The 72,089-nt window shown below is 42.6% G+C and overlaps 1 protein-coding gene across 1 annotated transcript; it reads right to left on the reverse strand.

Annotated features, from left to right (window-relative positions):
* Nucleotides 1–30,851: 30,851 nt before the first annotated feature.
* LOC106589114 (melanocortin receptor 5) lies at nucleotides 30,852–32,939 on the reverse strand. The gene has a single exon (XM_014178811.3). It carries the CDS (start codon nucleotides 32,872–32,874, stop codon nucleotides 31,849–31,851), a length of 1,026 nt encoding a protein of 341 aa, XP_014034286.1. The 5' UTR covers nucleotides 32,875–32,939; the 3' UTR covers nucleotides 30,852–31,848.
* Nucleotides 32,940–72,089: the final 39,150 nt, after the last annotated feature.

Consider the following 72,089-nt stretch of genomic DNA (forward strand, 5'->3'; position numbering starts at 1 on the left):
ATCAGATAAGTCAGGGCATGGCTTACAGACCCGTTCCACCAGGGCAGCACAATCATGCAGTTCACCATCCTCTGTCGTTGGCAAAAGGGTAGCCGGATTAAGAACTGTACAGCGCTTAAGGGAGACATTCTTAGTAGCACATTCTGATAATGCATCAGTCTGGCAGGATTAAGGTGTAGTCTTAGCCTGAGAGGTAAGGGCATGAACTGCGTGAGGAACATGAATGGCCAATGGGCATACAGCCTCAGAAGCCACAGCTCTCAAATATACCAACCCCTTTACAACACTGTCAAGTCTATTAAAAATTATTTGTAGTTAAATTAGGCAAGTCAGTGAATAACAAATTCTTATATACAATGACGGACAACGCTGGGCCAACTGTGCGCCACTCAATCACAGCCAGTTGTGATACAGCCTGGATTTGAACCAGGGTCTGTAGTGACACCTCTAGTGTTTCAAGTGTTAAAGACACTTGTTTCAAACAAGCTGTTGAGGGTGCAGGATGGCCTGATTGGATTCAGAGTGCTTCCAGAGCTCTTTGTTGCGCTCTTTTAAATCTAATGACATGAGCACACTGTTCTTGTTCTAGTCTGGCTGCACATTTGTTCTTTGGCTCCTTCTCTGTGCTCGAGCTCAAATTTGTGTTGTTCCAACTTCGCGTTTAGTTCTAACTTCCTTAGTTGCACATCTACAGGATGTACCCTGCCACCCGTAGGACCCATTTCAGCAACCCTCTCCGGAAGGATTTCCTCCAAAGCAGCACCGATCCACTCTGACTACTGCTTTTGGATCGCCAGATGTCACGTTGTCATAATGCTTTGCAATGACCAGCAGATTCACTTTTGCACATCTATCTAGTATCTCCCATGTAGGGTTTTCCACAAATGCTTCCTACTTAAAGTCCATGGTTTTATTTTATTAGCCTGATTCCAATCTTATAACTATTCAAGTTTGATGTCAGTGACAAACTCTACCTAAGTGCATTGAACAGTCATATCTGGACACATCAAAGCTTCAGAGTAGGTGACTAGAGGGACTACCATACTCATGGGAAACAAAATCCCGGGCAAGCCCCCCATTTTGTTACATTCCCCCAAGACTAACTCAAAATGTTGCTCACAACAAAGGGAACTAACAAGGAAAATCACTGACAACCAAACATAACAGAAAGGGTTTCTGAACAGCACCTATGTGGGTGCCCACTGACAGTTGACAAAGCCACTAGTAAGGCAAACTAAAAGAAAAACCCAGAACTACTTAGGATAGGGAGTAAAAATAATATGGAGCAAAACAGGGGAAACCCAAAACTCAGACTTCTTTCAACCTTACAGAGGTTGAGCTTGAATTCACACCTCAGCTGACGTGAAGTGTAGCTCTCCCCAACATCTCTCAAGCTCCACTGGAGCACTGGGCCAGCCACTCCTAAATAGCACCTGGGCCAGCCACTCCCTAAATAGCACCTGGGCCAACAGGTGAAACACTTTCCCACTAACGAGACGGCAACCAGCACAGGTGTAACACATACTGACTGACGAGGTGACACCAATCTGTGCGCCTTACGTGCTAAAATGCTATACGTGCTAAAAGTCCAACCTCAAAACATAAACGGAAAAACAAAAGCCTGTAACAGTTGTACCCTCTTGTCTCTCGGCCCCAGTGGTGGAACTTTTTTAGAACTGACATCCTAATGAATACTTTGATGATTGATTGTGGGCTTGGAGCACCTTGTGCAATCTTCTCCCTGACCTCTCCCTCTCAGTCCTATTTAGTGTAGTGTTGAGGATCCCCGCCTGTCACGTGGGGGCCAGTTGTGTTCAGTCATACCACGATTTTGGTGACCTTATTTGACCGTTTCTACCATTTTTTTGAGACATGCTTTGATCCCACCCAGGGACACATGAGTATTTACAATACTTGTTACACTGTACTCAAAACTTGAGTCCTATTATTAAAGTATACTCTGTTTATTAAAATAAACATGACAGTTTTAGTCCCTCAGACATTGGTAAACTGTACTTAAAACAACAACAATTCCATTACAACAATTCCATTACAACAGTTAATGGCTTTTTTTGTCTTAAATTCTTTATTATAATAACTTTTATTACCTCAGAGCAAATTGTTTTACAGGAGAGGAGGGGAGCCACTGTGATTAACTAGTTTTACAGGAGAGGAGGGGACCCACTGTGATTAACTAGTTTTACAGGAGAGGAGGGGACCCACTGTGATTAACTAGTTTTACAGGAGAGGAGGGGACCCACTGTGATTAACTAGTTTTACAGGAGAGGAGGGGACCCACTGTGATTCACTAGTTTTACAGGAGAGGAGGGGACCCACTGTGATTAACTCGTTTTACAGGAGAGGAGGGGACCCACTGTGATTAACTAGTTTTACAGGAGAGGAGGGGACCCACTGTGATTAACTAGTTTTACAGGAGAGGAGGGGACCCACTGTGATTAACTAGTTTTACAGGAGAGGAGGGGACCCACTGTGATTCACTAGTTTTACAGGAGAGGAGGGGACCCACTGTGATTCACTAGTTTTACAGGAGAGGAGGGGACCCACTGTCATTAACTAGTTTTACAGGAGAGGAGGGGACCCACTGTGATTAACTAGTTTTACAGGAGAGCAGGGGACCCACTGTGATTAACTAGTTTTACAGGAGAGGAGGGGACCCACTGTGATTAACTAGTTTTACAGGAGAGGAGGGTGTATTAATGGGGTTCTGAGTGATGGTATACAACACTCTTTTACGACACCTGTGGTATATGTGTGGCAATGGCGGAATAACATTAAAACGTAACTATGATCGATGGTGTTGGTTGTTCTTGCTCGCTGTAACTAACAAGGTAATACATGGTACCAGGAGTGGAAATCGTGTTTTTTCTGTGAATGTTTATGGAAGTGCAATGGACGTAATGAAGCCACCAGAGGCTTTGATCCTGGATGGGAATGTGGACGCGAATTGGAAAACATTTTGGCAGCGTTTTTTGCTATATATGTCTTCCATTGGATTTACAAAGGAGCCAGATGAACGTTACGTTGCTCTCTTTCTTATTATAGCTTATTATATTATAGATCACAGGCAATTGATATATTCAAAACCTTCACGTTTGCAAATGAGGAGGATAAAGATGAGTTTACGGAGGGACTGATCAGTTTGATGCATATTGTTCACCATATGAACGTTACGTTGTTCGCTGTCGTATACAACAGCAAGGTCAGAAGTTGGTGTAAATAACTCCAGAGTTAGAGAAAGATTGCTGCGAGAAAGTGAGTTACATTTGGACAGTAAAAAATATGTCAGGCGAATGAGCTGGCACAATTGCATGTTAAAACCTTTAGCTCCACACCAGCCAGCGCTGCTATGGAGGTGGAAAGCGCAGCAGTGGATTTTGTAGATAAGGACACAAGGGGGCGCTATGAGCAAAGGTGCCACAAGCAATATGACTTCGATTAAACGATTCACAAGCAATATGATTGTAACAGGTGTGGCACCAGGCACCAGACCAGGAAGTGTCCTGCCTTTGGGAAATGTTGCTACAAGTGCAAGGGAAAAAAATCATTTTTCGAAAAATGTGTTTTGCAAAGGACAAGTAAGTATGGGAAACAACATTTTCACACCATTGAAATGGAGGAGAATGAACAAGGTGATTTGTTTGTGGGCACTGTGGATTGCATGGAGGACGGGCAAGAACCATCACAGGTCCAAACTGTAGCTAGTGACCACTGGATTATACCACTAGTGGTCAATGGTACAATTTTGACCTTAAAGCTGGATACAGGAGCTAAAGCCAACCTAATAAATGAGGGATTTTCATGAGTTAACCAATCTGGGCTAGGCGGGACGAATTCGTCCCACCTACGCAACAGCCAGTTGAATCCCGTGGCGCGATTTTCAAATACCTTAGAAATGCTATTACTTCAATTTCTCAAACATATGACTATTTTACAGCATTTTAAAGACAAGACTCTCGTTAATCTAACCACACTGTCCGATTTCAAAAAGGCTTTACAACGAAAGCAAAACATTAGATTATGTCAGCAGAGTACCCAGCCAGAAATAATCAGACACCCATTTTTCAAGCTAGCATATAATGTCACATAAACCCAGAAGACAGCTAAATGCAGCACTAACCTTTGATGATCTTCATCAGATGACAATCCTAGGACATTATGTTATACAATACATGCATGTTTTGTTCAATCAAGTTCATATTTATATCAAAAACCAGCTTTTTACATTAGCATGTGACGTTCAGAACTAGCATACCCCCCGCAAACTTCCGGGGAATTTACTAACAATTTACTAAATTACTCACGATAAACGTTCACAAAAAACATAAATTATTTTAAGAATTATACATACAGAACTCCTCTATGCACTCGATATGTCCGATTTTTAAAATAGCTTTTCGGTGAAAGCACATTTTGCAATATTCTCAGTAGATAGCCCAGCCATCACGGCTAGCCATTTAGACACCGACCAAGTTTAGCCCTGACCAAAGTCAGATTTACTATTACAAAAGTTTGATTACATTTGTTGTCTTCGTCAGAATGCACTCCCAGGACTGCTACTTCAATAAATGTTGGTTTGGTCCAAAATAATCCATCGTTATATCCAAATAGCGGTGGTAAATCAGGGTCGCGAGCATGGCGCAATTCGTGACAAAAAAAATCTAAATATTCCATTACCGTACTTCGAAGCATGTCAACCGCTGTTTAAAATCCATTTTTATTGCCATTTTTCTCGTAAAAAAGCGATAATATTCCGACCGGGAATCTCCATTTAGGTAAACAGACAAAGGAAAAGAAAGCATTCGGTCGACGCGGGCACGAGCCTGAGTCTCACAGTACTGTAACCAGCCACTACCCAAACACGCTACTTTGTTTCAGCCACAGCTTGCAAAGCCACGATTCAGCTTTTTGCCACCTTCTGAGAGCCCATGTGAGCCGTAGGAAGTGTCACGTAACAGCAGAGATCCTTTGTAATGGATAGAGATGGCAAAGAAGGCCAAGAAATGGTCAGACAGGGTACTTCCTGTACAGAATCTTCTCAGGTTTTGACCTGCCATTTGAGTTCTGTTATACTCACAGACATCATTCAAACAGTTTTAGAAACTTTGGAGTGTTTTCTATCCAAAGCCAATAATTATATGCATATTCTAGTTACTGGGCAGGAGTAGTAACCAGATTAAATCGTGTACGTTTTTTTATCCAGCCGTGTCAATACTGCCCCCTAGCCCTAACAGGTTTTAAAGCACAAACCAGTCATCATGCAAAAGGCTGTGCCTCTCAAAGCGTACAATGACCAAGCAATTGAGACTAAAGGTTTGTGTCAGCTAACTGTAAAGGGGAAAACAAGAAGCCACACACTTATGTTTCATAAGATGGCACCGTAGAAGAAGGCTGACGTTTTACGTGTCCACAACCAATTGTGTTTATTTGTTTGTTTCTTTGCGTTATTTGTAACTTAGAATTTTGTACATAATGTTGCCGCTAACATCTCTTATGACCAAAAATAACTTTTGTTCATCAGGACAGCGATTACTCACCACGGACTGGCAGAATACTTTTTTCCTTTAACGAATCTGACGAGCCTGACACGAATGATATACTGCTTTCCCGGGAACATGCCCAGATCCCTGTGATCTGCGTGAAGAGAAGGTGGAGAAAAAGGGGTCAAAGGGGGGGCTGCCTTCTGCGAATTCATAGGCGATCTAATAAGCCCCCACTTCCTTCCATTCTGCTAGCAAACGTGCAATCATTGGAAAATAAAATCGATGACCTACGCGGAAGATTAAACTACCAACGAGACATTCAAACCTGTAATATCTTATGCTTCACGGAGACGTGGCTGAACGACGACACTATAATACAGCTGGCTGGTTATACGCTGTAGCGGCAGGATAGAAGAGCGGCATCTGGTAAGACAAGGGGCAGCGGAAAATGTATTTTTGTAAATAACAGATGGTGCACGATATCTAAGGAAGTCTCAAGCTATCGCTCGCCTGAGGTAGAGTATCTCATGATAAGCTGTAGACCACACTATCTAACAATAGAGTTTTCATCTGTATTTTTCGTAGCTGTTTACTTACCACCACAGACTGAGGCTGGCACTAAGACAGCATTGAATGAGCTGTATTCCGCCATAAGCAAACAAGATAACGCTCACCCAGAGGCGACACTCCTAGTAGCCGGGGACTTTAATGCAGGGAAACTTAAATCTGTTTTACTAAATTTCCATCAGCATGCATGAGCAACCAGAGGGAAAACATACTCTGGACCACCTTAACTCCACACACAGAGACGCATACAAGGCTCTCCCTTGCCCTCCATTTGGCCAATCTGACCATAATTCTATCCTCCTGATTCCTGCTTACAAGCTAAAATTAAAGCATGAAGCACCAGTGACTCGATCAACAAAAAAGTGGTCAGAGGAAGCAGATGCTAAGCTACAGGACTATTTTGCAAACACAGACTGGAATATGTTCCGGCATTCCTCCAGTTGCATTGAGGAGTACATCACATCACATGGGGCAGCAGATAGCCTAGTGGTTAGAGCGTTGGACTAATCCCTAAGCTGTTGTTCTGCCCCTGAACAAGGCAGATAACCCACTGTTCCTAGGCCGTCATTGTAAATAAGAATTTGTTCTTAACTTCATTAGGGTAGGGGGCACTATTTTCACCTCCGGATGAAAAGCGTGCCCAAAGTAAACTGCCTGCTACTCAGGCCCAGATGCTAGGATATGCATATAATTGGTCAATTTGGAATGTCTGTGAGTATAACAGAACTGATATGGCAAGCGAAAACCTGAGAAAAATCGCCATGATGGCGAGCTATGTACTCAGAATATTGAAAATTGTGCTTTCGCCGAAAAGCTATTTTAAAATCTGACACAGCGATTGCATAAAGGAGTTCTGTATCTATAATTCTTAAAATAATTGTTATGTATTTTGTCAACGTTTGTGATGAGTATTTTTGTAAATTCACCCGAAGTTTTTGGTGGGAATACATTTTCTCACGCGCCAATGTAAAAAGCTGTTTTTTGATATAAATATGAACTTGATTGAACAAAACATACATGTATTGTATAACATAATGTCCTAGGAGTGTCATCTGATGAAGATCATCAAAGGTTAGTGCTTCATTTAGCTGTGTTTTGGGTTTTATTGATATATATGCTTGCTTGGAAAATGGCTGTGTGGTTATTTTGGTCTATGTACTCTCCTAACATAATCTAATGTTTTGCTTTCGCTGCAAAGCCTTTTTGAAATCGGACAATGTGGTTGGATTCAGGAGAGGTTTATCTTTCAAATGGTGTAAAATAGTCGTATGTTTGAAAAATTGAAATTATTGGATTTTTTAGGTTTTTGTATTTCACGCCATGCGATCCCATTGGCTGTTGGCTAGGGGTTCCACTAGCGGAACGCCTAGATGTAAGAGGTTTTAAACACTTATATGTTTTATGAATTTCTATCATGATTATTTCTATTTTTGAATTTGGTGCTCTGCAATTTCACTGGATGTTGGCCAGGTGGGACGGTAGCATCCCACACCCCCTTTAACTGACGTTTCTAGTTAAATAAAATAAAATAAATTATAATGAAGAAAAGTCTGTCATTGGCTTCATCAATGACGTCGTCCCCACAGTGACCGTACATACGTACCCCAACCAGAAGCCATGGATTACATGCAACATCCGCACTGAGCTAAAGACTAGAGCTGCCGCTTTCAAGGAGCGGGACTCTAACCCGGAAGCTTATAAGAAATCCCACTATGCCCTCCGACGCACCATCAAACAGGCAAAGCGTCAATACAGGAATAAGATCAAATTGAACTACACCAGGTCTGACGCTCGTCAGATGTGGCAGGGTTTGCAAACTATTACAGACTACAAAGGGAAGCGCTGCCCAGTGACACGAGCCTACCAGACGAATGACATGCCTCCTCGTCTTCAAAGGATGATGATGTGGTTGCAATGCTATGATTTTGTTCTAACCTCGGTCAACGTTGGTGGTAGCAGATGCACTCTCAAGAGCTCCACCAATGGTGGCCCGAATCAGCCTCAGTCAGGAGTCTCTTTAGGAGGAGGTTGCCTTGCATGTGGATATGGTCATGGAGTCACTTCCTGTTTCTGAGCAGCAACTAAGGAGAATAGCTGAAGAGACCACAACAGATCCCAATCTTTGCAAGGTGATCCATCATCTGGAACATGGCTCTTGTATGCAGTACTTCCCACTAAGCGCATAGCTGTCAGTGGTTAACCTCTATGGGCTAGGCGGGACGAATTCGTCCCACCTACGTAACAGACACTTGAAGCCTGTGGCGCGATTTTCAAAACCTTAAAAATCCTATTACTTCAATTTCTCAAACATATGACTATTTTACAGCTATTTAAAGACAAGACTCTCGTTAATCTAACCACACTGTCCGATTTCAAAAAGGCTTTACAACGAAAGCAAAACATTAGATTATGTCAGCAGAGTACCAAGCCAGAAATAATCAGACACCCATTTTTCAAGCTAGCATATAATGTCACAAAAACCCAGAAGACAGCTAAATGCAACACTAACCTGTGATGATCTTCATCAGATGACAACCCTAGGACATTATGTTATACAATACATGCATGTTTTGTTCAATCAAGTTCATATTCATATCAAAAACCAGCTTTTTACATTAGCATGTGACGTTCAGAACTAGCATACCCCCCGCAAACTTCCGGGGAATTTACTAACAATTTACTAAATTACTCACGATAAACGTTCACAAAAAACATAACAATTATTTTAAGAATTATACATATGCACTCGATATGTCCGATTTTTAAAATAGCTTTTCGGTGAAAGCACATTTTGCAATATTCTCAGTAGATAGCCCAGCCATCACGGCTAGCCATTTAGACACCGACCAAGTTTAGCCCTGACCAAAGTCAGATTTACTATTACAAAAGTTTGATTACATTTGTTGTCTTCGTCAGAATGCACTCCCAGGACTGCTACTTCAATAACAAATGTTGGTTTGGTCCAAAATAATCCATTGTTATATCCGAATAGCGGCGTTTTGTTCGTGCGTTCCAGACACTATCCGAAATGGTAAAGAAGGGTCGCGCGCATGGCGCAATTCGTGACAAAAAAAATCTAAATATTCCATTACCGTACTTCGAAGCATGTCAACCGCTGTTTAAAATCAATTTTTATGCCATTTTTCTCGTAGAAAAGCGATAATATTCCGACCGGGAATCTCCTTTTCGGCAAACAGAGGAAAAAAATCACAAAGACGGGGGTGGTCAGGTCACGCGCCTAAGCCCAGAGTCCCTTGATCGGCCACTTGAGAAAGGCGATAATGTGTTTCAGCCTGGGGCTGGGATGACGACATTCAGGTTTTTCCCGGGCTCTGAGCGCCTATGGACGACGTAGGAAGTGTCACGTTAGAGCAGAGATCCTTAGTAAAAGATAGAGATGGCAAAGAAGTTCCAGAAATGGTCAGACAGGCCACTTCCTGTAAAGGAATCTCTCAGGTTTTGACCTGCCATTTGAGTTCTGTTATACTCACAGACACCATTCAAACCGTTTTAGAAACTTTAGGGTGTTTTCTATCCATATGTAATAAGTATATGCATATTCTAGTTACTGGGTAGGAGTGGTAACCAGATTAAATCGGGTACGTTTTTTTATCCAGCCGTGTCAATACTGCCCCCTAGCCCTAACAGGTTAATGGCATGCTGTTGAAGAATAACAGAATGGTGATACCTACTTCAATGTGTCAGGAGATGCTAAAGAGAGTACATGAAGGACATCTGGGAGCTGAGAAATGTAAGCGAAGGGCCAAAGAGTCCCTTTATTGGCCAAATATACATTCTGACATTTAGCAAATGGTGGGACATTGTGGCACATATATCAAATTTCATTATAGACTGCCCAAGGAGCCCATGGGTAAGGGAGAGGTATCCACCACAGCCTGGGAGAAGGTTGGAGTTGACTTGTTTCACGGCAATGGTAAGGACTGTTTGTTGACTATTGACTACTTGTCAAATTACACTGAAATTGCAGTGTTGTCCAGCACAACAGCAAAGACTGTCATTTTGCACTTGAAATCTTTTTTGCTAGGCATGGGATTCCTGTAGTGGTGGTTTCTGATAATGCACCTCAGTTTGCTTGCAGGGAGTTTAAGATGTTTGCAGAGCATTATGAGTTCAGACATATAACCTCTAGTCTGCTATATCCTAAAAGTAATGGAAAGGCTGAAAAGGGTGTGAAAATTGTGAATAGAAAAAAGGCGGCACACAGTGGGACTGATCCATACTTGGCTTTATTGTCTTACAGAGCAGCTCCCTTGGAATTTGGCTGGTCACCTGCAGAAGTCTTAATGGGGCGCAAGTTGCGTTCCAGGTTGCCTAGTTTCTGTCTGAATGACTGCCCATTAGTTGTGAAGGATAGGGCCCTACAGCTGAAGGCAAGAAAAAATTATACTATGACAAAACTGCTAGAGTGTTGTCACCGTTGGCAGCTCAGGATGTGGTTTGAATTTGGGGTCCCGATTCATGGGATAGAAAGGCTATGGATTGGAGGAGGTTGCGCCTCGGTCATATACAGTCAAGACAGAAGATGGGGCTGTGTATTGGCACAATAGGGGCGGCAGGTAGCCTAGTGGTTGGAGCATTGGACTAGTAACCGCATGGTTGGATGATCAGATCCCTGAGCTGACAAGGTAAACATCTGTCGTTCTACCCTTGAGCAAGGTAGTTAACCCATTTTTCGTTCCTAGGCCATCATTGAAAATAAGAATTTTTTCTTAAGTAAAATAAATTAAAAAAACGGACAAAACCTTTTGAGAACACAGGAGACATTTGAGGACACTCTGGACACCGGCATACTGCCACTTTGACACACAAGGGGAAAAAACGAGAACAAGTGGGGATGTGTCAGAAGGTACTAGGAGTATGACAGAAGCTTCGGACACAGTGCCTCAGACCCTGCGCAGGTCTGAGAGGGCCAGCAGGCCTCCAGAAAGATTGAATATTCAGTGGTGATGTTTAATGGACCAAAGACTGACTCATTGAGTTGTTGGGGGTTGTTTCGACATGTTCACTATTGACTATTTTGAATGGACCAAAGACTGACTCATTGAGTTGTTGGGGGTTGTTTCGACATGTTCACTATTGACTATTTTGAATGGACCACAGACTGACTCATTGAGTTGTTGGGGTTTGTTTCAATATGTTCATGATTGACCATTTGAAAACAGAGATTAATTTATATTTGTGAATTTACATTGCTTGTTGATGAAATGTGCACATTTGTATAAAAAATCATATATATATATATATATATATATAAAGGAAGATGTATTGATGGGGTCCTGAGTGATGGTTTACAACACCTTTGGTATATGTGTGGCAATTAGAGATCGATTAATCGGAACGGCCGATTAATTGGGGCCGATTTGAAGTTTTCATAACAATCGGTAATCGGTATTTTTGGCCACCGATTTGCCTATTTATTTATATAAAAAAAAATTCTCCTTTATTTAACAAGGCAAGTCCATTAAGAACACATTCTTATTTTCAATGACGGCCTAGGAACGGTGGGTTAACTGCCTTGTTCAGGTGCAGAATGACAGATTTTTACCTTGTCAGCTTGGGGATGCAACCTTATGGTTAACTAGTCCAACGCTCTAACCACCTGCTTTACGTTGCACTCTACGAGGGGCCTGCCTGTTACGGGAATGCAGTAAGAAGCCAAGGTAAGTTGCTAGCTAGCAATAAACTTATCTCATAAAAAACAATCAATCAATCATAATCACTAGTTAACTACACATGGTTGATGATATTACTAGTTTATCTAGCCAGTCCTGCGTTGCATATAATCGATGTGGTGCGCATTTGCGAAAAAGGACTGTCTTTGCTCCGACGTGTACCTAACCATAAACAGCAATGCCTTTCTTAAAATCAATACACAAGTATATATTTTTAAACCTGCATATTTAGTTAATATTGCCTGCTAACATGAATTTATTTTAACTAGGGAAAATGTGTCACTTCTCTTGCAAACAGAGTCAGGGTATATGCAGCAGTTTGGGCCGCCTGGCTTGTTGCGAACTGTGAAGACTATTTCTTCCTAACAAAGACAGCCATCTTTGCCAAACGGGGGATGATTTAACAAAAGCGCATTTGCGAAATGAAGCACAATCATTGCACGACTGTACCTAACCATAAACATCAATGCCTTTCTTAAAATCAATACACAGAAGTATATATTTTTAAACCTGCATATTTAGCTAAAAGAAATCCAGGTTAGCAGGCAATATACCAGGTGATATTAACCAGGTGAAATTGTGTCATTTTGCATTCCTTTGCACGCAGAATCAGGGCATATGCAACAGTTTGGGCCGCCTGGCTTGTTGCGAACTAATTTGTCCGAATTTTACGTAATTATGACATAACATTGGAGGTTGTGGACTGTAACAGGAACATTTAGACTTATGGATGCCACCCGTTAGGTCATTAATATGGTCTCTGTATTTTACCTAAGGCTCGTGTTTCTGTGTGTTATTATGTTATAATTAAGTCTATGATTTGATAGAGCAGTCTGACTGAGCGATGGTAGGCACCAGCAGGCTCGTAAGCATTCATTCAAAATAGCACTATCGTGCATTTTGCCAGCAGCCCTTCGCAATGCATTAAAACGAGTCCTATATCGACATAACCTGAAAGGCCGCTCAGCAAGGAAGAAGCCACTGCTTCAAAACCGCCATAAAAAAAAGCCAGACTATGGTTTGCAACTGCAAATGGGGACAAAGATCGTACTTTTTGGAGAAATGTCCTCTGGTCTGATGAAACAAAAATAGAACTGTTTGGCCATAATGACCATCGTTATGTTTGGAGGAAAAAGGGGGAGGCTTGCAAGCTGAAAATCACCATCCCAACCGTGAAGCACGGGGGTGGCAGCATCATATTGTGGGGGTGCTTTGCTGCAGGAGGGACTGGTGCACTTCACAAAATAGATGCCATCATGAGGAAGGAAAAGTATGTGGATATTATGTGGATATGTAGAAGTTGTGGCAAAATTGCTTAAGAACAACAAAGTCACGGTTTTGGAGTGGCCATCACAAAGCCCTGATCTCAATCCTATAGAAAATGTGTGGTCAGAACTGAAAAAGCATGTGCGAGCAAGGAGGCCTACAAACCTGACTCAGTTACACCAGCTCTGTCAGGAGGAATGGGCCAAAATTCACCCAACTTATTGTGGAAAGCTTGTGAAAGGCTCCCCGAAACGTTTGACCCAAGTTAAACAATTTAAAGGCAATGCTAACAAATACTAATTGAGTGTATGTAAACTTCTGACCCACTAGGAATGTGATGAAAGAAATAAAAGCTGAAATAAATCATTCTCTCTACTATTATTCTAACTGATTTAAGACAGGGAATATTTATTCGGATTAAATGTCAGGAATTGTGAAAAACTGAGTTGAAATGTATTTGGCTAAGGTGTATGTAAACTTCCGACTTCAACTGTATCTATCATAAAGACAACATCAAAGCAACTCAGAGAAGATTACTCTGAGGTTTATTTTAATGAAGTCAAAGCCATATTTGTGATAGTGTTGGAGCACAATCCTTTGTACAACAAACATATTCACACACTAACTATAGAAATTGGTTTATAATACAAGACATATTCACCGCGATTAGAATAAACTGTTGATCTTTGTGCAACATTTACACAAAATAGCAATGCAATTAAAAACAAAATTGAATCTAGCCTGCCCTAGGTCTTCAAGTAATTCTACAGGTGATTGCCTGAATGTATGACAAAGCAAAAATCAATTTCCCAGATCACTGTTTTGGATTTCTTCAACTTCAGGTGAGACGCATATCATTTTCCTTCGCAGTGTGGAAGAACAGTGGAAACCAGAAGCTTTTCTGCAATAAAATAAAGAATAAGCCATCACTTCTCATTATGTTACAATTTGAATGAATGACTAGAATGCAACTTCAGAGCTAAAGAAAGCTGATTTGAAGCTAATATAAGACATTTTATCTGACCTTTATTTAAGAACAAATTCTTATTTTCAATGACAGCCTAGGAACAGTGGGTTAACTGCCTTATTCAGGGGCAGAACGACAGATTTGTACCTTGTCAGCTCGGGGATTTGAACTTGCAACCTTTCGGTTACTAGTCCAACACTCTAACCACCTGGCTACCCTGCCGCCCCATTACATTGAGCTAATATGATATGATGTTATATAAAGTTGATATGACATTATATGACATTGATATGATATGACATTATATGAAGATAATATGTTATGAACTTATATATGAAGGTAGTGCGATATGACGTTTTATGGAGTTATACGTAGTTAATATGATATGACGTTATATGGAGGTAATGTTATAGGAAGTTTCATGAAGTAGATAGGAAATTAAGTTTTCTGAAGTTAAAATGTTAGATTATGATAAAGTTATATGAAGTTGATATGATACAGTGAAGGAAAAAAGTATTTGATCCCCTGCTGATTTTGTACGTTTGCCCACTGACAAAGAAATGGTCAGTCTATAATTTTAATGGTTTATTTGAATTGTGAGAGACAGAATAACAACAAAAACATCCAGAAAAACGCATGTCAAAAATATTATAAAATGATTTGCATTTTATTGAGGGAAATAAGCTTTGTTGGCAATCACAGAGGTCAGACGTTTCTTGTAGTTGGCCACCAGGTTTGCACACATCTTAGGAGGGTTTTGTCCCACTCCTCTTTGCAGATCTTCTCCAAGTCATTAAGGTTTCGAGGCTGATGTTTGGCAACTTGAACCTTCAGCTCCCTCCACAGATTTTCTATGGGATTAAGGTCTGGAGACTGGCTCGGCCACTCCAGGACCTTAATGTGCTTCTTCTTGAGCCACTCCTTTGTTGCCTTGGCTGTGTGTTTTGGGTCATTGTCATGCTGGAATACCCATCCACAACCCATTTTCAATGCCCTGGCTGAGGGAAGGAGGTTCTCGCCCAAGATTTGACGGTACATGGCCCCGTCCATCGTCCCTTTGATGCGGTGAAGTTGTCCTGTCCCCTTAGCAGAAAAACACCCCCAAAGCATAATGTTTCCACCTCCATGTTTGACGGTGGAGATGGTGTTCTTGGGGTCATAGGCAGCATTCCTCCTCCTCCAAACACGGCGAGTTGAGTTGATGCCAAAGAGCTCCATTTTCGTCTCATCTGACCACAACACTTTCACCCAGTTGTCCTCTGAATCATTCAGATGTTCATTGGCAAACTTCAGACGGGCATGTATATGTGCTTTCTTGAGCAGGGGGGATCTTGCGGGCGCTGCAGGATTTCAGTCCTTCATGGAGTAGTGTGTTACCAATTATTTTCTTGGTGACTATGGTCCCAGCTGCCTTGAAATCATTGACAAGATCCTCCCATGTAGTTCTGGGCTGATTCCTCGCCGTTCTCATCATCATTGCAACTCCACGAGGTGAGATCTTGCATGGAGCCCCAGGCCGAGGGAGATTGACAGTTCTTTTGTGTTTCTTTCATTTGCGAATAATCACACCAACTGTTGTCACCTTCTCACCAAGCTGCTTGGCGATGGTCTTATAGCCCATTCCAGCCTTGTGTAGGTCTACAATCTTGTCCCTGACATCCTTGGAGAGCTCTTTGGTCTTGGCCATGGTAGAGAGTTTGGAATCTGATTGATTGATTGCTTCTGTGGACAGGTGTCTTTTTTACAGGTAACAAACTGAGATTAGGAGCATTCCCTTTAAGAGTGTGCTCCTAATCTCAGCTCGTTACCTGTATAAAAGACACCTTGGAGCCAGAAATCTTTCTGATTGAGAGGGGGTCAAATACTTATTTCCCTCATTAAAATGCAAATCAATTTATGACATTTTTGACATGCGTTTGTCTGGATTTTTTGTTGTTATTCTGTCTGTCACTGTTTCAAATAAACCTACCATTAAAATTATAGACTGATCATTTCTTTGTCAGTGGGCAAACGTACAAAATCAGCAGGGGATCAAATACTTTTTCCCCTCACTGTATGACGTTATATGAAGCTAGTGTGATATGATACAGGGCCTTCGGAAAGTATTCAGACCCCTTGACTTTTTCCACATTTTGTTACGTTACAGCCTTATTCTAAAATGGATTAAATAAAACATTTTCCTAAGCAATCTACACATAATACCCCATGATGACAAAGCAAAAACTGGTTTATAGAAATGTTGGCAAATTAATTTCAAATAAAAAACAGAAATACCTTATTTACATAAGTATTCAGACCCTATGCTAAGACTCAGAATTGAGCTCAGGTGCATTCTGATTCCATTGATCATCCTTGAGATGTTTCTACAAATTGATTGGAGTCCACCTGTGGTAAATTCTATTGATTGGACATGGTTTGGAAAGGCACACACCTGTCTAAATAAGGTCCCACAGTTGACAGTGCATGTCAGAGCAAAAACCAAGCCATGAGGTTGAAGGAACTGTCCGTAAAAGGTTCGAGACAGGATTGTGTCGAAGCACAGATCTGGGGAAGGGTACAAAAAAATGCAGCATTGAAGGTTCCCAAGAACACAGTGGCCTACATAATTCTTAAATGGAAGAAGTTTGAAATCGCCAAGGCTCTTCCTAGAGCTGAGCAATCGGGGGAGGAGGGCCTTGGTCAGGGAGGTGACCAAGAACCCGATGGTCACTCTGACAGAGCTCTAGGGTTCATTTGTGGAGATGGGAGAACCTACCAGAAGGACAACCTTCTCTGCAGCACTTCGCCAATCAGGCCTTTATGGTAGAGTGGCATAACGGAAGCCACTCCTCAATAAAAGGTACATGACAGCCCTCTTGGAGTTTACCAAAAGGCACCTAAAGACTCTCAGACCATGAGAAACAAGATTTTCTGGTCTGATGAAACCAAGTTGGACTCTTTGGCCTGAATGCCAACCATCACATCTTCCTTTCCTGTGGCGGTCCTCATGAGAGCCAGTTTCATCATAGCGCTTGATGGTTTTTGCAACTGCACGTGAAGAAACTTTCAAAGTTCTTGAAATTTTCCAAATTGACTGACCTTCATGTCTTAAAGTAATGATGGACTGTCGTTTCTCTTTGCTTATTTGAGCTATTCTTGCCATTAATATGGACTTGGTCTTTCACCAAATAGGGCTATCTTCTAAATACCACCCCTATCTTGTCACAAAACAATTAGGCTGAAACGCATTGGGAAGGAAAGAAATTACACAAATTAACTTTTTACGAGCCACACCTGTTAATTGAAATGCATTCCAGGTCACTACCTCATGAAGCTGGTTGAGAGAATGCCAAGAGTGAGCAAAGCTGTCATCAAGGCAAAGGGTGGCTACTTTGAAATATATTTTGATTTGTTGAACACTTTTCTTGGTTACTACATGATTCCATATGTGTTATTTCATAGTTTTGATGTCTTCATTATTATTCTACAATGTAGAAATAAAGAAAAACCCTTGAATGAGTAGGTGTGTCCAAACTTTTCACTGGTACTGTATATGAAGTTGATGTTATACGAAGCTAATATAATATGACATTATATGAAGCTCATATAATACATTATATGAAGTAACTATGCTATGCCTCTATATGACTTGGGTGACTGGAGTCTTATTTTTTGGGCCCTCCTTTGACACCGCCTAGTATAGAGGTCCTGGATGGTAGGAAGCTTGGCCCCAGTGATGTATTGGGCCGTACACACTACCCTCTGCAGCACCTTACGGTCGGATGCCTAACAGTTGCCATACCAGGCGGTGATGCAACCGGTCAGGATGCTCTCAATTGTCCATCTGTATAACTTTTTGAGGATCTGGGGACCCATGTCAAATCTTTTCACTCTCCTGAGGGGGAATAGGTTTTGTCGTGCCCTCTTCACGACTGTCTTGGTGTTTTTGGACCATAATAGATCATTGGTGATGTGGACACCAAGGAACTTGAAACTCTCAACCCGCTCCACTACAGCCCCGTTGATGTTAATGGGGGCCAGTTCGGCCCTCCTATCCCTGTAGTCCACGATCATCTACTTTGTTGTCCTGGCACCACACTGCCAGGTCTCTGACCTCATCCCTATAGGCTGTCTCATCATTGTCTGTAATCAGGCCTACCACTGTTGTTTCATCAGCAAACTTAAAACCTGTTAGGGATAGGGGGCAGTATTTTCACGGCCGGATAAAAACGTACCCGATTTAATCTGGTTACTACTCCTGCCCATAAACTATAATATGCATATAATTAGTATATTTGCATAGAAAACACTCTAAAGTTTCTAAAACTGTTTGAATGGTGTCTGTGAGTATAACAGAACTCATATGGCAGGCCAAAACCTGAGAAGATTCTATACAGGAAGTGCCCTGTCTGACCATTTGACACGTCTCAAACAGCACCTCTACACAATTGAAAAAAACATTTTACAAACACACCTGGTCAAACATTTTCAAACCCACCCAACCACCTCCCTCCGTATTACCGGTCTGGAGATGAAATCCACCTGGACCACAGGCCAGAGGAAGGCGGCCGAATCCAGGTGTATTTCAAAACTTAATACTTTGGCTCCACTGGGTATGAACATGAAAGAATGATAGAAAACACTAATAGTGGGAGGGGGTGGGGAGCTAATTAAGAGGGCTGGAGGGGCCACTGGAACGAGGAGGAGGGTAAAATAATAAAAAAAGAAGCATTTGATTGCTGAACCTGGTGGTGTCTTTTTTTGCATTTGGTGCTGAATTTTATTATACATTTTAACACGACAGGTGATTCCTTCATCTTATTTACTTGGTTATTTATTCAACTTTTAAAAGAAATCAATTTTTTCTTTTTTAGTTATCTAATTGATCTGGTGGGCGTGTTTTAATGTTATTTTATATGAAATTTGGTTTTAAGGTTAAACATTTTACTCCCAGGTTGTTTTTGGATGATTGTCCTCCTCCTATTTTTGAATTGTTGTGGATGGCCCCTCGGAGCTCTCAGTCTCCCATGTCCTCCCACTTCCTCCAGACCGGTAGGGGGTGCAATAGGCCCGTGCAACCCAAGGTTTGATACCAACACAAACATAAACCCTCTTAAACCTAACCCCAACCCCAACCCTAACCCCAACCCCAACCCTAACCCCAACCCTAACCCTATCACTAACCCTATCCCTAACCCCAACCCCAACCCTAACCCCAACCCTAACCCCAACCCTATCACTAACCCCAACCCTAACCCCAACCCTAACCCTAACCCCAACCCCAACCCTAACCCCAACCCTAACCCCAACCCCAACCGATGAATGTGTTCTCAGTTCACCGTTGTTCTTCTATTTCCTCATCGTGGATTTAACAGAACCGGAAATCTAGTACCACTGAATTCATTCCACTTCTTCTTTCCTTTTCTTGCCGCAGCTTCATGTGCCTGTCTTGTCTTCCCTAGGAGGGGCGTAGACCCAGGGGGGGTTTAGCGTTAGGGTTTACCTGACCTATGTTGCAGTGAGACAGTCCCACCCGCAGGGGGCACCTTGTTGCAGTAAGATCAGATTGCCTGCTCCAGACTCTATCCTCCCTCTTCATGGGCTCAGAACATCAAGCATGCAGTGTTACTAGGGTAACCAAGGTTTGGCCTAAGAGGTTGTGGCCCGGCCAGACTTACCTCTTCTTTCTGATTTCTATAATGCTAGCTAATGTCCCTTAATTTTGCTGCATTTGCAGCTTGTTCTGCTACTGCTGCTTTGCTAGTTAAAGGTGCCAAGGTAGGATCCACCAATGAGGTGGGAGGAAACAGTTTGAACTAACCAATCACCATGTTGGATAAGTCTATATCATCTAAAAGTATCTGAGCAGCTCCCATAAATTATTTGTGGTTCATGCGTCCATAGCCCCCCCCCCCCCCCCCCCCCCCCCCCACACACGATTATCTGGAGAAGAGAACACAGGTATTACATACTACTTCGTAAATAGTACTAACCCTAACCCCTAGGTTGAAGAACAATGGTGAAAACAAGAGGATTCTAAAATCCCATAACTCTTTGCATAAATGAGGATGATTTCTATGCAATGGGAACAGCTACATGTATGCTAGTTAGCAACGGCCCTGGTCCCATGACGCAGGTTGACTTTCTAAAGCTTCCACATGGAAATATTAGCTTGGCCTAACCTGGGAATCTTCAACCTACCCTTACCCTAAAACTAACACTAACCATAGTCTCCCCACAGGATAATCTGGAGAAGAGAAAATGCTGATTATGTGTTACTCAAGCTACGCATAATAGACGCAAATAGACCTATAAAAGACAATTGAATATGTCAAATAGAGTCTATTGCACCAGTTTTGAAAGAGTTACCAATAAAACCTTCCCCTCTAGACTCTACTCCAACTGAAGTTGCTGCTGGTAGAGGGGATCCAATGTTTTTCTTTTTGACAATGCATTTCCCGTTGTCCATCAGATATACTTTCACATAGGGAGCTTGAGAAACAGGCAGAGAGGGTAATAAGACAATGTGCTTTCTGGACCTAAATGCCCTTCCATGGGGACATTGTGCTATAATGATAATATAATAACATATATAATACCAGTAATATATCATGCACACCTGGCAGCTGCTTGTTGCCTTGTTTACCCACAAGTCCTCTGGCCCTGATGACCTCCACGTCCAGACGTTCTTTCCTGTACACCATCCCTATCTGGATGTCACCTGCAGAGAACATATATATTAATATTCTAACAACAACCCAACCCTAACCATCTCTATCTGGATGTCCTATCTGGATGTCAACATCTCCACCCAGCTGATCCTCAACACTGGGGCCCCACAAGGGTGCGTTCTCAGCCCTCTCCTGTACTCCCTGTTCACCCATGACTGCCTGGCCATGCATGCCTCCAACTCAATCAGCAAGTTTGCAGACGACACTACAGTGGTAGGCTTGATTACCAACAACGACGAGACGGATGCACAATTGAGAGCATCCTGTCGGGCTGTATCACCGCCTGGTACGGCAACTGCTCCGCCCACAACCGTAAGGCTCTCCAGAGGGTAGTGAGATCTGCACAACGCATCACCGGGGGCAAACTACCTGCCCTCCAGGACACCTCCACCACCCGATGTCACAGGAAGGCCAAAAAGATCATCAAGGACAACAACCACCCGAGCCACTGCCTGTTCACCCCGCTATCATCCAGAAGGTGAGGTCAGTACAGGTTCATCAAAGCTGAGACCAAGAGACTGAAAAACAGCTTCAAACTCAAGGCCATCAGACTGTTAAACAGCCATCACTAACATTGAGTGGCTGCTGCCAACATACTGACTCATCTCTAGCCACTTTAATAATTAGAAATTGGATGTAATAAATGTATCACTAGCCACTTTAAACAATGCCACTTTATATAATCTTTACATACTCTACATTACTCATCTCATATGAATATTTACTGTACTCTCTACCATCTACTGAATCTTGCCTATGCCGTTCGGCCATCGCTCATCCATATATTTTTATGTACATATTCTTAATTATTCCTTTACACTTGTGTGTATAAGGTAGTTGTTGTGACATTTTTAGATTACTTGTTAGATATTACTGCATGATCGGAACTAGAATCAAAAAGCATTTCGCTACACTCGCATTAACATCTGCTAACCATGTGTATGTGACCAATAAAATGTGTATGTGACAAATTACATTTGATTTGGTATTGATTGGCCTAGAGAACTTTGGAAAAGTTTGAAATGAGGAGTATTGTAAGAAATGTTTGAATATGTAAATGTAAGGTGAATCATTTTGTGGAGTCATGTAGCCTCGTCAGCTAGTCCCATAGGTTCTTGGCATGTACACTGCCCGGCTGGGCTGATCAGTGGAGGCTGGTGGGAGGAGCATTAGGAGGACAGGCTCATTGTAAGTGCTGGAATGGAATAAATATGTTTGATACCGGTCCATTAATACCATTCCAACCGTTACAATGAACCCGTCATCCCATAGCTCCTCCCACCAGCCTCCTCTGACATTGACCCATGTATTATTTCACCAGCCAGGAACACATTCGTTAAAATATTTCTATGAACATGAAGATAATTAACTAAGCTTTCCAGGTGCCAGTATCCTTCATAATTGAATAGAATTACTTCCATTTCAATCATCACTTAGTGTCAGTCTCTAAAACGCACCTGTGTCTGAGTTAAATGTACATGTTTCCTTGTAGGATTTGATGAACCAAGAGGAGCCGTGAACAGACTTCCTCTGGAAGGATTCAAATATTTAGCCATTCTCAGGTTCCACTTACTGATTGGGAAACATTTCTTCATTGGTTGGTTTAATGAATTTTACACACTAAGAACATTTTGGATAATTACATTTTTAGAAAGAGTTTCAGTCAGGGGCTTCCAGAAATCCAAAACCACTATTTTTGTTTTTGTTTTTATTTAATTGATTATTAAATAGTTGGGTTCGTGGTAGACCTGCAAAGGTCAGAAAATATATAATTTTGACCACTTTGTTTGTTAATAGCTGTCACCCACAGAAAGTCCTTTCAGCCACAGGAGGCTGCTGAGGGGAGAACGGCTCATAATAATGGCTGAAATGGAGCAAATGGAATGGCATCAAACACCTAGAAACCATGCGTTTGATACTATTCCACTGATTCCGCTCCAGTCACTAATACCAGCCCATTCTCCCCAATTAAAGTGCCAACAACCTCCTGTGCTTTCAGACCCCAATAAAATGAAGCATTACGACCATACACAAGGTACTGGTGAGTATGGGGATCTCTGCTAAGTAATTATAGTTAGTTAGTCTTCTGTGACAAAGGTTAGTGTAGAAGTGTACAGAATAATATATTTCTTCTTTTACTTTTAGATTTGTGTGTGTAACGGCTGTCGTATAGAGGGGGACCAAGGACCAAGGCGTTGAGTGCTCATAATTTATTTTATTAAACTCAGAACACTAAAGAAAATAACAAAGACAAAAACGATCAGCTAACAGTTCTGTCAAGATTTAAAGTCTTCACAGAACACAACTAAACAGAAATCAACTGCCCACAAACACGCTAGAAAAAACCCCAACTTAAATATAATCTCCGATTAGAGACAACGCGAACCAGCTTCCTCTAATTGGAGATCATCCAAAAACCTCCAACATAGAAATAGAATAATAGAACAAAACATAGAAATAGAAAACCTAGACAAACCACCCAAAACACCCCCTGTCACGCCCTGACCTACTCTACTATAGAAAAGGACATCTTACTAGGGTCAGGAACGTGACAGTGTGTTTTGTTGTGAATTGTTAGATACTACTGCACTGTTGGAGTTAGGAACACAAGCATTTCACTACACCCGCAATAACATCTGCTAAAAATGTGTATGTGACCAATACAATTTGATTTGAAGTGGAGCAAAGTATTGCGAGCAGGTCTCGCCAGGCTGATGAGAATGTGGTTTAACCTGTTGGGGCTACAGGTTAGCAATGAACCCCGAGCCGGGATTGCTAACAAGGCTGGAAATTCAAAACATCAAAAATCTAATAATTTCAATTTCTCAAACAATCAACTATTTTACACAATTTAAATGATAAACATCTCCTTAATCTAACCACATTGTTCGATTTTCAAAGAGGCTTTACGGCAAAAGCATAAAGTTAGATTATGTTAGGACAGTACATAGCCACAAAAGTACAAACATCCATTTTCAATTCAAGGTCAGGCGTCACCAAAAGCAGAAACCAGCTTGAATTATGCACTAACTTTTGTCAATCTCCATCAGATGACACTCCTAGGACATTATGTTATACAATACATGCATTTTTTGTTCCATCAAGTTCATATTTATATCCAAAAACAGCATTTTACAGTAGCGTGAAATTCAGATTTTTTTCTTCTCTGAAATGCTTCCGGTGAACATAACAAAATTACTATTCGAAAACATTGGTAAATTATAATATTGTCATTCAAAGAATAATATATTATCATCTCGTAATTGCTACCGAATGGCCAGATCTCAAAATAACTTTACTGGGAAATCACATTTTGCAATAAACGGGGTGCTATGCTAAGAACAACAGGCTATGCTATACAGTTAGCATCATCTAAAATCGATAATAACATTGTAAATACCCCCTTACCTTTGATTATCTCCATCAGAAGGCAGGATCCCAGGTCCGGAAGGCATTCCAGGTCCGGAACAAATGTGGTTTCTTTTGACAAAGTTCATAATTTATGTCCAAATAACACCAAGTACTTAGCGTTCATTATGCTCCCACAAAACGTGGTGGGGGGCTGGTAAAATCACGCCGAAAAGCTAAAAAAACCTAGTAAATAATCTATTTATGTTCGTTCAAACATGTCAAATGTTGTTTAGCATTAATCTTTTGGTCCATTTTTAACGTTAAACATCAGTAATATTTTCACACAACCTATCCTATGTCTAGATAAAAAATGATGACAAACTCACGTTTCTCAGATTTATGCGCAGGCGCAAAAAAATGAAGTGATGACATGTCAACTTCCTTGGATTCTAATTTGCTCTCTGTTTATCATAGACGCTTCAAACAACTTTATAAAGATCGTTGACATCTAGTGGAAGCCGTAGGAGTTGCGAAATGAATCCTTTCTCACTATGGTATCTATAAAACAATGACACTAAATAGTACAGTCACAAAATTCACATTTTTTTGGGATCTATTTTTCACAGGTTTTTGCCTGCAATATGAGTTTTGTTATACTTACAGACACCATTCAAACTGTTTTAGAAAATTCAGAGTGTTTTCTATCCGAATGTGTTAATAATATGCATATCCTAGCTTCTGAGTTGGTGTAGGAGGCAGTTAAAAATGGGCACATATTTTTTTCAAAATGTCTCAATACTGCCCCCGAGCCCCAACAGGTTTTAAGGGCGAGTTAAGGTTGTGTTACCAAAAGCTGGGTCTCAATGAGTTGAGTCTGGGGTCTATTGTAGGGTTTAATTTATGAAGAAAAATATCTGGGTTTCTATTGTCATATGCTATTGATCTGATTTGTTAATTTCTTTGTTGCAATATTGCAGATTTGCACAGGGACTACACTTGAGGCAAGTTGATATGATAGAGGACGGCATTGCACGGAGTTCAAGGACACTGACAAGAATGACAAAAAGCCTGAGAAAGGTGAGAGGTGCATTGTGACTGTTACAGTTGTCGATCAACACAAAATTATGAGCAATTTTGACTCTGAAAAAGACACCAGTTTTGTTAACCTATATTCACTCAGAGGAAATTTTTGCCAACTTACAAACAGTATGTAAAAGGGTGTTTTTAATGATCAGGTTTTTGGAATATTTCATTCATTATTTACTACCCAAGATTTTCAACATTTAGCTTGCTTTGCCACCGATCCAGACCAGTGTTTCCCACAGGTATTTAGGCTACTTGTCTTGGTGGCCGGCCGGGAAGGGCAGCATGGTGCGTCTCGGGAGACTTGTACCACTGCTGCTGCCCTAATTTATTATTCTTGTGAGCCAACACTGTTCAGGCAAATGAAGTAAAAGCTGTTACAAATGTGTTTTGAATACTGCTTTTAGAGCTGCAACTAACAACAATTTTTATAATAAATCTGTCAGTTATTACTCAATTTGTTTGAATTTTAAAAAGCCTGTGTTGCTGACTGAATATAGGATGTGTTTTATCAAATATTAAAATGTTGACAGTGCATTACAGGGCAAATAGCAACAGCAGAGAAACTCAAACTCAGTTATTTTGTGACTTCCATTAAAGTGTATTTCCACATGAGACAGATTAAGACGATTTGGGAATCTAAGTGAGATTTGATTTCGGTACTCCTCCTAGAGAAGTTGATGGTCATGCTTCCCTGGGACACCCAAGTCTTCTCATATCACTAACATTTGTCTTACCTCTAATTATTGAAGGTTTCCAACAAAGCCCTGAGGAGGTTCGAAAGGTTCTCTGGGTGGTGATAGATGAATCCAAGTTCTCGCACAAGAGAAAGGAATAACATTATTAGTTTTGATGTAGTAACATTCATTGTCTGGGCTTCAAGAGATAACTTGGTAATATATTTCACTTATGGTAATCAGTTGCCTTTTTAAAGAACAGTGTTTCTTCCTTTAAAAGTTGTGTCATACTGCAGCACACCTTGCGGGCTGCCGCAGAATTCTATGGCAACTTATTTAATTGTCAGCCATTGTTACCATTAATGCTAGTTAGTGCTAGTTTGTCCACCAGAGGGCATCTTTGAGAAGCATTTGATAGCCTTTAATATTGTCTGTACTAGATAATTTAAAATCTTTTTTTGTAAGAACATAGTATATGAGATTGATTTTATTTGCTTAATTCATTTGATAAAAAAAAATAAAAGGTATGAAATGTATGCATTCACTACTGTAAGTCGCTCTGGATAAGAGCGTCTGCTAAAATGACTAAAATGTAAATATAAAAAAAATTAATTTTATCTATTCCCCCAAAAATTAAACCCTCAGGATTTCTGTTAGGATGTAACAGAAAATATGGCGCTGTACAACGTGACGGTCGGGTATGAGGTGGTAGTTAGCTGGTGTGTTGTTGTGCTGGGGTATGAGGCTACAGTACTAAGAGCATAACATTACCACACCCTAATTGTAGTCTAACCAATACCCAAAACGGAGATTCAGTGAAAATAAAAATCTCATTGAATCATCAAGACCAGTCCCCATGCTTGTCTCAGAGCAGTGCTGTCTTGACCTCTGAATGCTGTCTCTTCCATTCATTTTGAAAGAGTCTTCCAGTAAGCAACAATTTGTTTACCTTCATTAGCCTACATTGTTCCAATTTTTCTGTCATTCAGTGATATGTATTCCCATAATAATTCATTATGGATCCATAAGGAAATAAACATCTGCATTTCGAAAGAGTATTTTTATCATTATTTTTATCATTAACTAAAGCATAAAGATGCTGATGAAGAAATACAGTACTGTTCAGTATATGCTTTATCCAACATTTTGCGGTTGAATGAGATCGCCCACACGCACTTTAAACAATTGGATAATAAAGCATTTAAAGCATTTTGAAGATAGAAGCCGCCTACATTTGTTTATTAGGCTACTGTGCAGTCTGACAAGTAAACATAGCCTACAGTACATACTGTAGTAATCATGGTATAGTGCCTAATTCCTTACATAAGGGAGAGCAGGCCATGTCCAGACTTTCTCAGTGACCTCAAGTACTCATTAACTCTGTTTTTAATGCTTTTTCGGGTTGCATCAGTCATGGACAGAAACTTCTGAGACAGTATTAATGATGAACACCCGTAGGTTCACTGGTACGCCACATTTGCCTCGGATCCATCCCAGTTGGTATTCTGAGTCCACTCATGGTATCTCTCTTTGTTTACACATCCTTGGAAGAGCAGAACAGCATAACGGTCCAGACGGCCCTTGCTGTGCCTGGTGAGCAGTTGGTCAAATTCTGTTGTCAGAAGAGGAATGGAAATGTCAGGGTGAACTGAAGACCTAACAAAACCGCCAGGTATGTTGACTCTGCCTGTTGGAGGTGGAGTTCCAGATCTCACAGGTGTGCCTGGCATGGATTGTGACTCCATCTCATTCCTCGCCCTCTTCAATGAGTCATTCTCCGCCTGACTCTCCACCAATGCCGCCTGACAGGGCATGTTCACTAACAAGCGGTAAATTGCTGCATGCCTTTTAGGCCGCCCATTGTGACTTGCTTGTGGGCATGCTGGCAGCATATGGCAGCATATAGCAGCAAGTTTGATTTTGTGTGAAGAATTCAGCATAGCAAGTTTGTATGAAGGTCTGGTTATTAAATGGGTAAATAGTTCAATAGTAATATGCTCTAAAACGCTCTGGTGACAAACACACTTTGCTTCCCTGTTTCTAATAGTCCACATGGCTGGAGAACCTATTCAAGTAAGTAAAAAAAAAATGAATTATTTGCTAACTAGCTACAGTGCAGGCTAACTCATATGAGCTGCTAAATAAGCTAACTAGTTGACTAGCTAGCTATCTAGCCAACTTTACATACTGTAAATAACACCAGCTACCTAACGTCATATTAGCTAGCTATCTGAATGTATTTATCACTGTAAAAAACAAACTCCAAATGCATTTGTAGGTAGCTACGGTAGCTAACAACCATGGACGAGGCTGAAAGGATAGCAGCCCCAATTGTCTAAGTGAGAGAGTAGGCTATTCTCGATTGGGCAGGCACTTGTGTATTTCCAGTCCCTAGAAGTGAAGACGGAGACTATAGTAACAAAATATTCAGTCCCATGTAATTTGAGTATAATGAAGTCTGTTTCTTGTGAGGTTTTCTGTCCTCAGATAAAGATAGCTATGAAAGCCTGTCTACAGATGAAGAGGTCCCAATGAAGAGCAGTGGTTCTCAGTCCTGGTCCTTGGGACTCAAAAGGGTGCACATTTTTGTTTTTGCCTTAGTACTGCACAGCTGATACAAATGATCAACTCATCATCAAGCCTCAAGTGGTATTTATATATTAATTTGTGATGCTATCCTTGATATGATCCTGTTATTGTCACATGCTACACATGCACATGTGTGCAGATGCAACTATCTATCCAATATTATCATGATTTGTTATAAGGGATGTTATGCTTTGGTAATCCACAATGACCTGGTGATGCAAAAGTCTAATAATGACATTATCTTCCATATTCCTACAGATACCTTGTAACTGGAGATTCTTTCAAAACGATTGTCTAAAGTTACCGTGTAGGGCACTGCAAGGTCCGGTGACCAGGGCCATCTGGGACTGCCTCCTGGAGGAATTCAGAAGTATGAATGCTACCTGTGTCCTGCATAACTTCATGAGGATGGACACAAGGACCAGGAGGGGATCTGCAGCTCGCCGCCGTGTGCCAGAGGAGAAGTCTGGTGCTCTGCAGGATGTTTCAAGGATGGGGTCCGACAACGCAGCAAGAGAGGCAATCCGTGTGCGGGAGCTCTTCACCTCCTACTTCTTCAAAGATGGTGCTGTTCCCTGGCAACACCATAGACTACACTATGCACGAACCAAAGTCTCGTTTAAGAGCCATTCACATTGCAATAAGAGTATTCTTCCATTAACTTAGCGATGTCGACTGCAGTTATTCAATTCTCAGTTTCTCTCCCTTTGTTTTCTACTTCTCAGGTGAGGGACTGTTTAGGTAAGTGTGTGATGTCTGTATAAAAAACAAAACAGGCTATTTGAAGTCACCCATATTGAAAAAATGTAGAACAATTAGACACCCTATAACCCACACCTACGCACTCATGTATCAATCTGATTGATGAATTGTGTTGTGCAGTAAGAAGGCTCAGGTGTATAACTGTGGCTCCTTCCACCTTCAAAGAATAGGCAAGAGGGCCAACCACAGAGAATAGTAAGACACTTCATTATTTCTATAACTATGCTATATTGTTTGTCCTTGTGTGTGTCCGTTCATGTTTTTCAGCATAAAGTACTCTGCAGCCACTTAGTGTGGACACCAGGTTAGGCCAGACACACAGATTCCTCTTGAACACTCACTTTAACTACATTATTTTCTCAATAACAGTCACTCTCCTTCACTTTATCCCTCTCTCCCCTTCTCCCTAAATCCTCTAGGTTATATCAGCTGTGTCGGTGAACCCCTCCCTCATCTGAACTGGCTGACATAGAGGGCACAGCATGATCAGAGGTGAGAGGTCACTTGGTCAGGTCAACAGGAAGTATTATTAAAGAGATGCTTTACATTAAAATACAGATAGAGATGTAGTAGTCCCAGAGTTAATGATCCAAGGTCAGTTTTGCATTTCACCTCCTGATGATTATGATGACAGACAGTGTTAGAATAAAAAAATAAACATGCTCTCTCTCTCTCTCTCCATCTGTCTCTCATCTGCACCACCTCACCCGCTCTTAACATAACCTTCAGGCTGACTGGGAGCCTAAGGCTGGTTAGAAAACACCACTGGAGACACTATTATGTAACTGTGATGAACTGAGAGAATATTAGGACAGCACTGTGATTCATTAATCATATGCTGCCCTCCCTGCTCCTCTGTTCTTACCTCTTTCCCTTTGTCTTTTACACCTCTCCCCACCTCTTTCTTCCTCTGTTTTTATAATGCACAACAGATGTGCATTGAAGTAAAGATTGAACTTGTATTTATAATATAATATTACAATTATAATAATTATAATGCATGTATTATGTATTTATAACACTTGAATAATGAACTTCTTTCAATTAAGCGTTTCACATTCTCTACTGATTGAAATTAAGTTTCTCATTTGATGAAATACTACACCTATCCTGTGTTTATCAAATCAATACAGATTAAGGCAATTAGACAAAGAGATTAACCGGTTTTAGAGTATTTACATGATGCATAGGAAGTGTAGTGTACTGATGCATAGGAAGTGTAGTGTACTGATGCATAGGAAGTGTTGTGTACTGATGCATAGGAAGTGTAGTGTACTGATGCATAGGAAGTGTAGTGTACTGATGCATAGGAAGTGTTGTGTACTGATGCATAGGAAGTGTTGTGTACTGTTTTTTAAATTATATTTCTGTATACAGTTGATGTCAGAAGTTTACATACACTTATGTTGGAGTCATTAATTAATGTACACTTCTCTGTTATAAACACACTTACTGTTTAGTTACATATTAATGAATGAACCCTACTCTGTTATAAACACACTATTTAGTTACATATTAATGAATGAACACTACTCTGTTATAAACACATGTATTACTTTTTATTTACATGTTTAATGAATGGACACTTAAGGTATTACCCTATTTTTATTTTATTTCAAAAAACAGAAGAGCATTTTCATTCATTTTTTTTACTGAAGGATATATGACAAAGAATATTAAATAAATCGTGTTCAATCAATTTTATTAGTGGAGTGCCTTTGTTACAACTATGAAACAGAAAGCATGTGTTGGAACATGGTAACAGCTTATTTTTATAACTACTCCAAAATACAAAGATGCATGGTCAAGCGGTCAAGTGATGAAAACATCAGCAGCCTAAACATCATTATAAGTGCCACGTGGCCTTGATAAATAATGAAACTCAGCACAAAAGCAATAAAGGCATTCTAATGAATATAAGTGTAGATATGACAGCAGATAAAAATTGTAAAGTATTGTCAGCTCGTGCTTGTGTGCATCTTCACTCAATGGCATCAGTTGGATTTCATTTAGCTGTTATCCCTTGTCCTAACAGTTGACACAATTTTCCTAACTTTCACTTGCTTGACACACTTTGACATACCTTTGTTTGGTTGTAGTGTAATAGGAACACAATAAAAAGATGACTGTCATCTTGTCATTCTTCAGCACCTTTGTGGAGTATAACGGCAGTGCAGGTGCTTATTTTTGCACAGAGGGAGGGAGCACACGTCTAACTTTGTTCATTGTGCCGGCCACACGTAACTTGTTCTCCAATGACAGTGAAGAAGTTGTCCATCATGACATGTCTCCCCTTGCCTCATCAGCACATTCTTTGACACTCGCTCACCTGCTGCCTGATGTGTATCTTTTCCCAGATATTGAAAACCGTTCAGCATGCACAATTACGCACACTCTCACTGTGTAGCCTACTCCAAGTAGGCCAGAGTAGGCTTATGAGACTGCTTTGATTAGGTGGACGAATATACACTGTAGGGTCAAAATGACTGCTTTAGCAGTTCTAGTGTTAAGGCACTAAGGGTTCTACAAGTTGAGCTTAATCAGACTGCATTGGGACAAGGCAGTCTAAGACACATTTTAATAAGACAGTCTTCTCCTCCAATGCACTCTGTTCATGCCCAAATTCTGCTGACTAAACCACATGTAGGACCCATGGCCAAAGAGTCTATAAGGGTAAGAGTTCTATGCCACTCCAGGTTTATAGCACACAGGGAGACACTCAAACACGTTCCTCAGGCTGTAGCAACAGATAATCTCCTTAAAGGTTTTCCTCATCTCCTGACTCCTGAAGGCGTAGATCAGAGGGTCAATCACAGAGTTACACATGATGAGGATGAGGTACATGTTGAAGTGAGACATGAAGCACACACAATATAGGTTCCCGGGGCAGGAGATCATCAGGATAAGGTGGAGGAAGAAGGGTGCCCAGCAGACGATGAAGATGCCCAGGAGGATTGTGAGAGTGATGGCTCCCTTCATGCTGGCCCTCTGGTGGATGGAGTTGTACCCTGGCAGAGCCGCGATGCGCTTGACGTGCGAGCGAGCCAGCATGAACATGTGGCTGTACAGCGAGGCCATGAGCACCAGCATGGTGAAGAACATGGATACCAAGCAAATGATAACAGGGGTGGTGTCGGAATACATGATAAAGACGATGCCGCAGCCCGTGCAGAAGGTCCAGATGGCTCCGATGATGAGAACGGCCCTTCTATGGGTCATGATGCTGTGGTAACGCAGAGCGTAGAAGATGGTCACATACCGGTCTACAGCGATGGCCAGGAGAGAACACATAGACGCCACCACTGATATACAGATCATGGAGTCAAAGACGTTGTCCATCTGACGAATAAAATGGTCGTCCACAATGAGCTGCCGGTTGGTCAGCAGGTAGATGATGATGGTCTCCCAGGCGTTGGAGACGCTGACCAGCATGTCGGCCACAGCCAGGGAACACACAAAGAAGTACATGGGGGAGTGGAGGTTCTTGTTCTTGATGATGGCGTAGATGACCAGGATGTTCTCCAACAAACTGATAATACCCAGGATGAGGAAGACCTCTGTGGCAATGTTGAGCTGCTCACAGGCCTTGGGTTTGGTGAGGAAATTAGGGGCCACAGTGGTGTTGGGGTTGTAGTACAGCTGGCTGGAGTTGGTGAACAGAGCCCACATCGGCAGAGACATGGTCGTCATTTCCTCCATAGGGTTCATCTTTATAACTTTGAGTTTACCTTCAGCTCTCTCTCTTTTCAGCTCACTGGCACGTTGTCAGGAGCATCCTGTTCCTATGGGGAATTAAGAGGAAGAGGATTTAGTATGAGGGACAGGAATGAACTTAATAGCTGTTTTGGTTAGTGACTATTGTCTTATTTCACTGTAGAGCCTCCAGCCCTGCTCAATATGTCTTAGGGTTAGGGTTAGGGTTAGCCGTTTTGTTCCATCCCCCACACATGCGGTGACCTCACCTGTCTTAAATGGTAACTCTAGAGACAAAACCTCTCATCGTCACTCAATGCCTAGGTTTACCTTCACTGTATTCACATCCTACCATACCCTTGTCTGTACATTATGCCTTGAATCTATTCTTCCGCGGCCAGAAATCTGCTCCTTTTACTCTCTGTTCCGAACTCACTAGACGACCAGTTCTTATAGCCTTTAGCCGTACCCTTATCCTACTCCTCCTCTGTTCTTCTGGTGATGTAGAGGTTAACCCAGGCCCTGCAGCCCCTAGATCCACTCCTATTCTCCAGGCGCTCTCATTTGTTGACTTCTGGAACCGTAAAAGCCTTGGTTTCATACTTGTTAACATCAGAATCCACCTCCCTAAGTTTGTTGTATTCACAGCTTTAACACACTCTGCCAACCCGGATGTCATGCCGTGTCTGAATCCTGGCTTAGGAAGGCCACCAAAAATCCTGAAATTTCCATCCCTAACTATAACATTTTCCGCAAAGATAGAACTGCCAAAGGGGGCAGAGTTACAATCTACTGCAGAGATAGCCAGCAGAGTTCTGTCATACTATCCGTGTCTGTGCCCACAGAATTCGAGCTTCTACTTCTAAAAATCCACCTTTCCTGAACAAGTCTCTCAACATTGCCACATGTTATAGACCCCCTTCAGCCCACAGCTGTGCCCTGGACACCACATGTGAATTAATTGTCCTACATTTATCTTCAGAGTTCGCACTATTAAGTGACCTAAACTGGGACATGCTTAACACCCCGGCCATCCTACAATCTAAACTTGATGCCCTCAATCTCACACAAATTATCAAGGAACCTACCAGGTACAACCCTAAATCCGTAACAATGGACACCCTCTTAGATATCATCCTGACCAACATGCCCTCTAAATACACCTGTCTTCAACCAGGATCTCAGCGATCATTGCCTCATTGCCTGTGTCCGTAATGGGTCCACGGTCAAACAAACATCCCTCAACACTGTTAAATGCTCCCTAAAACACTTCAGCGAGCAGGCCTTTCTAATCGACCCATTAGGGGTACGGGACACACTCTAGACCCAAACTATTACAGACCTATATCCATCCTGCCCTGCCTTCCTAAAATCTTTGAAAGCCAAGTTAACAAACAGATCACTAACCATTTCGAATCCCACCATACCTTCTCCACTATGCATTCTGGTTTCTGAACTGGTCATGGGTGCACCTCAGCCACGTTCAAGGTCCTAAACGATATCATAACCGCCATCGATAAAAGACAGTACTGTGCAGCCATCTGCATCGACCTGGCCAAGGCTTTCGACTCTGTCAATCACCGCATTCTTATTGGCAGACTCAACAGCCTTGGTATCTCAAATGACTGCCTCGCCTGGTCCACCAACTACTTCTCAGATAGAGTTCAGTGTGTCAAATCGGAGGGCCTGTTGTCCGGACCTCTGGCAGTCTCTATGGGGGTGCCACAGAGTTCAATTCTCTGTGGCACCCCCATAGAGTTATTCTTCACACAATGTTTCTGAGAACCTGTCTCAGTGGCATGCAAATCTGCGCTTGTTTCAGAGAAAAACAGAGACAGTCTCTCTGTGTCTCGCCCTCAGTCCCTTTTCTCACCTTTTCTCACAGATGTGGGGCTGCGGGTTTTGGCAGAGCGCTAGACACAGACAGAGGCCTCAATATTCAGCTATACAGTGAGCATAAGTACAATGGCACATAAGCAAATTAATAACAACATAATCAATGGTGGGGGTCTTTAGAATAATTTTAATCATTCAACTCCTTCCGTGGCCTCCAACTGCTCTTAAATGCAAATAAAACTAAATGCATGCTCTTCAACCGATCGCTGCCCATACTTGCCCACCCGTCTAGCATCACTACTCTGGACGGTTCTGACTTAGAATATGTGGACAACTACAAATACCTAGGTGTCTGGTTGGACTGTAAACTCTCCTTCCAGACTCACATTAAGCATCTCCAATCCAAAATCAAATCTAGAATCGGCTTCCTATTTTGCAACAAAGCCTCCTTCACTCATGCTGCCAAACATACCCTCGTAAAACTGACTATCCTACCGATCCTTGACTTCTACGATGTCATTTACAAAATAGCCTCCAACACTCTACTCAGCAAACTGGATGTAGTCTATCACAGTGCCATCCGTTTTGTCACCAAAGCCCCATATACTACCCACCACTGCGACCTGTATGCTCTCGTTGGCTGGCCCTCGCTTCATATTCATCCCAAATCCCCTGGTTCCAGGTCATTTATAAGTCTGCACTAGGTAAAGCTCCACCTTAGTTCACTGGTCACCATAGCAGCACCCGTAGCAAGCGCTCCAGCAGGTATATTTGACTGGTCACCCCCAAAGCCAACCCTTCCTTTGGCCGCCTTTCCTTCCAGTTCTCTGCTGCCAATGACTGGAACGAATTGCAAAAATCACTGAAGCTGGAGTCTTATATCTCCCTCTTTAACTTTAAGCATCAGCTGTCAGAGCAGCTTACCGATCACTGTACCTGTACACAGCCAATCTGTAAATAGCACACCAAACTACCTCATCCCCATATTGTTATCTATCCTCTTGGTCTTTTGCACCCCAGTATCTCTACTTGCACATCATCATCTGCACATCTTCCCTGTAGCTCAGTTGGTAGAGCATGGTGTTTGCAATGCCAGGGTTGTGGGTTCGATTCCCACAGGGGGCCAGCACAGCATAGAAAAAAAAAAAAATTATAATAATGTTTAGAAATGAAATGTATGCATTCACTGCTGTAAGTCGCTCTGGATAAGAGCGTCTGCTAAATGACTAAAATGTAAAATGTAATGCACATCTATCACTCCAGTATTAATGCTGAATTGTAATTATTTCGCCTCTATGGTCTATTTATTGCCTTACCTCCCTACTCTTCTACATTTGCACACACTGAACATAGATTTTTCTATTGTGTTGACTGTACGTTTGTTTATGTGTAACTCTGTGTTTCTGTTTTTGTTGCACTGCTTTGCTTTATCTTGACCAGGTCGCAGTTGTAAATGAGAACTTGTTCTCAACTGGCCTACCAGGTTAAATAAAGGTGAAATATATAAAATTAAATAAATTAAAAAGGGTGTGGTGTCAATGTAAATTGTCTGGGGGCAGAAGCTGTTAAGGAAACTTTTGGTCCTAGAAGGGGCGCTCCGGTACCGTATGCTGTAGCAGAGAGAACAGTCTGTGACTGGGGTTTTTGACAATTTTTTTGCCTTCCTCTGACACCGCCTGGTATAGAGGTCCTGGATGGCAGGAAGCTTGGCCCCAGTTATGTACTGGGCCGTACGCACTACCCTCTGTAGCACCTTATGGTCAGGCTGGGATTAAAAATAAAAATATAGGACAAAACACACATTACAACAAGAGAGACAACACAACACTACATAATGAGAGACCTAAGACAACAACATAGCAAGGTAGAGCGTGTAGTGTCATACCCAAGAAGTCTTGAGGCTGTAATCGCTGCCAAAGGTGCTTCAACAAATTACTGAGTAACGGTTCTGAGTACTAATGATAATTACCTTTATACTTTCTTTATAAAATTTCAATAAACCTGTTTTTGCTTTGTCACTATGGGTTATTTTGTGTAGATTGATATAGAAAAAACAATTTAATCAATTTTAGAATAAGTCTGTTAGGTAAGAAAATGTGAAGAAAACCAAGGGGTCTGAATACTTTCTGAATGCACCGTATAACGTTGAAGATATGACGTTGTTTCAAAGGTACAAATTCACTATATGTTACCATGATGAAATAATCCTGTGGTTGAAATTTTACCCTCAAAACATTCGTTTACGTTGATTACTTTTTACAAATCCAATGTATTTTCCACATAGATTTGACGTCACATTACTAACTTAACCAGTTTGTGCCCAGTGGGAATGAACACAAAACACATGTAAAAAGACATTTTCAAATGCTAGAGGTCAATAGGCCTTCCCACATGTACACTGTCAAAATATTGACACATTCAGTGACAGGTGAAATATTGAATTTTATAAGCGAGACAAACTATAAAATGCTGTGCAGAGAGAGAGAGTTGTAATTTCTGTCCCAGGGATGTCTATCTCTCTATCTATCAGACAAAACACTCTGATGCTGGTGCTGGATGAATCAGACCACATAATTAAGCCAATTTGGTTGAAATGACTGGAGGGAAATAGCAGCAAGTTGTCTGAGGTAGAAACAGACTTCCTACATCAATGTGTTCACCTTTAGGTTCGTGGTTGGGTTTAAAATTCACCTCACACGGCATTTGATGGAGAGAAAAAAAACGTATCCCCCCCCCTCCGACAGATTCATTGTTAATGTCCCTGCATCCGCCTCAGAGTAAGACAACAGTTTAAGGCATGATGTTAGGACTGGCAGGGAGAGAGAGAATACATGGATGAATAAACCAGGAGGAGAGATAGAGAATACATGGATGAACAAACCGGGAGGAGAGAGACAGAGAGAGAGAGAGACCGAATACATGCATGAACAAATCAGGAGGAGAGAGACCGAATACATGGATGAGCATACCAGGAGGAGAGAGGTGTTTGCAGGGTTTACTTGAGAAAGGAAAAAAACGGCATGTTCCTCTTGGACACCTGGAGATAAATACAGCATGCTGGGACAGGGACTGAACATGTGCTCGTTGTTCCCAACAAATAAAGCCAGGACATCACATGAGAGCTAGAAGCTTCATTAATCCTCAAAGGATGTCTTCTTTTAAAGAGATCCCTGCTGCTCAGCCCTACCCATTCCTCTCTTGGTCCGTAATCAGTAATATTTTCAGAGTAGGCGTGCTGATTTAGGTTCAGTTTAGCTGTTTAGATATAAGATAAGACTAGTGGACATGACCCTAGATCAGCACTCCTATTCTGAGAGAATTTCTAAATACAGTGTGGCGTACAGCAGGCCTGGTGACAGACGGAGTATACACCACGAGGTGATGGCTCCATCTGCTGGACGTGCCAGGTCTCGACGGGCTCTCTGGCCAGGACTAATTGAGGCTGATTGGGGATTGGTGAGTAATCAAGGGCTGATTGCTCATCAGCTGAACAACTCCCATCAAGCTGCCAGAAGGGCAGCACTCAAGGGAGAGACTGGGGGAGGAAAGGACTCCCGTATAGTTGGGGACATTACCAGAGGTAACAGGAGAGAGTTCAGTTTTTGATCCCCACAGGATACAGCAAGACCCAAAGCCCAGTAGATGGTATTCTTTTCTTTTTGGACTATTATTTTAATAAACAGCCTTGAAACTGAGCTAATCCTACTCTGTCCGTGTCTGATCTGTGTAAACGTTTTGACCCAACCCCCTGGTCTGCCACAAGTGGTGGAGAATGCGGGCACTCTTATAACGTGGTCAGATCAGGGTTTACGTTTACGCAGCATCAGCATGGATGAGTTGATTGCTCAGTTCGTCCGGGCCCAACAACCTCAACAGGCGGTTCAGGAACGAACGCTGGAGGATCAGCGGCTAAAAAAACGTCCTCCTCATTGAGGAAATCAGGAAGCTACAAGGACTACTGAATCACATCCAAACCAGTTTTTAATCAATGACGACATCGAAACCTACCTCTGTACGTTTGAACGGACGGCACTACGGGAAGGATGGCCAAGACAGAAGTGGGCCAGTCTGCTGTTCTTCTCTGGGAATGCTCAAAAGGCATATTGGGACCTGAACGATGAACAGGCGGCTAACTACGATGGACTCAAAGGGGAGATACTCAGCCGCTACGTGGCTGGGCTCCCTGCTTGTGCCATTAAACCCCTACAACTCATCCAGAACGCCGCAGCCCGTCTGGTGTTCAACCTTCCCAAGTTCTCTCACGTCACCCCGCTCCTCCGCTCTCTCCACTGGCTTCCAGTCGAAGCTCGCATCCGCTACAAGACCATGGTGCTTGCCTATGGAGCTGTGAGGGGAACGGCACCTCCGTATCTTCAGGCTCTGATCAGGCCCTACACCCAAACAAGGGCACTGCGTTCATCCACCTCTGGCCTGCTCGCCTCCCTACCTCTGAGGAAGCACAGTTCCCGCTCAGCCCAGTCAAAACTGTTCGCTGCTCTGGCACCCCAATGGTGGAACAAGCTCCCTCACGACGCCAGGACAGCGGAGTCAATCACCACCTTCCGGAGACACCTGAAACCCCACCTCTTTAAGGAATACCTGGGATAGGATAAAGTAATCCTTCTAACCCCCCCTTAAAAGATTTAGATGCACTATTGTAAAGTGGTTGTTCCACTGGATATTATAAGGTGAATGCACCAATTTGTAAGTCGCTCTGGATAAGAGCGTCTGCTAAATGACTTAAATGTAAATGTACAGCCTGGCCCATCGGGCTCAACTATTCCACCACTGGAGGTTCGTAGCCGACGCATCCCCCCGAGTCCAGATGGGCGAACTACTGCGCGTCACCAGGGGATGGCTCCTAACCGACGCATCCACCCTCTCCATCCTAGACAAAGTGGTCCTGGATCGCTTCCTACGGGCACTACCCCACGACATGAAGAGGGCAGCGAGTCTATGTGCACCCCAGACCTTGGAGGGCCTCCAGGAAGCAGTGGAAACACATCAGAACACTCAGGCCCTGCTGAGTTTGAGCCGGGCCGAGTCGGCGACCTGTTCGAGGAGTCGGAAGGACAGCCCCACTGCTGTGTACCCCAAACCGACGTTCGGCAGGGCCAAAGGACCGCAAACCCGTGGAGAGACGGCTGGAGTAGGGCCGCCCCTCCACCGACAACCCCAGGTAGATGGAGAACAAAGGAGGTGTTTTGAGTGTGGCGCCCGGGGGCACATTGCCTGGAATTGCACGGCTCGAGAGGAGTCGATGCCATCAGCAAGCCCCGGAGGCGAGGTGGGTCATGCAGTGAACTATGTCACCTCCTGTTGGGCACACCATGAATCAACTGCACCCATGGTCCCAGTGAAGGTTGACGGACACGACACGGAAGCTCTATTAGACCCCAGAAGTATGGTTACCCTCGTAACCACGAGTCTGTTGAATCAGGATACCGAACGTGGTAGGGAGATGTCCATTTCCTGTGTTCAAGGGGACACAAAGCGGTAATCAACCGTATGGGCCAACATCGTGACACCACAAGGGAACTGCCAGATGATGGTGGGTGCAGTACCAGAGTTGCTGGTACCTCTTCTAGTGGGACGAGATTGTCCGCTGTTCGCAGCCCTGTGGGGGCATGAGCTGAGGAAGAAGGTACGAGCCAGCCGAAGACGAGAGAGAGGACGAACCATCGCCTGTGCGGCCTGGAAGCAAACGGTTCATCAACCTGTATCTATGGGTCCGGAGTCAGAGTCGACGGGGGTGCCGGAACCCGACCCCCCCGGGGAACCACGGGAGGAAGAGCCCAGCCTCCCCCTCCTTGATTTCGAGGGGCCAGTTGAGACACCCCCTGGGGGCCAACTGAGGGAACAATCCAGGATGGACCAGTGGTAGGATCCTAACTTGAACGCTGCCGCAGCCCATGTGATAGCGGTGGATGGACAGCTACTTCCGAGGGTGAGTGACTGGTAATTCCCCCATTACCAAATCAAGAATAACCTTTTGTATCAGGTGTTGCACCAACAGGGGGAACTTCGAGAGGTATTGTTGCTGCCCCGATGGTACATGGGAACCGTTCTTCAGCTAGCCCACACCCACCTGTTGGGGGCACACCTGGGAATGGAGAAGACCCGGGAATGGATCGCTGCCCGGTTCCACTGTCCCGGGATGAGGAGGGTCGTGGAAGATTACTGTCGCAGCAGCCCAGAGTGTCAAATGACTGCCCCAAAGGCACACTTCTGAAACCCACTGGTCCTCCTACCGATCATCGGTGTGCCCTTTGAACGCATCGCCATGGACATAGTGGGACCCCTGGTAAAAACAGCACGAGGACACCGGTACATCTTGGTAATAGTGGACTATGCCACCCGGTATCCCGAAGCCATTCCCCTACGGGCGGCGGTATCCAAGGGAATCGCCCGGAAGCTGTTCCACCTCTTTAGCCAGGTGGGCATCACGAACAAGATCCTGACAGACAAAGGTCCTGAGTTTATGTCCAGCCTAATGAAAGATTTGTGTGCTCTCCTGCAGATCAAGCAAATCCGGACCTCCGTCTTCCACCCATAGACGGATGGGCTCGTTGAACGGTTCAATAAAATGCTCAAACAAATGCTGTGGAAGGTCATCGAGCAGGACGGGAAGAACTGGGACCAGCTACTACCACACCTAATGTTCTCAATCTGAGAAGTACCCCAGTCCTCCACTGGGTTTTCCCCTTTCATAATCCTCTGTTGGAGGAGTCCACGAGGCCTACTGGGCCTCGCCAAGGAGGTGTGGCAAGCCCAACTGACCCCCTTACTCAGCGTGGTAGAGCACGTGGAGACGATGAAGGAGCAGATGAAAGCCATATGGCAAGTCGTGAGGGAACATATGGAGAAGGCCCAACACAGGTCTACAATCGGGAGGCCCAGCCCCGATAATTCCAGGTGGGAGACAGGGTTTTGGTCTTAATCCCCACGGCCAAAAGTAAGTTCCTGGCAACATGGCACGGGCCATACGAGGTGATTGAGAAGCTGGGACCTGTCAATTACCGCAAACGGCAGCCGGGGAGACGGAAATCCCAACGGATTTACCACTTGAACCTGTTGAAGAAGTGGCACAAGAGGACAACCTTGGCCGTGTTATGGTCGGGACCAAGGACGCCAACGGTACCAGTGGTGGTCCCGAGCAATGAGGACCTCGACCCAGCCCAGAAGCAAGATCTCAGGGAGCTCGTTAATCGGAACACGGCGGTGTTCTCCGAGAAGCCGGGCTGCACGACCCTCATTGAACACCACATCCGTACCTGGCTCATGGAAACGGTACAGATTCTAGAGGCCCGAAGGAAGGCCGTGAAACAGGAAGTGGAGGCTATGCTGAGGAGGGGATCGTTGAAGAGTCTCACAGTGCATGGTGCAGCCCCGTCATGTTGGTGCCCAAACCGGACGTTAGCCTGCGTTTCTGTAATGATTTCCGAGATGTGAACGACATAAGCTTGTTCAACCCCTACCCCATGCCGAGGGTGGACGAGCTCATCGACCGATTGAGAAACGCCCGGTACATCAGCACCCTTGACCTGACCAAAGGATATTGGCAGGTACCGTTGGCAGCCTCCTCCCGGGAGAAGATGCCGTTTTCGACACCAGATGGATTGTATCAGTACCGGGTGCTCCCGTTCGGTCTCCACGGAACCCCACCCACATTCCAGCGACTGATGAACAAAGTATTTCGACCCCACCAGCAGTATGCAGCAGCCTATTTGGATGATATCATCATCCACAGCCAAGGTTGGGAAGAGCACCTGACGCGCCTCCAGGCGGTGCTGGACGCGCTCAGACCGCGAACAACAAGAAATGCAAACTAGTGTTCATCCACAGCCAAGGTTGGGAAGAGCACCTGACGCGCCTCCAGGCGGTGCTGGACGCGCTCAGACCGCGAACCACAAGAAATGCAAACTAGTGTTCGAGGAGGTGGAGTACCTGGGGTATTTGATCAGACGGGGGAACATCAAGCACCAGGAGAGGAAGGTTCACACGGTACGTGACTGGCCCGTTCCACGCACCAAGACACAGGTCAAGTCCTTCCTGGGACTGGCAGGATACTATAGCTGGTTTATCCCCAACTTTGCGGCTATAGCTTCCTTCCTCACCGATCTAACCAGGGCCCACCTCCTGAAAACAGTGAAATGGACGGACGAGACAGAAGCGGCGTTCAGCCGTCTGAAGGAAGCACTGTGCTCCCATCTGATTCTCGTAACGCCTGATTTCCAGGTGCAGATGTTGGTCCAGACGTATGCATGTGACACGGGACTAGGGGCCATTCTGTCCCAGATACAAGATGGAGAGGAGCACCCCATCATGTACATCAGCCGAAAGCTGATACCAAGAGAAAAAAAGTACTCTATTGTTGAGAAAGAGTGTCTAGCGGTGAAGTGGGCGCTAGTATTACCTGTTAGGTACCCACTTCACCCTGGTCACGGACCATGATCCCCTGGTCAAATCAAATACAATTTTATTTGTCACATACACATGGTTAGCAGATGTTAATGCGAATGTAGCGAAATGCTTGTGCTTCTAGTTCCAACCATGCAGTAATATCTAACAAGTAATCTAACAATTTCACAACAACTACCTTTTACACACAAGTGTAAAGGAGTTAATAAGAATATGTACATAAAAATATACGGATGAGCGGTGGCCGAACGGCATAGGCAAGATGCAGTAGATGGTAAAGAGTACAGTATATACATATGAGATGAGTAATGTAGGGTATGAAAACATTATATAAAGTGGCACTGGCTAGTGATACATTTATTACATCCATTTTTTATTATTAAAGTGGCTAGAGATTTGAGTCAGTATGTTGGCAGCAGCCACTCTATGTTAGTGATGGCTGTTTAACAGTCTGATGGCCTTGAGATAGAAGCTGTTTTTCAGTCTCTCGGTCCCAGCTTTGATGCACCTGTACTGACCTCGCCTTCTGAATGATAGCGGGGTGAACAGGCAGTGGCTCGGGTGGTTGTTGTCCTTGATGATCTTTTTGGCCTTGTAGTGACATCGGGTGGTGTAGGTGCCCTGGAGGGCAGGTAGTTTTCCCCGGTGATGTGTTGTGCAGACCTCACTACCCTCTGGAGAGCCTTATGGTTGGGGGCGGAGCAGTTGCCGTACCTCTCTAATATCTCCCCTTTCAGACCTACATCTCTCTAATATCTCCCTGTCAGCCCTAAAGCTTTCTAAAATCGCCAATATCTCCATGTCAGCCCTAAAGCTTTCTAAAATCTCCAATATCTCCCTGTCAGCCCTAAATATCTCAGATATCTCCATGTCAGCCCTAAATATCTCAGATATCTCACTGTCAGCCCTAAATATCTCAGATATCTCCATGTCAGCCCAACATCTATCAAATATCTCCCTGTCAGCCCAAAATATCTCAGATATCTCACTGTCAGCCCAAAATATCTCAGATATCTCCCTGTCAGCCCTAAATATCTCAAATATCTCCCTGTCAGCCCAAAATATCTCAGATGTCTCACTGTCAGCCCAAAATATCTCAGATATCTCCCTGTCAGCCCAAAATATCTCAGATATCTCACTGTCAGCCCTAAATATCTCAGATATCTCACTGTCAGCCCTAAATATCTCAGATATCTCACTGTCAGCCCTAAATCTATCAAAAATCTCCAATATCTCCCTGGCAGCCCAAAATCTATCAAAAATCTCCATGTCAGCCCTAAATATCTCAAATATCTCACTGTCAGCCCTAAATCTCTCAAAAATCTCCAATATCTGCCATTAATCTCTCTAATATCGCCCCTTTCAGATCTAAATCTCTCTAATATCTCCCTTTACAGCCCTACGTCTTTCTAATATCTCATTTATCAGCCCAAAATCTTTATATCTCCCTATCAGACCTAAAGTCTTCTACAATCTACAATATCAGCCCTACATCTCTCTAATATCTCCAATGTCAGCATTTAATCTCTCTAGTATCTCCCATTTCAGCCCTATATCTCTCTAATATCTCCCTGTCAGCCCTAAATCTCTCTAAAATCTCCCATTTCAGCAATACATCTTTCTAATATCTCCATGTCAGCCCAAAATCTCTCAAATATCTCCAATATCTGACCTTAATCTCTCTAATATTTTCCTGTCAGCCTTACCTCTCTCTAATATCTCTCTGTCAGCCGTGAATCTCTCTAATATCTCCAATATCAGCCGTTAATAACACCAATATGTCCCCTTTCAGCCCTATTTCTCTCTAATATCTCCCGTTTAGCTCTACATCTCTCTAATATCTCCCTTTCAGCCCTACATCTCTCAAATATGTCACTTTTCAGCCCAAAATCTCTCTAATATCTCCGTCAGCCCTAAATCTCTATAAAATCTCCCATTTCAGCCCTACATCTGTCTAATATATCCCTTTCAGCCCTACATCTTTCTAGTATCTCACTGTCAGCCGTTAATCATTCTAATATCTGCCTGTCAGCTCTAAATCTAAGTCTGTAGTTCAACTGCACTACCCTGGCCTGCACTAAGAGACCTTGCTACCTGTAGTTCATCTGCACTACCCTGGCCTGCACTAAGAGACCTGGCTGTCTGTAGTTCATCTGCACTACCCTGGCCTGCACTAAGAGACCTGGCTGTCTGTGTATTTTTCTGTCTGCTTTCTGTCTTCAACACCCCTTTCTCTCTCTCTCTCTCCCTCTCTCTCTAACTCTCCCTCATTCTCTCTCTCTCTCTCTCTCTCTCTCTCTCTCTCTCTCTCTCTCTCTCTCTCTCTCTTTGAATCTCTATACATTACTAGTAACAGGTTGTCAACAGCATTAGTATCATGTTTGGTACTTGGCCTCCATCTCTATCCCTTCCTCGGGTCTCTCATCCATCGCTCCTCAATCCTCCTCTAATATTCTATTTAAATAGGAGCTTCCATCTCTATCCCTTCCTCGGGTCTCTCATCCATCTCTCATCGATCCTCTACTATTCTATTTAAATGGGAGCCCACATCTCTCTCCTCCCAATTTGTCCCAACAGGCTTTGAACATTGACTCGCTATTGAGCCTCTGTCTGGACCCACCCAACCCCCACCCCGACTTCCTCACACCCACGCAATGAACCGCTGACTCAAGCTCGCAGGCACACAGAACCACAGAGATCAGACAGAGATATACAGACCATGTTATTTTATGAAATAGTCTGGCTGAATGGCAGACAAGCAGGTTACTGGAAGTGTAATTGTCTAGGTAACTCTACTGATAGTGTAGGTGTCTGGGATGGTATCTCTACTGATAGTGTAGGTGTCTAGGATGGTAACTCTACTGATAATGTAGGTATCTAGGAGGGTAAATCTACTGATAGTGTAGGTGTCTAGGATGGTAACTCTACTGATAATGTAGGTATCTAGGAGGGTAAATCTACTGATAGTGTAGGTGTCTAGGTAACTCCACTGATAATGTAGGTGTCTAGGTAACTCTACTTATAATGTAGGTGTCTAGGATGGTAACTCTACTTATAATGTAGGTGTCTAGGTAACTCTACTGATAGTGTAGGTGTCTAGGATGGTAACTCTACTGATAATGTAGGTGTCTAGGTAACTCTACTGATAGTGTAGGTGTCTAGGTAACTCTACTGATAGTGTAGGTGTCTAGGTAACTGTAGTGATAGTGTAGTTGTCTAGGTAACTCTACTGATAGTGTAGTTGTCTAGGTAACTGTAGTGATAGTGTAGTTGTCTAGGTAACTGTAGTGATAGTGTACTTGTCTAGGTAACTGTAGTGATAGTGTAGTTGTCTAGGTAACTGTAGTGATAGTGTAGTTGTCTAGGTAACTCTACTGATAGTGTAGTTGTCTAGGTAACTCTACTGATAGTGTAGTTGTCTAGGTAACTGCAGTGATAGTGTAGTTGTCTAGGTAACTCTACTGATAGTGTAGTTGTCTAGGTAACTGTAGTGATAGTGTAGTTGTCTAGGTAACTGTAGTGTAAGTGTAGTTGTCTAGGTAACTGTAGTGATAATGTAGTTGTCTAGGTAACTGTAGTGATAGTGTAGTTGTCTAGGTAACTCTACTGATAGTGTAGGTGTCTAGGATGGTAACTGTAGTGATAGTGTAGGTGTCTATGTAACTCTACTGATAGTGTAGGTGTCTAGGTAACTCCACTGATAGTGTAGATGTCTATGTAACTCTAGTGTTAGTGTGGTTGTCTAGGTAACTGTAGTAATAGTGTCGATGTCTATGTACATTTACTGATAGTGTAGGTGTCTAGCTAAATCTGCTGATAATGTAGGTGCTTAGGTAACTCTGGTGATAGTGTAGGTGTCTAGGTATATCTAGTGATAATGTAGGTGTCTAGGATGGTAACTCTACTGACAGTGTAGGTGTCTAGGATGGTATCTCTACTGATAGTGTAGGTGTCTAGGATGGTAACTCTACTGATAATGTAGGTGTCTAGGATGGTAACTCTACTGATAGTGTAGGTGTCTAGGATGGTAACTCTGCTGATAGTGTAGGTCTATAGGTAACTCTGCTCATAGTGTAGGTGTCTAGGATGGTAACTCTACTGATAGTGTAGGTCTATAGGTAACTCTGCTGATAATGTAGGTGTCTAGGATGGTAACTCTAGTGATAGTGTAGGTCTATCGGTAACTCTGCTGATAGTGTACAGTAGGTGTATAGGTAACTCTACTGATAGTCTAGTTGTCTTGGTAAATCTGGAACATTACTGAATAGTGAATTGGGCCGCGGTTCAATCAGATCTGTGGTAACCCGCGGTAACCGACAAATGCATAGCTTATAGTTGTTTTTGTTCAGGTGGTGTCAGAGGTGATAGATAGATACCTACACAAAACCACAAGCAGCATCCGCCGTTATACCTGTTGCCACATTAGTAGGTATCCCATGCAGCCGCGTTACAAGTTCGAACACTTTTGGCTGAAATAAATCCTTATTATTTGATTTTAATGCTTTTCAATTTCACTGTCATTATTTCCATAGTACTGAACTTTTAATGCCGGTGAGATATACAGTTGAAGTCGGAAGTTTACATACACCATAGCCAAATACATTTAAACTCAGTTTTTCACAATTCCTGACATTTAATCCTAGTTAAAATTCCCTGTCTTAGGTCAGTTAGGATCACCACTTTATTTTAAGAACGTGAAATGTCAGATTAATAGTCGAGAGAATGATTTATTTCAGTATTTATGTCTTTCATCACATTCCCAGTGGGTCAGAAGTTTACATACACTCAAGTAGTATTTGGTAGCATTGCCTTTAAATTGTTTAACTTGGGTAAAATGTTTCAGGTAGCCTTCCACAAGCTTCCCACAATAGGTTGGGTGAATTTGCGACCAAGTTTTAACTTCCTTACTGATGTCTTGAGATGTTGCTTCAATATAGCCACATAATTTTCCTACCTCATGATGTCATCTATTTTGTGAAGTGCACCAGTCCCTCCTGCAGCAAAGCACCCCCACGACATGATGCTGCCATCCCTGTGCTTCACGGTTGGGATGGTGTTCTTCAGCTTGCAAGCATCCCCCTTTTTCCTCCAAGCATAACAATGGTCATTATGGCCAAACAGTTCTATTTTTGTTTCATAAGACTAGAGGACATTTCTCCAAAAAGTATGATCTTTGTCCCCATGTGCAGTTGCAAACCGTAGTCTGGCTTTTTTATGGCGGTTTTGGAGCAGTGGCTTCTTCCTTGCAGAGCAGCCTTTCAGGTTATGTTGATATAGGACTCGTTTTACTGTGGATATAGATACTTTTGTACCTGTTTCCTCCAGCATCTTCTCAAGGTCCTTTGTTGTTGTTCTGGAATTGATTTGCACTTTTCGCACCAAAGTACGTTCATCTCTAGGAGACAGAACACGTCTCCTTCCTGAGCAGTATGACGGCTGCGTGGTCCCATGGTGTTTATACTTGCGTACTATTGTTTGTACAGATGAACATGGTACCTTCAGGCATTTGGAAATTGCTCCCAAGGATGAACCAGACTTGAGGAGATCTACAAGTCTTTTTCTGAGGTCTTGGCTGATTTCTTTTGATTTTCCCATGATGTCAAGCAAAAAGGCACTGAGATTGAAGGTAGGCCTTGAAATACATCCACATGTACACCTCCAATTGACTCAAATGATGTCAATTAGCCTATCAGAAGCTTCTAAAGCCATGACATAATTTTCTGGAATTTTCCAAGTTGTAAACGTCTGACCCCCTGGAATTGTGATACAGTGAATTATAAGTGAAATAATCTGTCTGTAAACAATTGTAGGAAACAATCTACAAAGTCCTAACCGACTTGTCAATACTATAGTTTGTTATCAATAAATGTGTGGAGTGGTTGAAAAACAAGTTTTAATGACTCCAACCTCAGTGTATGTAAACTGTATGTGAACTTCCGACTTCAACTGTAGGTGTGGTTTCTTGACCGCGCACCATCTCCGACGCAGGTACACCTCTGACATCGCCTAAACAGAAGGCAATGATAAGCTATCAACGGTTACCACTGATCTGAGTGAATCCTGGCCTTAATAAAAACCTCTGTTAGTGATGGTTGTACAGTTATTATTGCATAGCACATTAGGAAATGACTGTGTTCATGACTGATCATTATTTACTTACATTTGATATTTGAGTCATTTAGCAGACTCTCTTATTTGTGCATTAATCTTAAGATAGCTAGGTGAACAACAACATATCACAATCATAGAAAAGTACATTTTCACTCAACAAAGTCTTTATCAGTCAGGCTAGTAGGAAGAGATAAGTACCTTTTTTTTACTCTGTGGTAGTTATTTAAGATACATTTCAAAGAGGTAGGGTTTCAGACATTTTCAGAAGATTGTCAGGCAGGAACTCCGCTATCCTTTTGACTTTAGTGGGAAACTTGTTCCACCATTGGGGTGCCAGGACAAAGAAGAGCTTGGACTGGGTTGTGCGGGCCAAGAGACCATAGGTGTCAGGATGGATTACTTGGGTTGGGGTGTAGGGTTTCCCTTGTTGCACCAGGGTCCTGAAGACTGGAAGCTAATGGAGTGTGCAGAGGAGCGGTGTGAGACAGGAGAACTTTGGAAGGTTGAACACCAGGCAGGCTTCTGAGTTTTGGATTAAGTTGCAGAAGTTTGATGGAACAAACAGGGAGCCCGGCCAACAGAGAGTTGCAGTAGTCTAGAAGGTAGACGACCTGCAACGCTTACTGTGTGAGGAAAGGTTGTGCTCTACGGATGTTGTAGAGAATGAACCTGCAGGAGCGAGTCACTGCTTTGATGTTTGCAGAGAATGACAAGGTGTTGTCCAGGGTCACAGTTCTTTGCACTCTGGGAGGGGGATACTGTGGAGTTGTTAATTGTTAAGGAGAGGTCTTGGAGTGAGCAGGCCTTCCCTGGGAGGAAGATCAGCTCCATTTTGTAGAGGTTGAGCTTGAGGGCCAATATCCAAGTTGAGATGTATGCCAGGCACGCAGAGATGCGTCACCACTTTTCAATATACACTACATGACCAAAGGTATGTGGACATCTACTCGTTGAATATCTCATTCCAAAATCATGAGCATTAATATGGAGTTGGTCCCCCCTTTGCTGCTATAACAGCCTCCACTCTTTCTTTTTAACCTTTATTTAACTAGGCAAGCCAGTTAAGAGCAAATTCTTATTTTCAATGACAGCCTAGGAACAGTGAATTAATTGCCTTGTTCAGGGGCAGAACGACAGATTTTTACCTTGTCAGCTCAGGGATTCGAACTTGCAACCTTTCGGTTACTAGTCCAACGCTCTAACCACTAGGCTACCTGCCGCCCCTGCCGTCTTCTGGGAAGGCTTTCCAATAAATGTTGGAACATTGCTGCGGGGACTTGCTTTCATTCAGCGACAAGAGCATTAGTGAGGCACTGATGTTGTGCGATTAGATTTGGCTCGCAGTCAGCGTTCCAATTCATCCCAAAGGTGTTTGATGGGGTTGAGGTCAGGTCTCAGTGCAGGCCAGTCAAGTTCTTCCACACCGATCTCAACAAACCATTTCTGGATAGACCTCGTTTTGTGAGCAGGGGCATTGTCATGCTGAAACTCTTAGGGAAAGGACCTTCCCCAAATTTGGAAGCACAGAATCGTCTAGAATGTAAGTGTATGCTGTAGCATTAAGATTTCCCTTCACTGGAACTAAGGGGCCTAGCCTGAACCATGAAAAACAGCCCCAGAACAGCGTGATTCATCCTTCCAGAGAACGCGTTTCCACTGCTCCATTGTCCAATGGTGGTGAGCTTTACACCACTCCAGCAGACGCTTGGCATTGCGCACGGTGATATTAGGTTTGTGTGCGGCTGCATTTCATGAAGCTCTCACTGAACAGTTCTTGTCCTGATGTTGCTTTCAGAGGCAGTTTGGAATTCAGTAGTGAGTGTTGCAACTGAGGACAGACGATTTTTACACTCTACGGCACTCGGTGATCATGTTCTGTAAGCTTGTGTGGCCTACCACTTCGCGACTGAGTGGTGGTTGCTCCTAGACGTTTGCACTTCACAATCATAATACTTCCAGTTGACCAGGTCAGCTCTAGCAGGACAGAAATTAGAAACATCCCATGACAGTGCCACATTGAAAGTCACTGAGCTGTCCAGTAAGGCCATTCAATCTATTGCCAATTTTTTGTATTTGTATTTATTAGCAGCAGCTAATTTATTAGCATTTATTAGCAGCAGCTAATTATTGTATTTATTAGCAGCAGCTACTCTTCCTGGGGTCCAGCAAAATTAAGGCAGTTTATACAATTTTAAAACATTACAATACATTCACAGATTTCACAACACACTGTGTTCCCTCAGGCCCCTACTCCACCACTACCACATATCTACATACTAAATCCATGTGTATGTATAGTTTATTTAAAAAAATATATTTCACCTTTATTTAACCAGGTAGGCTAGTTGAGAACAAGTTCTCATTTACAACTGCGACCTGGCCAAGATAAAGCATAGCAATTTGACACATACAACAACACAGAGTTAAACATGGAATAAACAAAACATACAGTCAATAATACAGTAGAACAAAAGAAAACAAAAAGTCTATATACAGTGAGTGTAAATGAGGTAAGTTAATAAGGCAATAATTAGGCCATGGTGGCGAAGTAATTACAATATAGCAATTAAACACTGGAATGGTAGATGTGCAGAAGATGAATGTGCAAGTAGAGATACTGGGGTGCAAAGGAGCAAGATAAATAAATAAATAAATACAGTATGGGGATGAGGTAGGTAGATAGATGGGCTGTTTACAGATGGGCTGTGTGCAGGTGCAGTGATCTGTGAGCTGCTCTGACAGCTGGTGCTTAAAGTTAGTGAGGGAGATATGAGTCTCCAGCTTCAGAGATTTTTGCAGTTCGTTCCAGTCATTGGCAGCAGAGAACTGGAAGGAAAGATGACCAAAGGAGGAATTGGCTTTGGGGGTGACCAGTGAGATATACCTGCTGGAGCGCCTGCTACGAGTGGGTGCTGCTATGGTGACCAGTGAGCTGAGATAAGGCGGGGCTTTACCTAGCAGAGACTTGTAGATAACCTGGAGCCAGTGGGTTTGGCGACGAGTATGAAGCGAGGGCCAGCCAACGAGAGCATACAGGTCGCAATGGTGGGTAGTGTATGGGGCTTTGGTGACAAAATGGATGGCACTGTGATAGACTGCATCCACTGCGTATGTTATCGTTTGTGTGTGTGTGTGTGTGTGTGTGTGTGTGTGTGTGTGTGTGTGTGTGTGTGTGTGTGTGTGTGTGTGTGTGTGTGTGTGTGTGTGTGTGTGTGTGTGGTGTGTGTGTGTGTGTGTGTGTGTGTGTGTGTGTGTGTGTGTCTCTCTTCACAGTCCCCGCTGTTCCATAAGTTGTTTTTTTATCGTTTAAAAAAAAATCTAACTTCACTGCTTGCATCAGTTACCTGATGTGGAATAGAGTTCTATGTAGTCATGGCTCTATGTAGTACTGTGCTCCTCCCATAGTCTGTTCTGGACTTGGGGACTGTGAAGAGACCTCTGGTGGCATGTCTTGTGGGGTATGTATGGGTGTCTGAGCTGTGTGCCAGTAGTTTAAACAGACCTCTGGTGGCATGTCTTGTGGGGTATGTATGGGTGTCTGAGCTGTGTGCCAGTAGTTTAAACAGACCTCTGGTGGCATGTCTTGCGGGGTATGTATGGGTGTATGAGCTGTGTGCCAGTAGTTTAAACAGACCTCTGGTGGCATGTCTTGTGGGGTATGTATGGGTGTCTGAGCTGTGTGCCAGTAGTTTAAACAGACCTCTTGTGGCATGTCTTGTGGGGTATGTATGGGTGTCTGAGCTGTATGCCAGTAGTTTAAACAGACCTCTGGTGGCATGTCTTGTGGGGTATGGATGGGTGTCTGAGCTGTGTGCCAGTAGTTTAAACAGACAGCTCGGTGCATTCAACATGTCAATACCTCTCATAAATACAAGTATGATGAAGTCAATCTCTCCTCTACTGAAATAGCTTACTGAAAAAGCCAAATCTACTCATTTCAAGGGGTGTTGACGTACTTTTGTGTATATGGTGTAGTTATACATAATAATGATACTATTAAAACAATGCCATATTTTGCATTATCAGCAAACTAATCTATGATATTGATGACCATGTTCTGAGACCTGTGATAGAGCAAAGCATTACAAACAGTACATTATTCTCTATAAATCTCTCTATAATAGATCAACTCTCCAGTACATTATTCTCTATAGATCTCTCTATAATAGATCATCTCTCCAGTACATTATTCTCTATAGATCTCTCTATAATAGATAATCTCTCCAGTACATTATTCTCTATAGATCTCTCTATAATAGATCACCTCTCCAGTACATTATTCTCTATAGATCTCTCTATAATAGATCATCTCTCCAGTACATTATTCTCTATAGATCTCTCTATAATAGATCAACTCTCCAGTACATTATTCTCTATAGATCTCTCTATAATAGATCAACTCTCCCGTAGGAGTTGCTGCCTTGCCTATAGATAGTCGATTTTTATAGTGGATTTAACATTGAAGATCTGACATTGTTTCAAAGGTACAAATTTAACTTATTTTGTAAGGTTTGTCCATATTGAAAATGTGTTACAATGATGACATTATCCTGTTATTGAAATTTAACCATTTCAATATTTTTTTCAAATCCATTTATTTTCCATGAAGATTCCAAGTCACAATATATTGACAAAATCTTTGAAACTACATTGCTTCAACCAGTTTGTGCCCAGTGGGCAGCATCCATAAAATGTAATTTGTGGAGGGCTCACCTTGGGGCTGCATGCTGCTTGCTGAAGCTGGATTGAATCCGTTATAGCCGGTAGCCGGTATAGCAACTTGCCAGAGCTTGATTTAGCAATGGACAGTCCCCTTCTGATTCTAGCGCGAGGAGAGACTGCCAGCAGTAACTGGTCCGATGGATGGAACAGGGAATGAGAGCACTCCTGGATGTATAAATAGATGATGAGGGATCCTCCACTCTCTCTTCTGCATTGCTCTGTGTCAACAACCCTCCTCTGTGTTGCTCTGTGTCAACGATATGATGCGTTCTCCTCCAGCTCATCAACCCTCCTCTGTGTTGCTCTGTGTCAACGATATCATACGTTCTCCTCCAGCTCATCGACGTAGCTCATCACGTAGACTAACTTGCTGCAGGGAGCAGAGAGATCCTGGTTTGTTCATGTTCTACACACAGACAAGACACCTCATGAAGCAATTCAAGTCATGAAATTATTTTAGTATTATTTGGTACTTTGGTGTACAAAGGAAACAAATTAATAATTATTTCAGAACAATCCAAATGCAGCATCACGTTTTAGGATGAGGAAGATTGGGGTTTGCAAAATTATGTCTCAAATTTATTTACCATAAAGTCAATCTAGTCAGTGACTATCATATATATTCACTCCACTTGGATTATTTCAAATTTTGTTGTGCTACAAAGTAGGATTGAAATAGATTTAATTGTGATTATTTTTAAACAGCCCTGCCGTGAAGTAGTAACTAGCATCAAACGCCCAGCTTGAGGAAATTAGACACAATTTTCTGTAAGGTCCTTCAGTCGAGCAGTGAATTCATAGTCATTTAGACAGGTTACCTTGGCGTTCTTGGACACAGGGATGATGGCTGTCTACTTGAAACATGTAGGTATTACAGACTGGGTCAGGGAGAGTTTGAAAATGTCAGTCAAGACACTAGCCAGCTTGTCAGCGCATGCTCTGAGTACACATCCTGGTAATCTGTCTGGCCCTGTGGCCTTGTGAATGTTAACCTGTTTAAAGTTCCCACTCACATCAGCTATGGAGAGCATGATCACACAGTTATCCGGAACTGTTGGTGCTCTCATGCATGGTTCAGTGTTACTAGCTGCAAAGTGAGTATAGAAGGCATTTAGCTTATTTGGTAGGCTCGCGTCACTGTGCAGCTCACATATGGGTTTACCTTTGTAGTCGGTGATCATTTGCAAGCCCTGACACATCCAACGAGCGTCAGAGCCGGTGTCTTAGGATTCGTTCTTAGTCCTGTTTTGATGCTTTGCCTGTTTGATGGTTCATTCGAGGGCACAGTGAGATTTCTTATAAGCAAAATGAGTCTCGCACCAAGAAGACAGTGAATGTTCGAGTGGTCTATTTACAGTTTGGATTTAAATCTGATTGAAAATCTATAGCAAGACTTGACTGTCGAGCAATGATCAAAAACAAATTTGACAAAGCTTGAAGAATTTAGAAAATAATGCACAGCTGTAATCGCTGCCAAATGTGTTTCTAACATACAGTATATATTTTCTTTTCATTAATTAAAATTGTAACATTTTCTTTCACTTTGGAATTACAGAGTACTTTGTGTAGACTGTTTACAAAAAAAAATACAATTGAACCTATTTTAATCCCACTTTGCAACAAGAAATCCAAGAGGGATGGCGATTTATGATAGGCAGAGTAAACAAATTAGCTACACATCAGATAAAAGACTGCTTAACAGTATTTCCTTAGATGAGTGATTTAGCTCATCTGCTAGGCTCGTGTCACTGGGCAGCTCGCGGCTGTGCTTCCCTTTGTAGTCTGTAATAGTTTTCAAGCCCTGCCACATAAGACGAGCGTCGGAGCCGGTGTAGCATGATTCAATCTTAGCCCTGTATTGACGCATTGCCTGTTTGATGGTTCGTCAGAGGGCATAGCAAGATATTTTATAAGCTTCTGGGTTAGAGTCCTGCTCCTTGAAAGCGGCAGCTCTACCCTTTAGCTCAGTGCGAATGTTGTCTGTAATCCATGGCTTCTGGTTGGGGTATGTACGTACAGTCACTGTGGGGACGACGTCCTCGATGCACTTATCGATAAAGCCAGTGACTGATGTGGTGTACTCCTCAATGCTATCGGAAGAATCCTGGAACATATTCCAATCTGTGATAGCAAAACAGTCCTGTAGTTTACCATCTCCTTCATCTGATCACTTTTGTATAGGCCGAGTCACTGGTGCTTCCTGCTTTAATTTTTGCGTGTAAGCAGGAATCAGGAGGATAGAATTGTGGTCAGATTTACCAAATGGAGGGCGAGGGAGAGCTTCGTATGCATCTCTGTGTGTGGAGTACAGGTGATCTAGAATTGTTTTCCCCCTGGTTGCGCATTTAACACGTTGATAGAAATGAGTTAAAACTGATTTAAGTTTCCCTGCATTAAAGTCTCCGGCCACTAGGAGCGCCGCCTCTGGGTGAGTGGTTTCCTGTTTGCGTATTTCCTTATACAGCTGACTGAGTGCGGTCTTAGTGCATCTGTCTGTGGTTGTAAATAAATAGCCACGAAAAGTATAGATGAAAACTCTTGGCAAGTAGTGTGGTCTGCAGTTTATCATAAGATACTCTACTTCAGGCGAGCAAAATCTAGAGACTTCCTTAGATTTCGTGCACCAGCTGATGTTTACAAATATGTACAGACCGCCCCCCCCCCCCCCCCCCCCCCCCCCGTCTTACTGGAGCTGTTCTATCTAGCCGGTGCAGCGTTATATGTGGTTAAGCCCCATAGTGTACCCATAGTGTACTGTATGTAACAAACAATGACAGGCTTTTTGTACCTCTAATGATGGGTAACAACATGTGACACATGATGCATGGCCGGGATGGGCAACAACGCCTGAGGCCACGGCGCATAGAAGCCTATTCACTGGGTAATATAATTATGAATACCCGATAATAATTCAATTATAATGAAGTGAATTGTTTCAGAAAAGTGAATATCCACAACCAGACTTAAGTGTTTATAAGCATTATTGATGTTCATATACCTGTCAGAGCATACATGCTAAATTGGGTGATCCTTGATATCCTTCATCTGCACCTATGGACTGCCCTCTTCAATCAAACCATACGTTTTCAAACAATAAAATAGAAATGGCTCAGTGCCGTTATCCTCACAAGGTAAGGTATTGAAAACAGGGTCAAAATTCTGACCACTATCTTTTTGAGATGTAAAAACGGTTACTTGTTAAACAAAATCTCTTTCTCTAGGAATTGTATGAATTTAAAATAATATAATCTACCCTTTTTTAAGCTTAGAATAAAGCTCAGCATATGAATTATTGTTTTACACAGTTATTTTTTTGCTCATCTTTATCAAGGGTGTCAACAATTTTGGACCCCACTGTATGTGGGTATTACAACTGAAAGCTGCATATGGATCAGAACATTTTAATGAAATGATTGAACAGGATGATACTCAACGCCTTGTTGTTGTTCTGTGTGAGCTGAAGCCAGTTCTGTGGGTTTCTGAGTGAGATTAGCGTGGTCCAAGATCTGATAGTGTTGCCTTGCCGACTCCTATGGCCATTGTCTTGACAAACAGATTGGGGGGCGGGGGGGGGGGGGGTGTTTTTAAGATGGTCATACCATGGATCAATATTTCATAAAATATTGAATTTGGCCTTTACTACTATAGCCCATAGAATCGCATTGAATAACACATTCATAAATTGCAAAAAAGACAGTCAAAAACTATACTACACACTGAAGGGTTATAGTTATACTATACTACACACTGAAGGGTTATAGTTATACTATACTACACACTGAAGGGTTAGAGTTATACTATACTACACACTGAAGGGTTAGAGTTATACTATACTACACACTGAAGGGTTAGAGTTATACTATACTACACACTGAAGGGTTATAGTTATACTATACTACACACTGAAGGGTTAAGTTATACTATACTACACACTGAAGGGTTAGAGTTATACTATACTACACACTGAAGGGTTAGAGTTATACTATACTACACACTGAAGGGTTATAGTTATACTATACTACACACTGAAGGGTTAGAGTTATACTATACTACACACTGAAGGGTTATAGTTATATTATACTACACACTGAAGGGTTAGAGTTATACTATACTACACACTGAAGGGTTAGAGTTATACTATACTACACACTGAAGGGTTAGAGTTATACTATACTACACACTGAAGGGTTAAGTTATACTATACTACACACTGAAGGGTTATAGTTATACTATACTACACACTGAAGGAAGGGTTAGAGTTATACTATACTACACACTGAAGGGTTAGAGTTATACTATACTACACACTGAAGGGTTAGAGTTATACTATACTACACACTGAAGGGTTATACTATACTACACACTGAAGGGTTATAGTTATACTATACTACACACTGAAGGGTTATAGTTATACTATACTACACACTGAAGGGTTATACTATACTACACACTGAAGGGTTAGAGTTATACTATACTACACACTGAAGGGAGTTATACTATACTACACACTGAGGGTTATAGTTATCTATACTACACACTGAAGGGTTAGAGTTATACTATACTACACACTGAAGGGTTAGAGTTATACTATACTACACACTGAAGGGTTAGAGTTATACTATACTACACACTGAAGGGTTAGAGTTATACTATACTACACACTGAAGGGTTAGAGTTATACTATACTACACACTGAAGGGTTAGAGTTATACTATACTACACACTGAAGGGTTAGAGTTATACTATACTACACACTGAAGGGTTAGAGTTATACTATACTACACACTGAAGGGTTAGAGTTATACTATACTACACACTGAAGGGTTAGAGTTATACTATACTACACACTGAAGGGTTAGAGTTATACTATACTACACACTGAAGGGTTAGAGTTATACTATACTACACACTGAAGGGTTAGAGTTATACTATACTACACACTGAAGGGTTAGAGTTATACTATACTACACACTGAAGGGGGTTAGAGTTATACTATACTACACACTGAAGGGTTAGAGTTATACTATACTACACACTGAAGGGTTAGAGTTATACTATACTACACACTGAAGGGTAGAGTTATACTATACTACACACTGAAGGGTTAGAGTTATACTATACTACACACTGAAGGGTTAGAGTTATACTATAACTACACACTGAAGGGTTAGAGTTATACTATACTACACACTGAAGGGTTAGAGTTATACTATACTACACACTGAAGGGTTAGAGTTATACTATACTACACACTGAAGGGTTATAGTTATACTATACTACACACTGAAGGGTTAAGTTATACTATACTACACACTGAAGGGTTAGAGTTATACTATACTACACACTGAAGGGTTATAGTTATACTATACTACACACTGAAGGGTTAAGTTATACTACACACTGAAGGGTTAGAGTTATACTATACTACACACTGAAGGGTTAGAGTTATACTATACTACACACTGAAGGAAGGGTTAGAGTTATACTATACTACACACTGAAGGGTTAGAGTTATACTATACTACACACTGAAGGGTTAGAGTTATACTATACTACACACTGAAGGGTTAAGTTATACTATACTACACACTGAAGGGTTATAGTTATACTATACTACACACTGAAGGGTTATAGTTATACTATACTACACACTGAAGGGTTATAGTTATACTATACTACACACTGAAGGGTTAGAGTTATACTATACTACACACTGAAGGGTTAGAGTTATACTATACTACACACTGAAGGGTTAGAGTTATACTATACTACACACTGAAGGGTTATAGTTATACTATACTACACACTGAAGGGTTAGAGTTATACTATACTACACACTGAAGGGTTATAGTTATACTATACTACACACTGAAGGGTTAGAGTTATACTATACTACACACTGAAGGGTTATAGTTATACTATACTACACACTGAAGGGAGTTATACTATACTACACACTGAAGGGTTAGAGTTATACTATACTACACAGTGAAGGGTTAAAGTTATACTATACTACACACTGAAGGGTTAGAGTTATACTATACTACACACTGAAGGGTTAGAGTTATACCTATACTACACACTGAAGGGTTAGAGTTATACTATACTACACACTGAAGGGTTATAGTCATACTATACTACACACTGAAGGGTTAGAGTTATACTATACTACACACTGAAGGGTTATAGTTATACTATACTACACACTGAAGGGTTAGAGTTATACTATACTACACACTGAAGGGTTATAGTTATACTATACTACACACTGAAGGGTTAGAAGTTATACTATACTACACACTGAAGGGTTAGAGTTATACTATACTACACACTGAAGGGTTAGAGTTATACTATACTACACACTGAAGGGTTAGAGTTATACTATACTACACACTGAAGGGTTATAGTCATACTATACTACACACTGTAGTAGTTCATATTCCTGTCAGTGCATAAATACTAAATTGGGTGATCCTTGATATCCTTCATCTGCACCTATGGACTGCCCTCTTCAATCAAACCATACGTTTTCAAACAATAAAATAGAAATGGCTCAGTGCCGTTATCCTCACAAGGTAAGGTATTGAAAACAGGGTCAAAATTTTGACCACTACCTTTTTGAGAGGTAAAAATGGTTACTTGCTGGTTACAGTGTGTAGTATAGTATAGCTCTAACCCTTCAGTGTGTAGTGAATATTTTCCATGTGTGTCCTATATCTAGGAGATATAAGACAGCTCAGGAAATATTTGTGTCTTTTTCATACATATTTTACCCCTTATTTTTGTTGCTGCAAAACTACCTCCAAACTTCCATTCGTTTGTATGGGTTACCTTCAGATGAAGGTTTAATATCTATAATTGTCACGATCGTCGTACAGAGCGGACCAAGGCGCAGCGTGAGTTGAGTTCCACATAATTTTAATTCACAGTGAAACAACAAAAACAACAAAACATCCAACGAACGTGAAGTACAGCGCGCACATAGGCACTAACTGAAACAATATCCCACAAAGCAGGTGGGAGAAAGGGCTTCCTAAATATGATCCCCAATTAGAGGCAACGATTACCAGCTGCCTCTAATTGGAAACCATACAACTCACCAACATAGAAATAAAATGACTAGAACACCCTAGTCACGCTCTGACCTCAACACCATAGAGAACCAAGGGCTCTCTATGGTCAGGGTGTGACAGTACCCTCCCCCAAAGGTGCGGACTCCGGCCGCAAAACCTGAAACCAGATGGGGAGGGTAGGGGGGGTGACTAGTGTCGGTGGTGGCTCCGGTGCGGGTCGTAGCCCCCGCCCAGACCCCGGATCCAGCCATGGCGCCGGGCTGAACGCCGTGCCTGGACTGGGCATCGGCACAGAGGAAGGCTCCGTCCTTGGAGCGGGACTGGGCACCAGCGCAGAGGAGGGCTCCTGCCATGGAGGTGGGTTGGACGCCGTGCCTGGACTGGGCACCGGCGCAGAGGAAGGCTCCTGCCATGGAGCGGGACTGGACGCCGTGCCTGGACTAGGCACCGGTGCAGAGGAAGGCTCCTGCCATGGAGCGGGACTGGACGCTGTGCCTGGACTAGGCACCGGTGCAGAGGAAGGCTCCGGCCATGGAGCGGGACTGGATGCCATGCCTGGACTGAGCATCGGTGCAGGTTGCACCGGACTGATGAGGCGCTGGGGAGGCGCACTGGAGGCCTGGTGCGTGGAGCCGGCACAGGTGGCACTGGACTGTTGACACGCACTTCAGGGAGGGTGAGGGGAGCTGGCACAGGACTCACTAGACTGCTGACAGGCTCTTCAGGTCGAATGTTGTGCAGAACACACCTGCACAACATCTCTCTCTCTCTCTCTCTCTCCTAACTTCTCCATCGCCTCCCTGATGGTCTCTGGCTCTTTAGGGCGAGTGGAGCTGGCACAGATGGCACCGGACTGGTGTCACGCTCTTCAGCACGCCTGAGCTGCAGCATACTCCTCGCCAACATCATTCTGCGATATCCCTCCTCACACTGCTCCATCGACTCCCAGATGGGCTCTGGCTCTCTCCTTGGCTCGGGCCGACCACCCCTCGTGTCCCCCCCAAAATAATCTTGGGGTTTCTGTGGCCGCGGTCCCTGGCGTCATCGATGTCCCCCGATGCTCCTTGGCGAATCCAACCAAGGAAGGGTCTCGTGTCCTCTCATGATTTCTTCCCAGGTCCAAAACTCCTTTACCTCCATCACACGCTGCTTGGTCCTTGCTTGGTGGGATATTCTGTCACGATCGTCGTACAGAGCGGACCAAGGCGCAGCGTGAGTTGAGTTCCACATAATTTTAATTCACAGTGAAACAACAAAAACAACAAAACATCCAACGAACGTGAAGTACAGCGCGCACATAGGCACTAACTGAAACAATATCCCACAAAGCAGGTGGGAGAAAGGGCTTCCTAAATATGATCCCCAATTAGAGGCAACGATTACCAGCTGCCTCTAATTGGGAACCATACAACTCACCAACATAGAAACAGAATGACTAGAACCCCCCTAGTCACGCTCTGACCTTCAACTGAGAGTCCCAACCCCAATTAACCAAACATAGAAACAGACACACAACATAGAATACATGAAAACCAAACAGTGCCCAAAAACCCCGGAATACTAAATCAAATGCCCCTTCAACAAACACACCACCCCGAACCACATAAAACGAATACCCTCTGCCACGTCCTGACCAAACTACAATACCAATTAACCTTATACTGGCCAGGACGTGACAGGTAATGGAATATTTTGAATTTTTTTGTCACGATACGCGTCCGCGCGTCACCCTTCGTCACCCTTTGGATAGTGTCTTGAACGCACAAACAAAACGCAACTATTTGGATATAACTATGGATTATTTGGAACCAAACCAACATTTGTTGTTGAAGTAGAAGTCCTGGGAGTGCATTCTGACGAAGAACAGCAAAGGTAATCCAATTTTTCTTATAGTAAATCTGAGTTTGGTGAGTACCAAACTTGGTGGGTGTCAAATTAGCTAGCCCGTGATGGCGAGCTATGTACTCAGAATATTGCAAAATGTGCTTTTACCGAAAAGCTATTTTAAAATCGGACACCGCGATTGCATAAAGGAGTTCTGTATCTATAATTCTTAAAATAATTGTTATGTTTTTTGTGAACGTTTATCGTGAGTAATTTAGTAAATTCACCGGAAGTGTTTGGTGGGAATGCTAGTTCTGAACGTCACATGCTAATGTAAAAAGCTGGTTTTTGATATAAATATGTACTTGATTGAACAAAACATGCATGTATTGTATAACATAATGTCCTAGGAGTGTCATCTGATGAAGATCATCAAAGGTTAGTGCTGCATTTAGCTGTGGTTTTGGTTTTTGTGACATTATATGCTAGCTTGAAAAATGGGTGTCTGATTATTTCTGGCTGGGTACTCTGCTGACATAATCTAATGTTTTGCTTTTGTTGTAAAGCCTTTTTGAAATCAGACAGTGTGGTTAGATAAAGGAGAGTCTTGTCTTTAAAATGCTGTAAAATAGTCATATGTTTGAAAAATGGAAGTTTTCGGATTTTCGAGGAGTTTGTATTTCGCGCCACGCCTTATCATTGGATATTGGAGTGGTGTTCCGCTAGCGGAACGTCTAGATTTGGGCACGTCATTCATCTGAATTTCCGAATACTGCCCCCTTTCACTAAAAAGTTAAAGGTACTAGAACATTTTTCTAAAAGGTACTAGAATAAAGGATGATGGAACTCTGTCTCCTGGCCTGACCCGTGTCTGTTTCTCTGGGCTTGTCTGTTGAGTTGAAAGGCTTGGGTTGATTCATAATGGTTTCCTGGAACATGGTTTCCTGGAACATGGTTTCCTGGAACATGGTTTCCTGGAACATGGTTTCCTGGAACAAAGCTTCGTGCCGGTTATGTGTGACTTATGAACTGGACACATGAAGACAAGCAGCTTGCATAGCATATCATAAAATAGCTTCACTTCAGTTACATCACCTTAACAAAACCAATAATATGCTACGCCATTGTGGGTTACAGCAGGATAATAAGGAGCTGATTGAATACTGGCCTTAATCTCAGAACCTCTACCCCCAAGCCATAAGACTGCTAAATAGTTAATTACATAGTTAACCAAATAGCTACCTGGACTATATGTGTTGACTACTATTTCCACATACTTTTTTTGACTCACAAATGCTCCTGATACTGTTTATTATCTATCCTGTTGCCTGTCACTTTGGGTCAGCTTCCGACTTAAGAAATGTCACCTTTCTTGCTTAAATTCCAGGTCAGAATACGCATAGAGAAAAAAGTGCATGAAAGGGAATGACACTCCATTTATGCCCCGCTTAACTGGGGCGGAATCGGGTACTACATTCCTAGCTATATGTACATATCTTCAAAAAATGACCAAGCATGTCACAGATCCCTGCGGTACTGTCATTACGCACACCTGGCCCATATTCCATTTCATTAGTAATTGTATAAGTGTGCCCTTTGTTCACCATTGTCCTGTCGATTATTGTTCCAATGTCTGTTGGTCGTGTGAGTACGGGTCTAGTCCCGTGTGGTAATCATTTTGTGCTTGTGTAAAATATTCTAAATACTCCTCGCTCTTTTGTTTGAGTTTCTACCCTGTGTTTTGTAAATCAAATCAAATCAAATGTATTTATAAAGCCCTTCTTACATCAGCTGATCAAATCAAAATCAAATCAAATCAAATTTGATTTGACATCAGCTGATGTCACAAAGTGCTGTACAGAAACCCAGCCTAAAACCCCAAACAGCAAGCAATGCAGGTGTAGAAGCACGGTGCCTAGGAAAAACTCCCTAGAAAGGCCAAAACCTAGGAAGAAACCTAGAGAGGAACCAGGCTATGAGGGGTGGCCAGTCCTCTTCTGGCTGTGCCGGGTGGAGATTATAACAGCACATGGCCAAGATGTTCAAATGTTCATAAATGACCAGCATGGTCAAATAATAATAATCACAGTAGTTGTCGAGGGTGCAACAAGTCAGTAACACAGTATATGTGTTTGTTAGGTCTTCGTCCCCGTGCCTTTAAACTTCACGGTGTAATTTGGGAAATAAAAACCCATATTACCCCGTTCCTACGCCTGTCTCCTGATCCTTTTAAAACGTGACATGGTACCTCTGAACATCAACTGGGTACTGGTACCCTGTGTATATAGCCAAGTTATCGTTACTCACTGTGTATCTATAATTACATTCATTATTAAGTGATATTACTTTTCTATTATTTCTCTATTTTCTTTCTCTCTGCATTTTACGAAGCATGTGACGAATAAAAATTGTATTTGATTGATTTGATTTGATTTAAATAGAACTGGAAAATCTTCTTGTTAACAACAAACAACAAAAAAGTTTTTACAAGGTTGTTATTCAATATTTCAGTGCCACATAACACATCATAGTTATACAACTTACAACTCAGATATTTTTTGTCTTATCTCCAGTACTGTTTGGCTCCACAATGTGTAGTTATTCAACCAGATAATTCATTAGTGAGAAACCGAGTAATGAGAAATGAAACATGATAGAACTATTCTCAATAAGCAGAGCATGTGACAGGGACTGGGTTTAAAAAGGGTTTCTTTTAAATAGTTGAAGAGACTTGATTATACTTGAAGAGGTTTTGATTAAGTCTGTATAGTGTGGACAAATGGGCAGCGTTTCTACTTTGAAAGGAAACCAATACTATTTGAACCCAGGTATGTCATATTGACGACTCAGTGTTACAGAAGACGGTTCAATGTGGGCAAGAGGCCAGAGGAGAGGACATTTTTAACATGGCGAAGGAGGAAATCATTGTAACCTGTTTGGGTGCATGAACCGCTAGCGGGACACCTACGACAACATCCGGTGAAATTGCAGAACGCGAAGTTCAAAATATAAAAATCATAATTTTAAACATTCATGATAGTACAAGTGTCATACATCATTTAAAAGCTTAACTTCTTGCTAACATGGTGGGAGGAGAAGCATATTCTAACATAGCAGACGAGAAGACCATTCTAACATGGCCAGGGGAGAGGACATTCTAAGATGGCAGAGGAAAATACTATTCTAACATTGAGGAGAAGAAGAATGTTCTAACATGATGGTACAAAAGGACCATTCTAACATGGTAGGAGGAGAAGACCATTCTAACATGGCAGGAGGAGAGGACCATTCTAACATGGCAGGAGGAGAGGACCATTCTAACATGGCAGGAGGAGAGGACCATTCTAACATGGCAGGAGGAGAGGACCATTCTAACATGGCAGGAGGAGAGGACCATTCTAACATGGCAGGAGGAGAGGACCATTCTAACATGGTGGCTGGAGAAACATATTCTAACATGGCGGAGGAAAAAAACACTCTATCATGACCAGAGGAGAAGACCATTCTAACATGGTGGGAGGAGAAGATTCTTCTAACATGGCAGGAGGAGAGGACCATTCTAACATGGTGGAAAGAGAAGACCATTCTGAAATGGCAAATTGGAGAAGACCATTCTGACAGGGCACATAGGAGAAGATCATTCTAATGTGGCCAGAGGAGAAGACCATTCCAACATGGCGGAGGAGAGGACCATTCTATTATGGCCAGAGGAGAAGACCATTCTAACATGCTGGGAGGAGAAGACTCTTCTAACATGGAGGTAGGAGATAAATATTCTAACATGGTGGAGGAGAAGACCATTCTAACATGGAGGTAGGAGATAAATATTCTAACATGGTGGAGGAGAAGACCATTGTAACATGCTGGGAGGAGAAGACTCTTCTAACATGGCCAGAAGAGAAGTCCATTCCAACATGGCGGAGGAGATGACAATTCTAACATGGTGGAAAGACAAGCACATTCTAACATGGCCAGAAAATAAGACCATACTAACATGGTGGGAGGAGAAGACCATTCTAACATGGCAGGAGAAGAGGAACATTCTAACATGGCAGGTGGAGAAGACCATTCTAACATGGCAGAGGAGAAGATCATTCTTACATGGCAGGAAGGGAAGACCATTCTAACATGGTGGGAGGAGAAGACCATTCTAACATGGTGGGAGGAGAAGACTCTTCTAACATGGCCAGAGGAGAGGACCATTCTAACATGGCAGGTGGAGAAGACCATTCTAACATGGCAGAGGAGAAGATCATTCTTACATGGCAGGAGGAGAAGGCCATTCTGAAATGGCAAATTGGAGAAGACCATTCTAACATTGCCAGAGGAGAAGACATTAACATGGCAGAGGAGAAGACCATTCTAACACGTGGGAAGAGAAGACTCTTCTAACATGGCAGGAGGACAGGAACATTCTAACATGGCTGGAGGAGAGGAACATTCGAACATGGCAGGAGGAGAAAACCATTCTAACATGGTGGGAGGAGAAGCATATTCTAACATGGCAGACGAGAGGACCATTCTATCATGACCAGCAGAGAAGACCATTCTAACATGGTGGGAGGAGAAGACTCTTCTAAAATGGACAGAGGAAAAGACCATTCTAACATTGGGGAGGACCCCACCATTCTAACATTGTGGGAGGAGAAGACCATTCTAACATTGTGGGAGGAGAAGACCATTCTAACATTGTGGGAGGAGAAGACCATTCTAACAAGGACTGAGGAGAAGACCATTCTAACAAGGACAGAGGAGAAGACCTTTCTAACATGGCCAGATGGGAAGACCATACTAACATGGTGGGAGGAGAAGACCATTCTCACATGGCCAGATGGGAAGACCATACTAACATGGTGAGAGGAGAAGACCATTCTCACATGGCCAGATGGGAAGACCATTCTAACGTGGCGGAGGAGAAGACCTTTCTAAAATGGTGGGAGTAGAGGACCATTCTAAAATGGCCAGAGGAGAAGACCATTCTAACCTGGCAGAGGTGAAGACCATTGTAATATGGCAGAGGAGAAGACCATTGTAATATGGCAGAGGAGAAGACCATTGTAACATGGCAGAGGAGAAGACCATTCTGACATGTTGGGAGGAGATGACCATTCTGACATGGCAGGAGGAGAGGACCATTCTAACATGGTGGGAGGAGAAGCCCCTTCTAACATGGACAGAGTAGAATACTATTCTAACATGGCAGATAAGAAGACCATTTAAATATGTTGGAAAAGACCATTCTAACATGGCGGAGGAGAAAACCATTCTAACATGGAGGTAGGAGATGAATATTCTAACATGGAGGAAGAGAAGACCATTCTATCATGGCGGAGGAGAAAACCATTCTAACATGGAGGTAGGAGATGAATATTCTAACATGGAGGAAGAGAAGACCATTCTATCATGGCGGAGGAGAAAACCATTCTAATACCATGGAGGTAGGAGATGAATATTCTAACATGGAGGAAGAGAAGACCATTCTATCATGGCGGAGGAGAAAACCATTCTAACATGGAGGTAGGAGATGAATATTCTAACATGGAGGAAGAGAAGACCATTCTATCATGGCCAGAGATTGAGAAGACATCTACATTACATTTTTAGTCATTTAGCAGACGCTCTTATCCAGAGCGACTTACAGTACTGAATGCATAAAATTCATTTCATGCATTTTTTGTTTTTTTATGTTGTACTGGCCCCCCGTGGGAATCGAACCCACAACCCTGGCATTGCAAACACCATGCTCTACCAACTGAGCCACAGGGAAGGTAGACCATTCTAACATGCTGGGAGGAGAAGACTCTTCTAACATGGCCAGAGGAGAGGACCATTCTAACATGGCAGGTGGAGAAGACCATTCTAACATGGCAGAGGAGAAGATCATTCTTACATGGCAGGAGGAGAAGGCCATTCTGAAATGGCAAATTGGAGAAGACCATTCTAACATTGCCAGAGGAGAAGACATTAACATGGCAGAGGAGAAGACCATTCTGACAGGGCACATAGGAGAAGATCATTCTAATGTGGCCAGAGGAGAAGACCATTCCAACATGGCGGAGGAGAGGACCATTCTCTCATGGCCAGAGGAGAAGACCATTCTAACATGGAGGTAGGAGATAAATATTCTAACATGGTGGAGGAGAAGACCATTGTAACATGCTGGGAGGAGAAGACTCTTCTAACATGGCCAGAAGAGAAGTCCGTTCCAACATGGCGGAGGAGATGACAATTATAATATGGTGGGAAGACAAGCACATTCTAACATGGCCAGAAGATAAGACCATACTAACATGGTGGGAGGAGAAGACCATTCTAACATGGCAGGAGAAGAGGAACATTCTAACATGGCAGGAGGAGAGGAACATTCTAACAAGGTGGGAGGAGAAGCATATTCTAACATGGCAGACGAGAGGACCATTCTATCATGACCAGCAGAGAAGACCATTCTAACATGGTGGGAGGAGAAGACTCTTCTAAAATGGACAGAGGAGAAGACCATTCTAACATTGGGGAGGAGACCCCCATTCTAACATTGTGGGAGGAGAAGACCATTCTAACATTGTGGGAGGAGAAGACCATTCTAACATTGTGGGAGGGCAGGACCATTCTAACATTGGGGAGGAGACCCCCATTCTAACATGGTGGGAGGAGAAGACCATTCTAACATTGTGGGAGGAGAAGACCATTCTAACATGGACAGAGGAGAAGACCATTCTCACATGGCCAGATGGGAAGACCATACTAACATGGTGGGAGGAGAAGACCATTCTCACATGGCCAGATGGGAAGACCATACTAACATGGTGGGAGGAGAAGACCATTCTCACATGGTGTCACGTCCTGACCAGCAGAGGGCGTAATTGTGTTAGTCTTGGTCAGGATGTGGCAGGTGGTTTGTGTTTGTTAAATGTTTGTGTTGTTGATTGGGACTTCCAATTGAAGGCAGGTGTGTATGAGTTGCCTTTGATTGGAAGTCCTATATAGGTGTGTGTGTTTTTCTTTGGGGTTGTGGGTGGTTGTTTTGCACTGTGCTTTTTAGCCTGCAAACTGTTGCTGCTGTCGTGTTTATTGTTTCCTGTGGATGCTTTACTCCTTTTGTTGGGTAATTAAAGATGAGTATTCACATAGCTGCTGCGCCTTGGTTCATTTCTGAAGACAGCCGTTACACATGGCCAGATGGGAAGACCATTCTAATGTGGCGGAGGAGAAGACCTTTCTAAAATGGTGGGAGTAGAGGACCATTCTAAAATGGCCAGAGGAGAAGACCATTCTAACCTGGCAGAGGTGAAGACCATTATAATATGGCAGAGGAGAAGACCATTGTAACATGGTCAAGGAGAAGACCATTCTGACATGTTGGGAGGAGAGGACCCATTCTAACATGGTGGGAGGAGAAGGCCATTCTAACATGCCTTTATGGTTGAGAATCCAACATCAGAGGTGTATTCGTTAGCTGGCTTCGGCAGCAAAATGTTATATTTTTTGCAAAGCATTTCACAAAGGAAACAAAAACAAGTCTCAATTGGACAAAGTCAGGTCCCTCCCATTTCCGTTCCTTTTGCTCTGTTCGCTTCCGCTTGCTTCCTAAAGTTAACGGTAAACGGTTTCTCTTGCGAAACGTTTTGCAGAAGACCAAATGTTTTGCACCGTAATCAGACTAATGAATATACCCCAGTTTATGCTACTGTGAACTCATGACTCCGTTACAAAACAAACACAATGGGTCCATTGAGTTGGATAGTGTGAACACTATCTGTGTTGGTGTCCCTGCATGACAAGTTGGTTTTTCCTCGAGCTCTGATGAAGTAGCTGCTGCCTCTAACAGAAGAACAAAGAGGCTGGCACAGTCAGGAGGGAAGAGAACGAGCTCTATATCAACACAACTATTAAACTCAGATTCAGTTAGCTAACACCACGACTTCATTGCATTTGATGGTCAGGCTTTTCATCGTGTTTTGTCACTTTTATGCTCCCTTGATCATATATCTGACTCATACTGGTTACAGTAGTACTGGTATTTATTCAGCCTGTCTGTTTCTTTCACGATTTTATATATATATATATATATATATATATATATCATTTTTTTCTTTGGTCTACAAAAAAAAAAAATGAATCAGCAGATTGCCCACTTTAATCTTTCTATCTAATATTTTCAATGAAATCATGAATCCATCTACTGTACATGTACATACGGGACAGCATATAGGCCCAGAGAATCAATCTCAGTTTCAAGAGCTGTCTGTGATGCTTTCAACTTGTCCAACACACAATCATATCCATATCTCTTGAATCAGTGTGAACCAGCAGTCGTAGTGCAGGCTGTTTTCAGTCAGTACAACATATACGTAATAATATCCATAATGTCGTCCATAGGCTGCAGTTGCTAGTGCATAGAGGCTGAGAACATTGTGGGACTGTTTGGAACTTAGGGGGTGACATTTACTGAGAGACACGCAATTCAATTCAAATTCCTTCCGAATCACACGGCTATAGGGGGTGGATCTAAATCGAGGCGGGAGAGGGTAGTCACTGGTAAACACAAACACAAAGTCATAAACCCTGCCTATTTCTACTATTTAAATTTAATTATTACATTTTTGTAGCCAATTTTGACTTTGGCTGCGGAATCAGACTTTGTGGCTATGGAAGCTAGTGGAAACTGAGAGGGAGTGAGCTTGAATGGCGAGAATCGGCAATAAAAATACAGGTTCTATCACATTAATCATATTTTTTGGGGGGGAAGCCCAATTGATTCTGACTTCGGGCATAAGTTTCTATGTGAAAACTATTTATACGATTTCAAAACTTCCTTGTTTTCCTCCCTTGTACTGCTTGTGCTTTAAAGTCCACCATGTATAGGGGAGGGTCTAAGGGTTGGGCTAGATAGTGATGGACTGAGAGAACAGCCAACTAAAACCAGCGGATGTTTCGCCACTCCTGCTACAGATTCCCATTCAAGTTCCATTCTGAGGCGCTGTGAAACAAGATGGTTCAACAGAGAGAGAGAGAGCCGGCTAAGGGATGAGATTATAATCTCCAAATCTGTTGAATCAGTCAAAATGGCGCCGAAAGAAGTGGCAGCAATTTTACGGGCGCCCAAACAATTGTGCTATTATGTGGGTTTTTTCACGTTATTTGTAACTTGTTTTGTACATAATGTTTCTGATACGGTTGCATAATGTTTCTGCAACCGTATTTTACGGCAAAAAAGAGCTTCTGGATATCAGGACAGCGATCACC

This window comes from Salmo salar, chromosome 27 (assembly GCF_965601325.2).
Source record: "Salmo salar chromosome 27, fSalSal1, whole genome shotgun sequence".
Lineage (NCBI taxonomy): Eukaryota > Metazoa > Chordata > Actinopteri > Salmoniformes > Salmonidae > Salmo > Salmo salar.

Bases quoted from the DNA above. Each gene is read 5' to 3' on its own strand.
- LOC106589114 (XM_014178811.3), bottom strand. From the start codon at position 32,874: ATGAACCCTATGGAGGAAATGACGACCATGTCTCTGCCGATGTGGGCT.